The sequence below is a fragment of the Diospyros lotus genome, chromosome 9 (assembly GCF_014633365.1).
Source record: "Diospyros lotus cultivar Yz01 chromosome 9, ASM1463336v1, whole genome shotgun sequence".
NCBI lineage: Eukaryota > Viridiplantae > Streptophyta > Magnoliopsida > Ericales > Ebenaceae > Diospyros > Diospyros lotus.
The window spans coordinates 23616390-23688478 of NC_068346.1; the positions used below are offsets into that span (position 1 = coordinate 23616390).

The 72089-nt window shown below is 37.7% G+C and overlaps 3 protein-coding genes across 3 annotated transcripts; 1 reads left to right on the forward strand and 2 right to left on the reverse strand.

The window, feature by feature from the left end:
- The first annotated feature begins 17330 nt into the window (after positions 1 to 17330).
- On the forward strand, positions 17331 to 20708 carry LOC127810523 (lysM domain-containing GPI-anchored protein 1-like). The gene is made up of 5 exons (XM_052350052.1): positions 17331 to 18461; positions 18977 to 19094; positions 19205 to 19366; positions 19500 to 19531; positions 20072 to 20708. Exons 1-5 carry the CDS (start codon positions 17750 to 17752, stop codon positions 20377 to 20379), a joined length of 1332 nt encoding a protein of 443 aa, XP_052206012.1. The 5' UTR covers positions 17331 to 17749; the 3' UTR covers positions 20380 to 20708.
- Positions 20709 to 20837: 129 nt separating this feature from the next.
- On the reverse strand, positions 20838 to 22954 carry LOC127810522 (aspartic proteinase nepenthesin-2-like). Its single transcript, XM_052350051.1, has one exon. The coding sequence runs from the start codon at positions 22785 to 22787 to the stop codon at positions 21384 to 21386; it is 1404 nt and encodes a 467-aa protein (XP_052206011.1). The 5' UTR covers positions 22788 to 22954; the 3' UTR covers positions 20838 to 21383.
- Positions 22955 to 28249: 5295 nt separating this feature from the next.
- Positions 28250 to 49067, reverse strand: LOC127810216 (uncharacterized). The gene is made up of 6 exons (XM_052349556.1): positions 48651 to 49067; positions 47103 to 47226; positions 46784 to 46986; positions 46667 to 46694; positions 29979 to 30087; positions 28250 to 28562 (listed from the first exon to the last, which is right to left on the reverse strand). Exons 1-6 carry the CDS (start codon positions 48906 to 48908, stop codon positions 28481 to 28483), a joined length of 804 nt encoding a protein of 267 aa, XP_052205516.1. The 5' UTR covers positions 48909 to 49067; the 3' UTR covers positions 28250 to 28480.
- Between the last annotated feature and the right edge of the window lie 23022 nt (positions 49068 to 72089).

The window sequence follows — 72089 nt, forward strand, 5'->3', positions numbered from 1 at the left end:
CTCAGTCAATTTTGAGAAATTATACTTAAGCCTGAATCTTCATTTTGGTCGTAAACCCTTTTGTTTCTTCCTGAAACCACTAAAGGGTTGTTCTATATACCAAATATAACCTTCCTCGGGATTTCATTGACTTTCTGAAAGCCCCCTACAATTATTCAATTTTTCAACCTAACTCATATCTGTATTTTGTTGTACCAAAAATTGTTACCGATCCAATTTCTTTCGATACTAAAAATTATGTCTCGAGACACGAGTTGATACTATATCATTTTCTTTTGATGTCTAAGTTTTGGGGCACTCCCTTCGATTGATTCGGTGACTTATTTTCACTATCATGATAGAATTGAACTGATATGGCACACACCAAAAGGGAGGGGAATTGGTGTAATTAAAAAATTCTTTTGAGAAGTAAAAATATTTTGGTTAAAGAAAAATTTATCAATGAATAAGCTAAGTCAAAAGAGCAAGGATGCAAACATAAAACAGAAAAGATGAATAGCAGTGAAGACACAGATTTATAGTGGTTTAGTCTTCCAAGCTTAGTCCACTACCTTAGCTATCCACTAAGGATTTTAAAAGCAATTTCACTATCAAACCCCCTACTCAATATGAGCAAGTCCTCTAGTCCTTGACTAGGCAGAGTTACAACCTCCCAACTTAATGGGCCCTCTAGCTACTGCTAGGAAAAATACAGAAAATGAAGTAGAGATTCTAAGAGTACAACTCTTAGTTACAAGCTCTCTCCTTAAATGAATTGACCGAGGCTTAAAAGAATAGAACAGTAAGATATCAAAGCCTCTTAAATGGAAATACAGAGAGAAAAAAGTAAACGCTCGATGTAACAGTGAAGGCACGGTCGTTTTTGATATTCAATAAGATTCAACCACCTTCAATGCGTCTTCAACCACCTATTTATAGTTGATGGTGGGCAAGTTCAAAATTTGGACCGTTGTGGGTGGTTGGGCGAGCATTTAATGCACTAAAAACTAGCCGTTATAAGTTTCTGTGAAACACATACTCGACAGAGAAAATAGGTTAGTCGACTATTTTATCAAATAAAGCTAAGCATAGTCGACAGACAGAAAGTGATAGTCGACTATCTTTTAATATAAAAATCCCATAGTCGACAGATACAAATGTATAGTCGACAGATGTGAAAATGTGAAGAAAATTTTGAATTTATAGAACAAAAATAGTTGACAGATGAAAAGCCATAGTCGACTATCCTTACTTGATAGTCGACAGATTAAGAAATAGTCGACAGATGCCTCACATAGTCGACAGATCAAACCAGCATAGTCGACTATCCTTAACAACATAATCGACTATTCTAAGGCATAGTCAACAGAATGAAACACATAGTCGACTATCCTTTTGAAAACATAGAAAACTTTAACAAATCCTCATTTTGATCTTTTTGAAAGCATGTTGAGATTATCAAAAGTATATTTTGAAATAAATATCACTCAACCAAACTCAATATTTCTTCTATAGGATTTCATATCTTGCTTCAAAATTCATGTATTACAAATTTGTTTTCTCATTCATATAATCCATACCTTGCTTCACAATTCACATATTAAAAGTTATTTTCTCATTTATATAATCCATATTGTAGAGATTGATTTTCATATAGTAATTATCAAAACCATTTTATTACTAAGAGTAAAATATCATATCATACCAATTTTTGGTATTTAAATCTCTCTTAAATTATGTGGCAACCTTATGCCAAAATGGGGTCTTACAATTACTAATAGGATCACCCTGATATAATGTTAGTTATCACTCAGGGTCTTTCAGGATACATCGAAGAAATTGAGAGATCCTCGTTGTAGACCAAAGTGTTTGGTTTGTGTCAAAGTGTTTGACATTCCCAATTGCTACTTAGTGGTGAACCTGGAAGGTAACACATATATCTGAGTGTAGTGGTTGACTAAGTGATGAAATGCTATAATTAATGATCATCATTAAGAGTTAATGATGACACTATTACGAGTTAACGGATCGAGTTCTAATTGATTGGGGCAATTATCAAGACTTGACAAGTATGGCATTAAAAGTTAACGGGGGCCTTAGTTTCATTATGAGATAATGAAAGGGATATTAAGTGTTAATGGTGAGCCTAGATGAAATTTATGAAAAATTGCAATAAGAGAACATAACCAATTGACTGGCCTTGGAGGCATTCGACCGGATCAAGGCCTAACGGGTTGACGGATTAAGAACTGATTGACTGGATCTTGTTGACTAGTGAAAACTGGTCTGCCAATTCCTTAAAATTGGTTGACCATTTTCTTGCAGCTAGATCATGATTTAACACGATCTCTTATCATCTTCTGTAACAGTTTGGGACGTGTGCTAGGAAAGGATGAAAGAAAGATGACATGCATCTAGCACACCTCTCCCTTGTCCCCCCCTCTCTCTCTCATGGTCGATTTTATTTTAGGAAAGTTCTTTGCTTTCTACTTCATTCTAGAGCCTCAGAAACCCATTCATCCCTTGCTCCCATTTTCTCTTGATTCCATTGTTGCTAGTGTAGAAAAGCTAACCCAATAAAGAGTTTATTGGTTTTGGAATCCATTTGTTTTGAATCCAATAGCCTTTCATCTCCTGCATTTATCCTGGCTAGCAGATAGGCTAAGCTCCAGGATTCAATCCCCTTTTGGAGAGTGGACTAACTAGGCCCCTTGTGTTTTCGGGGGTTGGTTTGGTTAACCGGTGATTCACATGGAATAGTGTGACTGTTTAGGAGTTGTTGTTCAGGAGCTATTGGTAAGCAAGTGTTGTTGCCACAAGAAAACGTTCAGCCTCTTCATTGGAATCAGAACCACAAGTGAGGTATATCACTAACTTCTAAAATAACCAAAATGTATTTTGTATAAGTCTAGCCTGATTAATCAAGGTGTTTTGAAACTAAAGAAAATATTTTTTCTTAAATTGGAGAACTTCAGGCTTATATATTTTTATATTCTCCAAAACAACAAAAATATGTTTTGTGTCAGTCGAGCATGATGAAAAGCTCTCGAGAAAACGTTTTTGAAAATCAGCTAAGTATAAAAACCCTTTATTCAACTAAGTATATGTATTTTTGAAGCTTTTGAAGGCAAAGTATTCAATTATTTTTTAAAGGATCTACACTTCATTTTCAATCTCAAAACGATTTTTGAGTCAATCAAGTATTGCTTAGTTTATTTTTCATATTAATCGAATATTGGTATATTTAAATCGAGTATCATAAAAACCTATACTAGTATGTTCTTATAAAGCCATGTTTCTTAAAGATATAATCAAGTATGGTACTTTGTATAATCGAGTATAGATCTTTTACACCTATGTGCATTTGATAAAATTGAGTATCTTTATAACTATGAAATTTGAGCATATTTTTCGTCGAGTAATATCTTGTACCTTCTTCAAAACTAGTCAATTATGTGTTTTAAAAAAACTATTTTCAATCAACTATTAAGGTTTCCTACTCGAGTAATTTTTAGAAGCTCTAAAAAAAACTATTTTCAATCAACTATTAAGGTTTCCTACTCGACTAATTTTTAGAAGCTCTCTATATTTTAAAAATTAGTTGAGTAAGGACTATTTTTAATCGAGTTTCTTTTTTATATAAAAAATCCAAGCATCTCCTTAGTCGAGTATATCTTTCTCATCAATCGACTAAAGTATTTTCATAATTGAGTATTTTTATGTATTAGTCAAGTAAAGGTTGGATGAAATCTAGTTAAGTCTCTGCTTAAGATTAATCAAGTATTAGTTATATGTATTCGAGTACATGCTTGTGTTACTCGAGTAATTAAGCTTAGCCTTGTAGTCAAATCCTTAATGCAAAGTCTTTGTGGCTTTTGAGTCAGTTGAGTAATGACTTGGTCTTACTCGAGTGAGACTTATATATAATCGATTACTTGAATATTATAGCCAAGTATCTCAAGGAGATAGTCAAGTAACTGGCATTGGATTTTGAATATTATAGTTGTTCCTTCCTGACCAAAAGAGGACGATCGGAGGTGGGCGCGGGCTCTAGCGACGGGTCCGTCCGGGGAGCAGCTAGCACCTGCAAGCACTCCGATGGTCGAGTGAGTAAGAGAGTAAGGAGAGACAGTGTATCAGTAGGTCAGAGATCAGAACATACTTTAGCTCTGAAGAGAGCTGGTTGATATAGAATGAGGAGATGTCCTCCTGCATGCATGTGTCGTGCATTTGTAGGTGATGGGACTAGTTATCCAGCGCCGGTGGAGGTTCCTAGGTGGTAGCATGGTGGCGACAGGACCCTTATTAATGTGAATGGGATCCGACATTAAAAAGGATGGGATCTGAGGCAGCCACGCGGATACTTAGTGAAATTGCAATGATGCCGTGGTAGGCTGGGGCTGGGCCAAGATTGGGCCTAAGGAGGAGGCCGAGATTGGGCCCAGACGGTCTACAGCCCCCCAGGTCGGATGCTCGAGTAACGAGCGTTCAAGCTAAAAAATGGAGGTCTGGGCAATTTTTGCTGCATATGCTAGTTTTGGAGAGTCGAATTAAATGGGATCGAGGCGGTCGGTCAAGCTGACTTTGTCTTTTGCTAGGATGGCGATCCTGGAGTCATTTCAAGGTCGGCTTGACCTTGAAAACAGAGTGATATTCTTATGCGCTGACCCGCGATGCGCGTGGCCTTGGGATTCGAGGCGTTTTCCTAGAAGATGAGGGCTCTATCTGGGTGGTAACTGGCAATCCCTTAGATGTGTGACAGGTGTCGATTTGGTGATAGTGGATCTATGGGATGCGTCGTAGGTATTCTTCGACGATCTTTATAAGGATCCCCTTTGGGCCAGGGCTTCCTTATTTTCTCAATAACAGGAAGAAGGAGATAGGCGCAGGAGTTTTGGTGAACCTTGCGAGTGACAACCTATTCGATTGCTCCTTACTCTTGTGTGCTTGTAAGGTAAATGGCTTCCACATATGGTCAGAAAGATATCAGGGAAGAGATGGACATGCTTTACAATAAAATGGAGTAATGAAAGTTTTCCCGAACGTGGGTACCTTGTACTTTTCCTTCACTTTGTTTGCTGCAACATTTTGGTTGCTTAATCGTTGTGAGTATCGAATGATTTAGGATTGCCACATCCATTTATTCTGTGGTGGGCTTTAGCGGGATCGACAAAGCTTCCAATTTGCTTTTACTTGAATAAGCTTCGTGCTGCTTTAAGTAACAAAGAGGGAAGTGCCGAGGTGACTGTGAAATAAACCGAGATAATTCGGGATCTGCCAAGGCTTGTTTGATATAAAGCTTTGTTGTAGATGGGCCAAGGTGATCGAGGTAACTCGAGGTCTACCGGGGCTTGTTTGATACAAAGTTTTGTTGTAGATAGGCCGAGATAACTCGAGGTCAAAGGCAGTAGATCGAGGTAACTCGAGGTCCTCAGAGTCTTGTTTGATACAAAACTTTGTTGTAGATAGGCCGAGATAACTCGACGCCAAAGGCAGCATACCAAGATAACTCGAGATCCACCGGGGCTTGTTTGATACAAAGCTTTATTGTAGGTAGGCCGAGGTAACTCGGGGCCAAAGGCAGCAGACCAAGGTAACTCGAGGTCCATCGGGGCTTGTTTGATACAAAGCTTTGTTGTAGATAGGCCGAGCTAACTCGAGGCCAAAGGCAACAGACCAAGGTAACTCGGGGTCCACGGGTCTTGTTTGATTCAAAGCTTTATTGTAAATAAACTGAGGTAACTCGAGACCAAAGGCATCAGACTAAGGTAACTCGAGGTCTGCCAGGGCTTGTTTGATACAAAGCTTTGTTGTAGATAGGCTGAGGTAACTCGAGACCAAAGGCAGCAAATCGAGATAACTCAAGATTCGTCGGGGCTTGTTTGATACAAAGCTTTGTTGTAGATAGGCCGAGATAACTCAAGGCCAAAGGCAGCAGATCGAGGTAACTCAAGGTCTGTCGAGGCTTGTTTGATATAAAACTTTGTTGTAGATAGGTCGAGGTAACTCGAGGCCAAAGGCAGCAGACCGAGGTAACTCAAGATCCACCGAGACTTGTTTAATACAAAGCTTTGTTATAGATAGGCCGAGGTAACTCGAGGCCAAAGGCAGCAGACCGAGGTAACTTGAGCTTGCGATAAAAAAAGAAACTTTGGGTCTAGGCCCATATGAAGATTTTGACAAGTGATAGATGGGAGTGTATATTTCTTTTGAATGATGACAAGAAGATAGTTGTTCAGCTATAATATTTCTGCAGGCTAGTTGCGTTCCATGACCTGGTCAAGGGCTTTCCTAAGAGCTCGGCTAAGTGGTAAGCTCTTGCGCCAAGGTTATTAGTGACTCGGTAAGGGCCTTCCCATTTGGAACCAAGTTTCCCTTATGAGGGTTGTTTTCTTGGGCCTTCAATCTTCCTTAGGACTAAGTCTCCTTCTTGAAATTGTCTAAGCCGAACTCCTTTGTTGTATTTCTAAGCCGCTTTTTGTTTGGCGGCCTGTTCACGAATTTAGGCCTGGTCTTGGATTTCCTAGACGAGGTCGAGGTCGGCTCGCTGTTCTTCACTGTTGGTGTCTCCTCGAAAGTACTATAGCCTGGGGTTAAGTTCCTCAATCTCAACAGGGATCATAGCTTTTGACTCATAAGTGAGTCGAAAAAGGGTTTCCTTGGTCGAGGTTTGGGTGGTGGTGTGGTATGACCACGACCATGGGGAGTTCGTTTGGCCAGGCTTCTTTTGTGCTGTCGAGTCGTTTCTTTAGTCCTACTAGTATGACCTTGTTGGCGGCCTCAGCTTGGCCATTGGTATGGGGGTGCTCGATCGAGGTAAAGACCTGGCGAATACCGAGTTCTTAGCAAAAGTCTTGGAGTCTACTATTAGTGAATTGAGTGTCATTGTCCAAGCTTAGCACCCCAGGGAGACCATATCGATAAACGATACTCTTCCATATGAATTTTTGAATTCTTTCAGCAGTGATTGTAGCTAGGGGCTCAGCCTCGATCCATTTTGTGAAGTAGTTGATTGCCACTACCATAAATTTAAGTTGTCCTGCTGCGGTTGGAAAGGGTCTGAGGATGTTTATCCCCCATTTGTAAAATGGCCAAGGGCTGCCGAGGTTGTGGAGCTCTTTCGGCGAGGAATGATGCATGTTTGCAAACTTTTAGCACTTGTCACAACGCTTCACATAGGCCAGGCAGTTGCTCCACATTGTTGGCCAATAGTATTCGACTCTCAATATTTTCGCTGGCAGAGACCGCCCATCGAGGTGGCCTCCACATACACCTTCATGTATCTCAGTCATGATGTAGACTGACTAGTTGAGGTTGACACATTTGAGAAGTGGCACGGAATAACCTCTTCAGTATAGCTAATTTTCGAGTAGGGTGAAGTAGCAAGCTGTTCTTCTGAGTCTCTTGGCTTCTTCGACGTCCGCGGGGAGCGTCCCGTTTTGTAGGAATCGGATGATAGGAGTTCCCCAAAATTCGGACGCTACATCTACTGTTTGTATGTTGGGAAGATCGACAATGGGCATATCCAAGGCCTCCTGTATGACCGACTGGTTATTTCTAGGTTTCTTGGTGCTGGCAAGCTTTGAGAGTAGATCTACTCATGCGTTTTGTTCCCTGGGGATATATTCAATTTGGAAATAGTCAAAAGATTAAGCCAGGGTTCTAACCTTGTGGAGGTATCGGCCAAGCTGTGGTTCTTTTGTCTGGAATTCGCCCTTGACTTGGTTGCTTACCAATTGGGAGTCACTCTTAGAGATTAACTGGGATGCTCCAATTTTCTTTGCTAGGCTTAAACCGACTATTAGGGCCTCATAGTCTGCTTGGTTGTTGGTTGCTTTGAAGTTGAAGCGGAGTGACTGCTCGAGAGTCAAACCGTTGGGTCCTTCCAGGATAACCCCAACCCTGTTTCCTTTTATATTAGAGGCTTCATCGACAAATAGTACCCAGGAGTTGGGTTCTGGGTTTTTCTAGGGGGAGAGTTCATCACAAAAATCGAAGAGTATTTGGGATTTGATGTGCTTTCGTGGCTGGTATTGTATGCCAAATTCGAAAAGCTCGACTGACCATGCGATCATTCTTCTAGAAAGTTTCGACTTCAGGAGTATTTGCTGGATTGGTTGATTACTCTGAACCGTTATCTAATGGCTTTGGAAATAGGGCCTGAGCTTTCGGGCCGCCGTCACTAGTGCTAACGCTAGCTTTTCGATCTTTTAGTATCGTAGTTCAGCCCCTTGAAAAGTTTTTTTGATGAAGTATATTGGCTGCTATGTTTTTCCTTCCTCCTTGACTAGTACCGCACTGAGAGCGTTAGTGGTGACGGAGAGGTAGAGTGAGAATTCCTCTCCAGGCTCTGGTCTCGAAAGGATTGGGGGGCCACTAGGAAGGCTTTTAGTTCTTGAAAGGTGGTTTTCGCATTCTTCTATGCACTGAAATTCAGCTGACTTTTTTAGGCATTGGAATAAAGGCTTCTCTCGATCGACCGACTTCGGGAGGAAATGGGACAAAGCTGTTATTCGGCCTGTTAGCTGCTGGACCTCCTTCAAGCTGGTAGGACTACGCATTGTAAGGATGGCTTCGCATTTGTCTAGGTTGGCTTCAATTCCTCGGCTGGTTAGCGTGAATCCCAGAAACTTATCGGCTTGTATCCTGAATGTGCATTTGTCAGGGTTAAGCCTCATGATATGCTACCGGAGTTGCGCTAATATTTCGGTTAGGTCCAAGCAGTGGTCCTGTTTTTCTAAAGTCTTGGCCACCATGTCATCTACATAGACTGCGATGTTCCGGCCAATCTGCTTGGCGAACACTTTGTTCATCAGTCGCTGGTATGTTGCGCTTGCATTTTTTAGCCCGAATGGCATGACTTGATAACATAAGTTGTCATTCTCCATGATGAATGCTATTTTTTCTTCGTCTTTGAGGTGCATCTAGATCTGATTGTAGCCAGAATAGGAGTCCATGAAACTTAAGTACCTGTACCCGGAGGTTGCATCCACAAAGCGATCGAGGTTAGGCAGCGGGTATGAATCCATTGGGCATGCTTTGTTTAGGTCGGTGAAGTTGACACATATTCTCCATTTTCCTGAGGATTTTTTCACCATGACCATGTTGGCGAGCCATGTTGTGTATGGGACCTCTCTGATGAATTTGGCCTTCAGTAGTTTGGTTGTTTCCTCGACGATTGCACGTTGTCTTTCTTCTCCTAGTCTTCTTTTCCTCTAAGCGACTGGTTTGGCTTCTGGATCTAGTGCTAGCTTGTGGCAGATGATAAGTGGATCTATCTCGGGCATGTCAGCGGGGGTCCAAGCGAAGAAATTGGCGTTCTACCAGAATAGGCTGATGAGCCTCTCCTTTAGCTCATTTGATAACGTGGGGCCTATACAGACGATTTGTTCCGGGAGCAGACCTAGTCTCACAAGGTGGAGCTCTTCTGTAGGTTGGGATCGTCTATCTAAGAACTCGCTCTATGGGTCTAGCTCAACCATATGCACATGGTGCTGTAGGTCCTGGATGTCAACACCTACTACTCGGTTGCTACCGAAGGCGTCAGCTTTCTTCCCATCCTCGCCAGGCTCAGGACCCCAGGTTTTGAGGCTGTCGTGGTAACATCGTCGGGCCTCCTTTTGGTCAGAATGGACGACCCTGACCTCAGTGTTAGATATCGAGAACTTCACGGATAGATAGAAGATGGATACTACTACACCCAAAGTGTTGACAGATGGTCAGCCTAGGAGTGCGTTGTACGGCACTTGGCAATCCACCACCAGGTACTGGATAACGATAGCCCTGACTAACGGAATCATCCTGAATGAGGTTGGCAGGTCGATGTAACCCTTGACACCTACCTGCTCTCCTGAGAAGCCGATCAAGTTTTCATTAAAAGGTCTCAACTTTCATTCGGAGATGCCCATTCTTCTCAGGGTAGACAGGTACAACAGGTCGGCTGAGCTACCCTGGTCCACCAAAACCTTCTTTATCAGAAAATCCCCGACGACAACCAAAATTACCATGGGGTCGTCAGGGTGCAGATCTACTCCTTCGAGATCTTTATCCGTGAAACAAATCGCAGGGTGCCGAGCCATTCTTCTTGGTTTCTTCTTAGTATCGTCTATTGTCATGACCGCATGAGGGTATTGACCTTGTGCCGAGCTTGGCACTCCATTGGTAAAACCTCCAGCAATGGTGTCGACAACCCCAGTTCTCCGACTGGCTAGGGGTGGGTCAATGTGGGAAAGGGTGCGAGTAGTTAAGCTGTGGTAGTCATCACTTAACCCTTAGGTATAGGTGTTTCCAGCTCGTACCATGGCATGGCAGCGAGAAGGTTGGTTTGAAAGGCTTTTAGTGAGCTTATGGGGTAGGTAAGTTTTACCGATTCCCACGACGAGCGCTAGATGTTCCTTTCTGACCAAAAAAGGACGATCGAAGGTGGGGCGCTGGCTCCGACGACGAGTCCGTCCAGGGGGCGGCTGGCACCTACAAGCACTCCAACAGTCGAGTGAGTAAGATAATAAGGAGAGGCAGTGTATCAGTAGATCAGAGATCAGAACATACCTTGGCTCTGAAGAGAGTTGGTTGATATAGAATGAGGAGATGTCCTCCTGCATGCATGCGTCATGCATTTGCAAGTGATGGGACTGGTTATCCGGCGTCGGTAGAGGTTCCCAGGTGATAACATGGTGGCGAAGGGACCCTCATTAATGTGGATGGGATCCGTCATTAAATAGGATGGGATCTGAGCCAACTGCGTAGATACCCAGTGGAATTGCAATGATGCCGTGGCGGATTGGCGCTGGGCTAAGATTGGGCCTAAGGAGAAGGCCGAGATTGAGCCTAAGGAGAGGGCCAAGATTGGGCCCGAACGATCTAATAGTCGTTACTCAGTAAGCAAAAAGATAACAATGTTAACTGTTAGAGTTTTTTTTTTTTTTGTAAATAAGAATTATATAAAACAAAACACGCCTAAAATGCTATAAACCAAGGCCAAGGAATACCCTGGACCACCAAAAAATCAAGGGCAACAACACAACAACGATCACCCTCTGAGCAAAAAAAAAAAAGAAATAAAATAAAAGAGATAAACATAAGAAGAAAAGAAAGAAAGAAGAAAAATGAAATATGTACAAAATAAATACACTGGCTAGAAAATAGAAGAAAATCCCATCTTGAAATGATGATACGACCAATGAGATCTCTAGTTATCTAAAGACTGATTAACAAACAAACCCAGGAAAATAGGGCATCAGTAAAGTATAAGCACATGAGGAGTGAGCACCAAGGATGAGATGCCATGGACAAAACAATCTGCTTCCAAAGCAAGGACATCTCAATAGGGAGAAGAGGTTTGGTCTCTCGGAAGCCGCCAGACATGACGAAGAGCATAACTCTGAAGGGACGACTTGAAGCGAAGGGTAGTCAAACAGGTCCACATAGTACACTAAATCAAATAAGCCAACTAAGATGCTGATCTCTCTTTATCTCAGAAACACCTGTTGTTGCGTTCCCTCTAGATAAAATAAACCAGGGCATGAAGAACCAATCTGTTTTCCACCTGTCAGGGGCTCTTACCGCTCCATCTAGTAGCTGCCCAAAGCACTCCAGTATCCCATTTGCGCCATGGCCAGTTGAATTTCTTCGATCTGAGAAAGAAGGATAGCACTTCTCTGGAGTATCTACACTGAAAGAACAAGTGGCTATGTCTCTCAACATCTACCCTGAAAAGAAAACATTTATTCGGAAAAGACAAAAACAGGTTAATACGGTTAAGAGTAAATAAACGTTCTCAAATTACTAACCATAGAACAAACAAGTATGAAGGAATACCAATGGACGACCAAACTAAACGGTACCAGGGAACCTAGGGGTGCAGAGCTTGAATTACCTAGAAGATAGCCCGAACTGAGAAAACCTCATTCGAGGTCGAAAGCTAATAATGCTCATCAAGGTGACCAGGACGAGGCAGGTTACGAAGATGATTCCACAAAATATTTGGAGATTGAGAAAGAAAAATGCCCCTCCGAGTCCAGGAACCAGCCTCGATAAAATCCAAAACCTTAGCCAAAATAGGAATGCCTAATTGCTTAGGCAATTGGCAAGGGAAGCAATCAATGAGCACACCCAACGGGTGCCATTGATCATACCAAAAGAACGTGCTATGATCGTCCCCAATCCTCCATCCAAAAAGAGGTTTCAAAATCCCCCGTAATAAAAGCAACTTCCTCTAACACTACAAAAAATCAAGCATTTAGTGATGGAAAAATCCATCGCTAAAGCTTCAACTTTAGTCACTAAATAATTTAGCGACGAATTTAGTGACGAACAGAAATCCATCGCTAAAATTGGTGTCGTTAAAATGACATTCCATCGCTGAATCAGCCATGGAAAAAAAAAATAAAAGCAGTGCCCGCACTCTATGCAGGAGTCGCGTGGCCTCATCTTTGCTCGTCACTTGGCAAGCCCACCAACAACCATGTGGTGGAGCTATAATTATTTTCCAGCGAGAGCATTTTTCATGCCTTTCTCAAGGATTGAACCTTGGACCTCCAAACTCACCCCTGTGCACGACCAGCTGATCTAGAACACTCATTGGTTTATCAAGCACATAAAATATTTTTATAGTATTTTTGTTTAAACTTTTTAGAATTACATTTGCACCCTAAAAATTTCCAAAACTTACTTTTAAAATATTCCATCACTCATTTTGAATTTAATTTTAATTTTTTTTATTTTTTAGAGATTGGTATGACCTCATTACTAAATTTTAATTTTTTTATTTTTATCTAAATTTTATATTTTTTCTTTTTTAGCGATAAGATGAACCTGTTGCTAAATTTTAATTTTTTTTATTTTTTAGCCACGGGTGACCCATCACTAAATTTTAATTTTTTATTTAAATTTTAGCAACAGGTGTGGCTCTGTCACTAAAGTTTACATTTTTTATTTATTTTTTTTTAATTTTTAGTGACGGGTTTGAGTTCATTGCTAAATTTTAGGTTTTTTATTTAATTTTTTTTATTTTTTAGAGACTAAATTTTATTTTTTTATTTTATTTTTTTAATTTTTTAGCGACGGGTGTGAGCCTATTGCTAAATTTTATATTTTTTATTTATTTTTTAGCCATGAGGATAACCTCGTCGCTAAATTTTATATTTTTTATTTAATTTTTTTATTTTTTAGCAAAGGGTGACTCCATCGCTAAATTTTAATTTTTTTTATTTTTTAACGACGGGTATGGCCTCGTCACTAAATTTTACATTATTTATTTTTTTTATTTTTTAACAACAGAATTTTCTCTCTAAATTTAGTGATAGGTCTTTCCATCGCTAAATTAAAAAAAAATATTTAAAAATATTTGCGATGAAATTTTGTTGCTATCTGTCGCTAAAAACTAATTTTCTTGTAGTGTAATACGACAAGCAGGCATACAAAGTTTTGAGAAGCCAAATCTAGCATTTTGGACTAATACCAACAATTATCTTGTATTTGCAAACCTTTATTGTTTGTAACCTATTAGGTTTTTATATATGTTGGCCATGACTTTCTTGAATACAATCATAGACCATGAACGGAGTCTAACAATCCATCATGGCTCCTAATTGGTAGAAGTATCAATTTATGACTATTGCCTTTCAGTGATGGTTTTCTCATACAATTCAATACTTTCATCGATTTAAAGTATCTCAATCAAACGGTGACATGGATTGTGTGTCGATCCCCATTCAGTGCTTTATTATAATGTTTCTTTGGTCTCGAAAAGTATAGCTTCCATAGGATCAGTATCTTGTTATGGCCATAGACTTACAAGCTATATTTTCGCAAAGGGCCCATGAGACATCTCCCCAAATTAGGGGTCAATGAATCCTATCTTGTTTCACACACAACCTTCACATGCTTTATGGTATATACCCAATCACTCCTGTACTTACACCTCTTATTGAGATGTTTTCTTAATAGTGTCAAAGCATACGAATCCACTAGAGGTTTTCTTAGACATTCTTGTAAGATCCATAAAAAAACCTTTTGGTTGGGTCAGTCTAGTGAACTTGTACTCATCAACAAGCACTCGCGTACTAACTAAGGTATCTTATACCCATAGTCTATAAGATCAATTACTACATTTCTCAAAGGTAACAACATAGCACACACTGGTCTTTTTATGTCATCGATGTCCCGTCTCAATGACACTTTTGACAAAAGATAGGTTTAAGGTTGTACTCTTAGGTGTATCAATAACTTTACAATTGAAGTCACACCTCAATTATTTTTTATGCAAAGTAAAACTAGAGAAATTATCTTTAGGCATGTTATATTTAAGTAATTGTTAAATGAATAAATAAATATAAAAAACAAAGCTTGCTAATAGATAACGCGAACATGAAACAACTAGATATATTACTCAACAAATATATCACATCTTAATGTATCAAGTACAACTTAACCTTTAAGTTGTAGGGTATACACTAACATAGATGAGCCTAGTTAACCGCATTTTCCACCATCATGGCTTGAACACCTCACAAAATGTGAGCAATACCGTTCAGGGTAATCCCCCAAACAAATCTCAAATCAAAGGGCACGAAGCTTTTACCTCAACCAATAGGTGTTAGGCTCAATCCATATCTTCAAGAGCCTGCCTAAAAAGTTTTGCTTTATCCTAGGACAAAATGGTCAAATAGGTTAACCTCGCCCCAACTCTTGGGTCAATCACCGAATTCGTGTCCAACAACTTGAGGTTTGTTCAAAAATTATCGTCTTTGAGATAACTACCATCAAGTAAAGTCATATCCCCCCACGTAGAAGGCAACCTCGGTAGAATAGGGTATAAATGTGGATCCTCTAACTCCAATACTTTCCTCCCATGGCATTTTGGTTAACCCATCGTGACTTAAAAGAGTTGGTGCTTGTCTAAGATTCTAGCATTGAATTGCGATGATGCCTCTGCTATATTCATTTCTAGCTATTCCACGAAGGTAGTAGCACCCTACGAAGCCTCTAAAGGCTCTTCCCTCGCTGGCTCTCAAGCTTTCTTTAATGGTTGTGGAGATGCCAATGAAGGGATCAATGTCTAATGGTGTGAAAGACCAGCCTCTTGTATTGTTCTTTTGCCTTGTCTTTGTAAATGGTTCCCAAAACCTTTATCTTCAACAACCCTTGTCCGCTGCTCATGCTCTTGGGCTCTGGGAGCACGTTATTCTGTGATTTGCTCTCTTGAAATTTACTTCAAGGGATCCATCTCCCCAAAATCGAGGATGGTAAGTTATCCGACAATAATAATAGATCTTTTAGAAGAGTTGCACTAGGCAACTATTGCTCCTAGGGCAAGTTCAAGTTCTTTAGAATGAATCTAGTGCTCAAAATCTTTATTAGAGCAGAAAGATAGTGGGGACCTTTGGAACCATTATTTATTTATAGACCTTTTCATTCGAAAGTTGAATCGACTCGCCATCATTGCATGCATGCCTCTTCCATTCATTCTTTGTGAGTTTTTTTCCAAAATTTTCTCATTCTTCTCTCAAATAATCACCTCGCATTCTCCTCAACCAATAAAGTCTAGCGCTTCCTTCTTCTTTCTGGCCCTAGCATGTGCCTAGAGTATGTCCTAGCTCCTCCAGAATGACTCCCCTATCTAGTATACTCTTCCCTCAAACTTTTAGTTAGAGCAAAGAGTGGGGAGCCATTATTGTGTCATAGCCTCCAATAGGGAGCCCTCTTGAAGTAGCCAGTACATTAGTAATCCCAAAAAAAGCCATCCTTTCAAAGAGACCTTTTTAGAGTCAAAGTGTATACCCCTGAGAAATCACCAATCTATCTAAGACCACCTTCCCAAACCTGCATGTCATAGTCTCTACTTGGTCGAGCCATGCTCATGGGAGGAACTTAGGGAGGCACATCTCCCGCTTGCATTACCCTGTATTACTTTGCAACAATGTTGCCTGTTTGTTCCAAGCCCTCTTCCTTCCGAGGTTCCTTCTCCCGAGGGAAAGGGTTTCTCCCAAAGACCTTTTCCAAGCTTAACCACGGGACAACGCCATGGATAAGGTAGACACACTGCCCTTTCTTGAGAAAATGCAAAGCACCCTGCATGCACGTGTCACATGTCCCTGTCCCCTTTAACGTCTATAAATAACCCCCCAACTCTCCAGTTTTAGGGATGACAAGTAAGAAAAAATAAGACAAGCACAAGTGCATACGAATGTAGCTAAGCAAAATTGAGCAAATACTGCTAGCAATAGTGAACACTCCCTCCACACATCACACATCTGTCCTGCGTGACATCTTTACATTTTATTGCTGATGCATCTTGCACTACATGAAGACATTGCCTGACTTAAGCATTGAAAAGGTTGCACGGGAGAAATCCCTATGTACCTCGGACTGCTTTTTGTCTTGCAGAGCCATTCTGAAGATGGAAGATCTCTCAGCTCATCACAATACTCCCCATTCTTTCGATTCTTGCACAACTCTCCCAACTAGCAGAGTAAGCCCTTTCTTGGCCAATAGACTGGGTTGGCCCTAGATGACTTCCTTTCTCCTCGATGATGATAGACTAGGTAAGAAGGCCAAGGGATGTCTCTTGTTCTATCAATTTCTAGTTGAGTTTTCTTAAAATAAATAAATATTAATTGATATAGTCTCTCAATAACAAAGAAGAATAAACAATTTTTAAGAAAGCTTAACGATCTTGTGAAATTTCAGCACTTGACTACAAATTACCAATTTTGTAAGTTATTAATTGATGGAATCCAATGGTTGAAAATTTTAAAGGCAGATCTAGGATAACACAACCCAAGGATACTCCTACCCTTAGGTACCACAGTTGCCCCCCATCTTCTACTGCATGCTACAAACTTAGTACACCTTCAACAACGAGCATTGTGAATCATACACATCTATTATTTTAGTAGGTTTTGATTTTTATTTTCGAGTCCTAAGAGGACAATAAATTTTTAAAATTATATAAACTCTCTGTGGTCATGTGACCAATTGAGAGGGTGGCAAGTCATTTGAAAAGAAAAAAATGTCTTGGACTGGCTGGAGCACGTCCAACGATAACGACTACAAGATATTGATGTGGTTCCCATGAGACAGGACCATATTAAGTGAAATTTAAAGGGTGTAGAAATATAATTTTTAAAAAAAATATAAATAAAAAGTTATAATTCCTATATTTTGGTGGGTACCATTACATGTGCCCATAAAGTAAATCAGTCGCAATTCGGCAGTGACCAAACTACCCCAGCGGCCGGGATGGAGGGAGAATCTGCGATGAGGTGTGTTCTGGAAGTAAACGTCGTGGTATATGGGTGCTTCAGGAGGACAAAATAGTAAAAAGCGAGAAAAAGTGCTTGTGCCCCTGAGATCGAGCGTTTCTCTCTGACCAGTGTCGGAGGACTCGCAACCTGCTGCTCCTCTCTCTCTCTCTCACTGCATTCCAGTTGTCTGCTTCCTACTTTACCTCCATTTTCTTCCCTCTCTCTACTTTCCTTCTTTCTCCTGTTTGCTCAACCATCTCTCCCCTCTCTCTCTCTCTCTCCCTCTCCCTCTCCCTCTCTTCAGATGAAGGAAATCGATTCTTGAAAAGAAAACTCCCATTTTCCCCTCCTGTTTGAAGGAGAAATCTCTCTCTCTCTCTCTCTCTCTCTCAGAGACACAAAACCTAAAACCCTAAAAACAAAGGTGAGTTGCAGAGGCAGAAAGGCCCCCAACCCGCATCTAATCTCCTCCTGCATTTTACAATAGAACTAGTCTTCTCCCCCTCTTTTCTGCTCTCTAGTAAATGCTTCCTTCCCAGATGCCAAACCTAAACAAACCCATCTCATTCTCTTCACTCTCCCGCCTCCTCTTGCTGCTCCCCCTCCTCCTCCTCATCATCATTAACGATCTTGCCTGCATCGTAACCTCCAAATCCACCATCGAGCCGTGCTCTAACTCCGACACCTGCAGCGCCATGGTGGGCTACACCCTCTACACCGACCTCAAGGTCTCCGAAGTGGCGGCGCTCTTCCAGGTGGACCCCATCTCCCTCCTCACAGCCAACGCCATTGACATCTCCTACCCGGACGTCGAGAACCACATCCTCCCATCTCAGCTCTTCCTTAAAATTCCCGTCCCCTGCTCCTGCGTCGACGGCATCCGCAAGTCCGCCGCCACCCGCTACAAGACCCGCCCCTCAGACACCCTCTCGACCATCGCCGACTCCGTCTTCGGCGGTCTCGTTTCCGCTGACCAGCTCCGCGAGGCCAACTCCATTTCCGATCCTTCCGTGCTCGACGTCGGCCAGACCCTCGTCGTTCCCTTGCCCTGTACTTGTTTCAACGGCACCGATAATTTCTTGCCGGCGATTTATATGTCTTATGTGGTGAAGCCGGCGGACTCTCTGGCCGGGATTGCGGCAAGGTATTTCACCACCATCACTGATCTCATGACTGTCAATGCCTTGGGGGAAACCGCTATTAAGGCCGGCGATATACTTGCCATACCTTTGTCTGGTACTTTTTAAGTTCTTTCAAATTATGTTTTCTTTTCATTCAGCTTCTGTGTTTATCGATCGATCTGTATAATTTAGTGGCAGCATTAATTGATGCAGTCAGTCTCCTATTCTGGGTTCTGTAATTCATGTGATTTGATTAAGCAACTGGTAATGGATTTTACTGACATGTAGAGGAGAAGCCTTGTTTGGTTCTAAAATTGATGTTTAATTACGTACCGAGCAAAAGGCAGTAGATGGGGCATTGGTTTTACTACTGGATTTTGGCTAGTCTAATTTTATTTTCTTTCAAGAATGTGTTGGGTTTGAGCAAACACCCAGTCACCCATCAGGCATAATGCTCTTTTCCAAGAAATTATTAGGGCGAGCTAATGGTGTTGCTCAATTTCGGCCACTTCATTTTTTGTTTTGTTAGTATTGGCGTGTTTATAAGTGTGGTTAATTTCTAAAGGTTGCCCATATTGGCTGGGGGTAGGGTTTGATTCTTTCTTTTTCTGGTTTTTTGTTGCATTGCAGCTTGTGCATCTAATTTTCCAAGATATGCATCCGATTATGGTCTGAGTGTGCCAAATGGAAGCTATGCTATCACTGCAAGTCATTGTGTGCAATGCAGTTGTGGACCAGGAAACCGCAAGTAATTAAGTCTCCTTTAGTTAGTTATTTAGTTTGTTAGTTATTCTTTTAGATAAATTTGGTTCTATATGCGATTGCAAGCATATCTTGACTACTCTGGCTGTTGTGCAGTTTGTACTGCATGCCAGCTTCGTTGGCAGTATCTTGTTCAAGCATGCAATGCAGACATAGTAATCTGATGCTTGGAAATGTTACGTGGCAACAAAGTACTGCGGGCTGCAATGTCACTTCATGTAGTTACAGTGGCTATGTCAATGGAACCATCATCACTACGTAAGCATCTTATTTACCTTCTTCCCGAAGCCAACATCCCCCTTTTCACTCTTCCATGATGTTCTGATGATGTAAGTTTCTATTACATGGAGTTCTAATGGTTGAATTCCATTTTTTTGTGCTCGATATACAGGTTGTCAACATCTCTTCAACCTCGATGCCCAGGTGAATTTTGAAATCTTATATTATATGCAGTGCATTAAAAAGGACAAAAAAGCAAAAGAATTCCCATTGAAGTGCCTAATTTTCAAACAATAAAATGGGCCTTTTATTATTATAGAGACTATCAATTTCCTCTAGGAAGCACTGTTAGTTTTTCTTTAGTAATGCTCAATAAGCTGCTGCATCAAACATTGGCTAGTGACGGGCTGGTTTGAAACAATAAAGCATTTCTGTATGAAACAATAAAGCATTGCCTGTTAGTTTTTCTTCATTTTTTGTTTTGTACTCTTTATTTATAAAGCATTTCTGTATGAAACAATAAAGGGTTATCTTGTTTTTCTAGTATGTGATTTGTCCTTTTTGGTTCTTTAATTTCCTTCATTTATTTATTTGTTAATCTTTTGTGCTTACTGAATAGCCATCATATGCCTAAAATCTGGTCTAGGAGATCATAGAACACCTTTTATATGTATTCATGTCTAGCTACTTGAATGTTTGCTAGTGGTAACTTGATATTCTGTTGGATTGTTAAAATGGATGCAGGTCCACAACAATTTCCTCCTCTTATAGTGCCTCCTACTTCAGTAAGCCGGGATTCATTCCTCACTCCAGCTCCCGCACCCTCAGAAGCAGGCGGTTCCCCAACAGCCACCACTCCAAAGTCGTCCAGCGTGCCTTCGTCTATCTCAAGCGTGGGACTTCCTCCTGCAAATGCTCCCAGTGGAGGTGTCTCCGGTTCTGGCTCCTCCTCCTCCTCCTCCTCCACCTCGGCAACTCCATTAGCACGATTTCCATGTGCAATTTTTCTTGGTATATTTGTTGACCTTATGCTGTCGTCATCTTTGTTGTAGTTTTTAACTCTTTTGCTGCATGCTTTGATAATTGGGGTTTCGCTTGTTCTGGTTGCATCCTATTATTTGTCAGGCTGACATGTTGGTTTGTACCTTAATTATTATTCCTGTCAGTGGACTGATTTCTGGATGCAGCCTACTCTACTGGTTTTCCAATCTCTAGTATCTTTTCATTCTTTCTTTTTCTTTTTCTTTTTAATTTTCTTTTCATTTTCCTTTTTGAGTTGTCCGAGTCGGCCTAGCATTTTGTTGTATGGAGAACCACGGCAGTTGCCCTTTCTGTAATCAGTTACTTGTGATTTCTGGTGTGGAGCTCTAAGCTCTTGGAAGTTAGTCGAATTACTGCATTCTTTTTTGAGTTGAATAGTCCCAGCTAGGATTGCAGAAATTGCATCAATATATATATATATGTATATATTATATATGTGGCTTCACCCATTTTATCATTTCATATGCTCTGAATCTGTTGGAACTTTCTTCCTTGGAAGTTCTTATTCATGGTTTGCAATTACATCCGCAACAAGAGTAAATTTCTTCTAGATTATACCAGTGTTGCTTGACTACAAGACAAGATGGATAGATGCCTTTTCAGACTTCTTGTTATCATGGGTGGCTAAGAAGAACTGCTATTATTATGAGGTTTATGCTCTGCCCTACCACCTACCCTGTGCTTGCCTTTTTTTTCACTTTATTCTTCTGTTGGGTAATAGGTTTCGTAAAATTTAAAGCAACAATTAAGCTATGTTTTGCTGAATGGTGGGTCTTGGTTCAGACACCTTGGGAGACGTTTCCATGCATGCATGCTTTTTTGTAATATAACACATAGTTGGGCTCTCACTGGGTACGAGATTGAATGCGGCTCTTGAATTTGGCGACGAAGCTCATTCATTACTCTTAATTTGGGCTAATGGAAAGGAAAGGAAAGGAAATTTTTGTTATTCTATATAATATTTCAAGCCGGCATAGTATAGTATAGTATAGTATAGTATATAGGCATAATAACATCATATGTTTGCAAATTGGTCGCACTGTGTGGGAATAAAGGAGAGAGTCTTCTTGTGAAGATCATGAACCACCATGAAATTCTGCTGCTGAATGTTCCCAAATATTGACATCCCACTCCCGCTTGAAGCCGCCATTGCCAAGCACGCCACCCCGCTCCGCTCGTCCCTTATCATATAATTCGCCGCTGGCAGCTCCAACTCCACTTCCCCCTCCAAGTGAAACTTCAGCTTCGGCACTTGTATCTCTGCTGCTGCCGCCGGCAACTCGAAGCACAGATCAAGCCCCGTATCCTCCGATGACACCTTCAGTTTCATTTGTGCCGTGAACTCCCTCTTCAGCGCATCAAAAACATCCTTCTGGATGTATGTTATGGTGGTTCCAGAGTCGATGATCATCCCTCCGCTGCCATCTTCCCTTATCCTCAATGCGGATTTTGACACCGGCAAGAGGGTTTCGCCAACGCTAATCCCCTCCAGGGAGAGATAATAGAGTGAAGGCCGAAATGGGTTTTGCTTCAATGGCGTAGAGCCATGAGTTGCAGCAGTTCCACCGGAAGCATAATCCAAATCCGCCAAGCCTCCGAATGATACACCACCGGTTTTGTTCTCGCCTATGGAAGGCAAGCAATACGTGAATCGGGGTAAACCAAGCTGCGAAACTAGCGACAATGGCCCGCGGCCAAGCCCCACCAGGCCGGAGCCCCGGGCGAGCCCTGATCCCTGGTTGTTCACCCCACAGCCGAACCCTATATTGGGTAAGGAAGCTGGGTTTTTTACGGTGTCGAGAAAGGTGAAAGTATCGGTTGCCATGAAGCCTTCTGTGGAAGACTCGTCTCCGTAAGAGTACATGTATTTGCAGCCATGGACGCACCTGAAAACGTTCATGTCCTTGCAGAGGTGGCTGCTGCAGGAGAGATTGGAGTAAGTGGAGGAACTGAGCGGATCGAAAATGGGAGTAGGCTGGCTGAAGCATTTCATGCATGGCCTGCACTGCGTCCAAATCAAGTCACTGCCTGTGTCCAAGATGGCTGAGAAAGGGAGCGGAGGCGTTCCAATGGACATGTTCATCAAGAACTCGCCATCGCCGACGTAGACTGGGTCTTTCAAGCTGCTGTTGCTGCTTCTGTTGGTTGTCGAAGTTGCCAAGGAAGTGAGCCTTTCCAGCCTGTGTTTGCTGCGACGGAGTGACCTTTGGATGAGCTCTAGTTTGGTGAAGCTGCGGCCATGGTCGATGTGAGTTAGAGCAGCCCTGAAAGGAGGAGCAGCAGTAGCTGCAGTGCGGTGGGGATGATGACCATTATATTGGTGTGAGGTAGAAGAAGATGATGGTAGGAGGAGAGGCGATGATATGAGGAAGAGAAATAGCAACAGGGAAGGTGATGACAAGGGAAGTGAAGCCGCCATGGCAGATGGCAGAGCAAGCAGCAGCAAACAAACACAAACAGCAGCAGGTAGTAAGACTCGTAGTACGTATTGGATGATGGTGATGATGAAAGAAATCTATCAATCTATCTATGCCATAAGACATAAGGTGGTGGTCTATATATACGCGTTTGTGTGTGTGTGTGTGCGCGCGCGCGTGGGTGGATACATGGTGTATGATAAGGAGGAGGAGGCGGCTGTTTGATTTCCCCCTACCCAGAAATAAATAGTAAGAGCTGCAAGCTGATTAAATTAATTAAATATTGGTGCCTCTCCGATTTCTGGCTCAAATACAATTTCTAATTGCAGCAGCAGCAGCAGCAAAACTGAAGTGGAAAATGAATAAACAATAAATTCATTTGCTTTAACAATTCAATAAATTTCTTACAAAAATGAAACGGCACCGCCCCCTTGATTCCCTCATCATCATCAACCCACTGCGGCACCGCCCCCGTTCGTTCCCTCATCATCATCATCATCATCAACCTCATCGTCATCAACCCACTGGGGCACCGCCCTCGTTCGTTCCCTCATCATCATCATCAACCCACTGCTCATACATCCTTGTTTAAATTTTGAAATGCTTATTATTTTAATTCCGAAATGCAAGGGCAAAACTTAGTAACAAAATAGTAATAAATTAATTATAATTGGAAGCACCGGAGCTTGACTTGTAAGAAACCACTTTGCCATAATGAAAATAAAGAAATTGGACAAATTCTTTTGAGTTTATGTAATTATTATTATAACCTGTCCTCCGGGGAGGAGTTCTCTCAGAGAAAACATCATAATCAGGGGAAGATGTCTTCCCGAGCAACACTGCATTTCCCATCCAGAATGGCACTGCACCCTCACACATGAATGTCACGTGTCCTAATTATTGACTCCTGAAGCTTCTCCTGCGATATAAATTTTAATTGTTGTATTGAAGTAACAAGAATTTGCTATTGTTTGTGAGAAATGAGCAAAAGGCCAATATATAATAAGAACAAGGCCCATTCATGTCGGAGAATCGTAGCAACCAAGAAGGCGAAACTACTCGAGCAAGATCAAGTTCTCCTAGAGAATGTCCTTCAGTAGCGGCTCTGGGAGAAACTTCTGCTATATCCACTGTAACACATCATTGATTGAGTCAAGAAACAGTAATGGCTCAAATAAAAAGCCACTAACAGACCTTCATGGAAGCAGAGACTTAGTCCCTCGGGCACTCGCCAAGACGAGAAACCTTCTTTCGAGCAACTAGAACTCCACGAGAGACTCACTCACGAGATACAAAGCTTCTAGTCTCACAAGAAACTCATCTCCAAGTTTCACGAGAAAACTCCAAGACTTATCCCTTTAATCCCCCTGGCTCATCTAAACCACATCCTTTAACGATCCCTGAAGCATAATATGAAGCCCTGCAACAACAAGCAGAAGGAATACAGGCACTCTAAGAAATGGCAAGGTTGCTACAAAACATGGTTCCTCATGGTGTGTGCCCACCTACTTTAAAGAAATTTGTGCTTGAATTAGTTCCCTGGGAAAGAGTTTTGCAATGGGTGCTTGAACATAACTCTTATCCGGAGGCTACCCTAGAGACTCAATCGCAATCCTCTCCTCAGAGAACTCAATTGAGATCTCTCCTTCAAAGGAAGAATTCTCGGGTTCTCTCTCTTCGCCAAGTTCAAAATTGAGATAAGGGACTACGAAAGACTTAAGGATGATAGGCAAAGCCCTCGAAAAGGGAAAATCCCAAAAATCGTGGCAAGCACACCTACTGACGAGGATTGAATCCCACCAAAGGGTTACTAGGGAAGAATCATTTGGCGTTCAGCACTCTAGAAACAACTGATATGGAGAAAGTGATTGAAAGGGTCTTAAAAGAAAAAGGGTTGTTGCTAGCTTTCGAGGATCAACCTCAACAAAGAATCCCTTTTACCCTCGCCATAATGGATAGGTCTCTGTTGAGGAAATTCAAAATGCCTCAACTAGCTACGCATCCGGGCAAGGATGACCCTTATGACCACATTCAGAATTATTAGTCTTTCGTGATGCTCCATGGATAGAAAGATGAAATAATGTGTCGAGCCTTCCCTTGACGTTCATAGGACATGCTCGAGCATGATTCAATGGCTTGCCTGAAGGGTCAATATCATCCTTTGAGCAACCAAGGTCTGAGTTTATTAAAGCATTCATGATTAACAACTAGAGAAAGAAGGATGCTACTTACCTCCTCAGGGTTTAACAAGGCAGCAAAGAAACTCTCTGACAGTACGTGGATAAGTTTCAGAATGCAACTCCCAAAACCCATGACCAATAAGTCAGAGTGGCAGTGGTCGTTATGCTTCAAGCGACACAATCCATTCCCTTGCAAGAGTCTTTGGCCCTAGACTAGCCCACAACCTTGCCAGATTTGTTCGTGAGGGCTAATAAATACATACTCAAGTCAGAGATCATGAGAACAATTGGAGTAAAGGAGGAGAGAGACAAAAAAAGGAAAGACAGAGATGCTAAAGAAAGAACTAGTCGACGATAAGGTCAGACCAGGAAACCCGACAAATCTATACTACAGTTCCACTACTATGCCAGGCTAAATGAATCTAGGTCTGTGAATCTGGTAGCCATACAGGATGGCCTCATTAGGTTCCTAAAAAAGGAAAATCGACCCATAGGAAAGAATAAGAAGGCATATTGCATATATCATGGGGAACACGATCACACAACTGACCAATGTTAGGACGTGGGAGCTCAAAAATCAAATCGAGACACTTATCCGAGAAGGCCACCTAAAAAGATACGTGAAGATAGAGGAAGGGGATGACAAAGAGCCTTGAAGAAGAGAAGAAAGGTCAGAAGGGAAAAAAAGGCAAGATTAGAGGCAAATCAAAAGGAGGAGGGACGATAGACAAGCTCATCCCCTAGATAATGACCCAACCTATCAGGGCATACTGTAATGAGCCCTAAATGGCATTGTGAATGTAGGCACATTTGGCACTACATTTGTGTGTCTTACTTTTCAAGATTGAAGAAAGGTGTGTGACCAAGCCTAATAACTAACCAATTACAACTCATCGCCTCATATGGAGATAAAATACTCATTGTCCCGCAAGCTAGCTAGCTTGTTTTGCTCGACAATGAAGAAATTAAAAAAAAATGTCCTGCGACCAATACGCTTTGTTTAGCCCAGTAGTCAAGGAATTAAAGGTAGTCCTACTAGCAAGCTAACATGTTATACCCGACAACAAAGAAATTAAAAAATTATCCCGTGAACAATATGTTTTGTTTAACCTAGCAGTCATGGAATTAAAGGTTGTCCTGCTAGCAAGCTAGCTTGTTCTGCCTGAGAAGGAAGAAATTAAAAAATTGTCCCGCAAACAATACGCTTTGTTTAGCCTGTGAGTCTTGGAATTAAAGGTTGTCCTGCTAGCAAGCTAACTTGTTTAACCCTACTAGCAAGCTAACTTGTTTTGCCTAATAATAAAAAAAAGATATAAATTGCTAAAGGCCCACCATGAGTTTAAATTCTACACACAGTCCCAACTATTGAGATAGAATAAAATCACCAATCGCTCATCATACAATATAACTCGGCAATTCAAGTCTTTAAGGAAAACCCTAAAGTCAAAATAAGAGTTGAAGCGAGCTCACTAACATAAAGGGTAATCTCAGCTCTAGCTAATTCATTGGCATACATTTAATTAGCTATTTTTTTTTTTTATGCCTCGTGGTAAACTAACATTTAGATGCAACAAAAGTTAAACGACGCAAACGAATGGAAAAGAAAAAATTGAATGCCAAGCCATATTCAAAAGAAAAGAGAGCTACACATCAAAAGTCAAAGAAATGAAAAAGAAATGGCATTTGAGTAAAGATCTATCCTATTCACTCATCAAGGATAGGGGTGCAAATGAGCCGAGCCTTTCGGGCTCGGTTCGATGTTCGATTCAATAAAAATTCGTTCGAGTTCATTCATGAAGATAAACGAGACAAATTTGAACCTAACTTTGAAGTTCGATTTGTAAACGAGCTGAGCTTGAGCTCAATAAAGTTCGGCTCATTAGCTCGCGAGTTGGCTCGAATAAAGACTCATGAGATGGCTCGATTATAGGCTCATGAACTGTCTCGAATAGAGACTCGCAAGCTAACTCGTTTATAGGCTCATGAGCACCTTGTTAGTTGATATTGGTAAAAATTATTAATTTTTATATATAAGATAACATCAAAGAGATTCTTCCACATGAAACAAAACAAAATATGTGATTCTTGAAAGCTTTTGATGTGTTGGTATTTTATAGGTTGATATATGTGATTTGATAGATAATTATGATTACTAATTAATATTACAATTTCAAATTATAGGTTGATATTTGGTGCAACTAATTTAAAGTTGAATTGAAAATATCTTTGTTGTGCTATAATTTTGATTATCTTTGTATTTTGAAAATAAGTAGACAAGTAATTTGATTATTTTTTTGTATGATAAATGATATTATATTTATTGTAATTTGTGAAATTATTATTACTAAATTATCATGTTGATATTATATTTGTTAATTATCAGATTGAGTTCATTTAGATATATTTGTTGATTATTAGATTAATATTTATTTTTATTGTACATAAATTTATTAAGTTTTTTTAAATAAAACTTTGATAAATTCCAGTCTGAGCCCAAGCTCAAGTTGGGGCTCGCTGAGCCTGAGCTCAAGCTCGAGCTCGAGCTATGCTAATTGCACTCAAGCTTGAGCCTGTGTTAAATTTGTCGAGCTGAGCCGAACTAAACGAAGCTCAGCTCAGCTCATTTACACCCCTAGTCAAGGACACTAAGAGAAAAGGAGGTTCAATGCTAGCTAAAACACTCACGATGTGGTCTTCTTCGTGTTGGCAAAGGTACACCTTACAAAGAAAGCACTTCTACAACGTAAAAAATTCTTCATACGGGTGTATATCTCACTCTTTCGTGTTTTGAGTAAAATCAGCCTCCCCTCACTCCTAAACTAGGGAGCTCGATATTCTTCATATATCATCATGACAAAAAGTTGTAAGCACGCTATACGGGACAATTGTGTTGCACACACAATGATTCCTATGTGAATTAAAGGTGCTAGGTACCCCTATCTGCATTTTACATGTATACAACAAAAGCATGAGCATTCAATCAGAGCAATTGCCAACTTTTTTGAAACAACTTTGCCGCTCTTAAGGTACTCTTCTCTTTGACTTTTAGTTAAAGATAAGAGTGAGAAGCCATTATTATAACATGTCCTCTGAGAATGAATTCTCCCTGGAAGAGGAGTCCTCCCAAATAACACTGCATCTTTGATTCGGAAGGGCATCGCACCCCCGCACGTGCGTGTCACGTGTCTCAATTACTGACTCACAATTGTTATATTTAAGTAACAACAATAATATATCACAATTTTCCCAAGTAAGTGTGTTCAAAAACAAGAAGCGCTAGGACGTCAAATAATCCAGTTCTAAAATATACTCACATTGGGGATCAATTCAATCCAAACATCCTGCATATTGTGCCATGTAGAAGTAGTTACAATTATTTACACATTATCAATGGAGGCCTGACTTCTGACTTCTTTCGAAGAAACAGCAACACGTTAAAGCATCTTTGTGCAAAGAGACACCAAGGAGTCATTAAGAATTTTACAGGGAGGGTTCAAAAAGCAAGGAAACCATCTTCAGAGAGCCTTCATAACAAGTTTGCTGGTTTTATGAACCCCTGTAGTAGCAAGTTTTATTGTCGCTCGAGGCCTTAACAATCTGGAAACGAAACCAATCCAAAAAATATCACCAAAACTGAGAAAGGTTAAGTTACTGCTACACAAAAAGTACTAAATTCTCACTTCGTCTGTTATGTGTCAGCATTTAGTTCGTTTAATTTCAGTTTATTAACTTAGATATTTTCAATTGTATAGCGGGTTGGAAGGAGTTAGTGGGCATGAACTATTTAACGCCTTTCTAACTATAGTTCATAACATCGTCACAGATACTAAATAGTTCATGCCCACTAACTAAATGCTGACAATAGCTGGAAAATCTTTCTACTATAGTTCATAACATCGTCACAGATAGTAAATAGTTCGTGCCCACTAACTAAATGCTGACAATAGCTGGAAAATCTTTCTACTATAGTTCATAACATCATCACAGATACTAAATAGTTCATGCCCACTAACTCCTGCTAACCCACTAACTCCACTGACTACTGCTAACCACTATACAATCGAAAATATCTAAGTTAATAAACTGAAATTAAACAAACTAAATGCTGACACAACATCGTCACAGATACATAAAGTCAAAAAAGAAAACAGAAATTGCAGTTGTCGAACTAGGCATCTGTGAACAACATTATTAGAGTTCAGATTTCATTTCAGTTCCCAGAACAGTTTAGAGCACTGTGACAATCAAATACCAGAAAATTTTCAAAGATCCCCCAGAAACTCATTACAGCTCAAGCTATATAATTGCAGATTGGAACCTCTTCCTTTTTCTTTTCTTTTTTTCTCCAAAATAAGGAATACGGCGCTTTAACCTTTATGCACATGGAAGTTTTTCATTTTCACCATAAGCCCTTCCAAATGAAATTTGGTGTACGTCAATATTCTAAAGTCAGTTACTTATTTTCTGGATACTTCTTTTTGTCTGTTTCCTTTCCAGTTTTGCGGGAGGGGTGGGGCAAGGATTTCCTTTCATGCATTTTTTCCTCATAAAGCAGGGAGCCTCATACACTGAGGACACCCACCCTTTTCTTTTGGGTATGTGTCCGTTTTATCTGAATGGCATGCTAAGGCTCCTATGCAGGGCAAGGGGTTCTTTAACTATGCGAGCTCAAAACCACCATTTAGACAAAGAACATTATGCAGTCATTGCAAGTTCATCATCTCATAAAGGACTCCATTTAAAAACCACTTAATAAAGTTAGTCAGACTCTGAGTAAAACATTACGCTTAGGCCGCAAGCCTATATCTGAAGAATATTGCATAACCAAAACTGTTGCTAGTTCTTAAGATAACAAGCTGAAGTGCCACCGCCTTCAAAATCCAAGATTCTAAAAGAAAATAATTTCAAAAAAAGTGAAGCTTATATCTGGGGGTCTGTATGGGACATCATCTGGCCTTCAAGACTATAGGGAAATTAAGAGACAAACCACAGAGAAAAATAACAAGAACTTACGCTGCCATAGCAAGTCCACAGGTAGACAGGGTATAAAACATCATCCCGAGGTGCCAAACGTGTACCATCTTCTCTAACTTGTTCGCACCACTCAATGCTTTTGTCAGAGCTACAAATTCACATTCATTTATTAATCACCACTAGCTTCAGGTTTCAAAATTATGCACAGTTTATTGATCAAAACTCAAAGCCAGGTAAGCAATTTATCATCCAATTATGAAAAATAAAAGGAATGTTGGAAGTTAATGAAAATAATGTACGTCCATGCCTTCATTGATCCGAGAGATACACTATATATACAAACAATCTCCTAAAATACAGGAATAGATTACAACAACATATTGTACTAGGACTTCCTTATCTGGTTTTTGGAGCAGCATTATCCTTCCTTTCCTTTATCTTCTTAGTTAGAACTCTTCTAATCTTTCCCATCTTAATCTCATCTTCTTATCTCCTTATCTTACCCGTTTACAGCTTGAAATTATTTCTCCTTTTTCCTTTTTCTCCAACAAATTAAAATATGATGAAAAGCTAAAATTCACAGCTAAGCTCCAAAAAGAGAGCACAGAAGATAAATTGAAAGACCTTGAAAAGGATCAAAGGCCTTTGAGATGAGCTCGCAGCCCCAAAATTTCAACAGAGGAAAAAATGATATATTATCAATAACTGAGCCATGAAAGCACTTAATGATGCAGGACAGAGAAGAAAATGCAGAAAAAGGTAGAAAAAGAAAGAGCAGCGAAACCAGAGAGAATATATAGAAGAAATCAGGTCCTTCAAACTAATTGAATCACAAAATCTATTACAAATTTTCAGACTCCTAATCTCAAAAACCAGATAATTTAAAATCTAAAATAATAAAGAATTCCTAACCTATGTCAATCTCCTCTTGCTCGACAAAACTGAACCTCAAGTTTTGTAGATAGTTTTTGCTGGCATCAGCCAAAAATGTGAGTAAATGGTCACGACAGGCAGTCTACACCTTATATTAGCACCAAATCCACAAAGAGGGGAAAAATGGCAGCATTGTCATATGGAGATTTACACTCTTGTACAACTCCAATACATCTGAATCAAACTGTTGCAATTTCCCTCTAGTAATCCACATGCAGTCTAAATGTGGGGGATCCACCCAATGGACAAGGAAAATCTTTCCATCCCTAGTGAAAAGAATATGCTCAAAAATTCAATTTTATCTTTGCATGCATAACAAAGGAACAATTGTACAAGAACGTTGGGCTCTGGATCAAGGTCAATCAATGGGTTAACAGAAGGATATCTGGAAAAGCAAAAAGGATATATGCAACAAGGTTCACAAAATATGCAAGGGCTAAAGTCAAAGTCAAATTATATATCAATAACATATACAGATTATGATACAACCCAGTTTAAAATTTTAAAATGAGCAGCATTATGAGGTTCCAACTTGAAAATAGATTCCGAAGGAAACCGCTCTAATCTAAGTTGAATCATAATATTATTCCTACTATTAAGTTTAACATGACTCCTATATAAAGTGTTACTTGTTTCAAATTTTTTATTTAGCTCAACACACTCAGTGTCATAGATTTTTAAGGAAGGGTAGCTCCTAGAACAAAATCTATAACATGCTAATATCATGCAAAAGGGGCAAGTGATCAGGGGGACTAAGAAAACGTCAGGATTCCCCAAGTACTTGACAGGCTTCTTCATGGTCGTGTTTTCATGTTGCACAAATTGGTTTAACATGACCATATTAATGAAAATATCTTCATTCACCACCATCTTACAAAACTTTTCTATATAACAATAATGTTGGAACTTTATTTCATCATTCCCTACCCAGAGAGTTGCATTAAAAAGGGCATAGGATATAAAATTTTTCCAAATTGTTCTTTCACATGGATTTGTATTGTCAATGTAACTTTTACAAGCCAATTGACTTTATGAGTGCCTACAATCAAGCCTAATGTAAGGTGCAATTAATGATGATATTGTAACGGTTGGAATCCACATAGCAACATATTGTCCAGTTCAAGTCGCAACCAATTCCTGGTTTTGTCGCTCTGGAATTTAATTCCAAAACGCGCGTCACTATGTAGAACACTTTCCGCACTTATATGCCTAGTTCCCCCCCTTTGCATAACTGATGTGGGATTCGCCTAAAGTGCCTACACGCACCCCCCCCCCCCTTAGGGACTCAACGTCTTCGTTGAGGTTTGCCCCACCACCACGCTCAGAGGCTCGGGGGTGGGTTTTGATACCATTCTGTAACGGTCGAGGTCCACATAGCAACATATTGTCCGGTTCAGGTCGCAACCAATCCCCAGTTTTGTCACTCTGAGATTTAATCTCAAAATGCGCGTTTTGGGATTAAATCCCAGAGCGATAAAATCGAGAATTGATTTCAACCTGAACCGGACAATACGTTGCTATATGGACCCTGGCCGTTACAGATATGACGACTCTTCAAGGATTATTATTTGAGAATCTTTATGAACTTCCTTAACCGCTATAGGAAGCACAAGAGACTCTTACTAGTGTTGTATCACATGTGATACATATCGCACAATTAAGATTGATACTTATCATTCCTGATATGTACCAAAGAACGAATCGGATCTTGTCTTGAATCACAACTTGAATTGCTTGTATCTTATGATATGAGACATTCTAGGTGAATAGCACAATTCAAGCAATTCAAAACATGTGTAGAGGAGTAGTGAGCTTCATAGAGCTTGTTGCGAGAATAGGGAGTAAAAGGGACCTTCGCTTCATTAGAAATTGGAATCATCCTTCTTCCTTTGTCAAGTCACTTTGTCCATTCTTTCTTCTCCTGCGGAGACCTAAGAAAGTCATTGACATATGCAATTTGGTTGCAACAGACCTAGATGGATCTACACAACCCAAATGTGAAGTGACTCAATTTTTTTTTATTTTTTTTTTTCTGGTTTCATTTTTTTCTTAACCTAATGCAAACAGTCCTATTGGGCTTTTAGGGTTAAAAAATTTAGGTCAAATAAGGTCTATTTGCCATACATGATATCAATATTGTTAAACTTGGGGTAAAATTATCATTGTGTATTTTCATATTATTGTGTCCAAGAAAGTAAGTCCAAGCCCAAGATAGACCCATGAGAAGGAAGCCCAAGGAGGGAAGCCCGGGAGACCTTCCCGACAAAATAGTCCCTGGGAAACGCTCCTAAAGGCCACTCTCGAGTATGCTTAGGAGACCCTCCCCGGGGCCTTCGTGAGACCCTTCGAGGGGCCTCTCCCAAGTATCTTTGGGTGACCCTCCCGATGGCCTCTACTGGGTCTAAGAATACATCAACTCACCTTTGATATCTCTGCCTGGAAATCAAGAATAGATAATCCCAAAAGATATGAATACTCTTCCACCTATTAACTTCAATCTCTATAAATAAGGAGTGATTCCTCCGATCAAGTATGACTAAAACACTACTCAAACCATACTTCTCTTGATCTTATATACTCTTCTGCAAAGACTGACTAAAGCATCAAAGGGCTCGCAAGGGAGACACCTTGCACCTCTGAACGTCTTTTGTTTTACAGGTCTCCCGAAAACTAGAAGCTCAAGACAAACACACACTAACAATTACAAATATTGTTGTATCTTGGCAACAACACAAGTTATAGGTATAAACATCCTTTAGATCATATATTTTAAGCTTTTTATGTAATTTTATTTTCTATGATACTTTTAAAACTATTTTGTATTGAAAATATTTTTATTATTTTCAAAAGTAGAGATGCGATTTTTTAAATACCATCTTCTAGATAATTAAAGTTTATAACTAACAAATAAACTTGATGCCAAGCCAAAAATAAATAAAAAAAATTGCTAATAACTACAATATGATATTAACATAATTTTTTATTTTTTATCATAATTTTAATTATTATATATTTAATTATTTATGTAATAAAATAAAGTTGGGGACAAGTTCAATCCGACCATTAACTCTTGATTCTCTCCCCCTTTTGGTTTGATTCTTGGCCAATTGTTTAAAACATTGTTAGAAATTGAAATATTTGTAAAAAAAAAAAAGAAAAGAAAAATGGTGGAGCAAAAATTCCACACAATAAAGGAACTATGAAGATGTAATTAGAGGAACTCATTAAGAGCATTCAGTCACTAGCAAAATGAAAGAGAACTCAAACAATCGTTTTGGCCTTTGAGCTTTTCTTCTCTTTCATTACATGGCCTTTGTTGACTCATTGTTACAGAAATGTAACTCTCTCTCCCACATCAAATAACTCCAAGCCCATCTACTAGTCATTGGCCTTTTTTTATTCATCTTCTATTTTGGTTTAGGGCAAGCTAAATTGAAGATGGCACCTCAAGATATGGCCAAGTCTACTGAGAAAGATTAGAATTGCCATGGAAGGCTTACCAAAATGCTAAGCCAAATTGTTGGCTTGATTTTGACATAGCTTTGATGATGAGTTTCACTACACAAAACTTTAAATAAGCGTTGTTTAAATGAATGTTTTAGTCTTCAAGATTCTAAATTCAATCTACTATGAATAACTCTTGAAAATGTTCTAAAATTGTCTTTTAAGTCTTGAGGATTTGAAAATATAATCAAGTTCTAAAATGGAAGAAATATCAAGTAATCATTGAGTCCATTGTTGACTTGATTTTAATGATGTGTGGATGGTCTTAGACTTTAAGATTTTGATCTTAAACAATTCTTGAATTCTTGAAAATGGTTTTTGAAATTGTCTTTTAAATAAAATCCCGTGGATCCTGAAAATATTAAAGTTTTTAAACAACGAAAGAAGTAGCTTGAATATGGAAACAAATCAGTTAAACATTGAATCCAGTGAAAAACTGTCGACTGATTTACTAAACTGTCGACTTCTTTGAAACCGTCAACTAGTCCTTGAAACAGGTTGACCGATTTAGTGCAGATATTTTGAATCAATGTTTCAGGTTTAAACTGTTGATCAATCTTTACAAACTGTCGACTGATTTTTTAAACAATCGACCGTATGAAATTCATGCTTTCAGTTGTTTGCTGTTGACCGTTTCTGTAAATGTTAATGTCGAAAGTTTCATCAAAATGTCAATTGGTTTTAACAAACTGTCAACTGCATTCTAAAACGGCCAACCATTTCTATTGAAAAATTTACTAACAGCTAGTTTCTGAAGTCTGAAATTTGCAAATTTGACATCCAATGGCAATATTAAATGAAGAGAGGTAAAAGGCTATATATACTTAGACATTTGAAGCTCAATGGTGAAGAGAGATGAAGAGATTGAAGAAAAGATTGTGTTGAAACTTTCAGTTTTAAAAATTCTCACTGTTCATTGAGCTTTCACTGCTTACACTGATTTTCTCTCTTTCACAAGGCTCGATTCATTCTTTGTAAATTCTATTTTCAGCCTTTTTGTTGTTGAAATTTAAGAGAGAGTTCTGTTTTTGAGAGTTGCATCTCTCATTGCTTTAAACCTTGTATTTTGTTGATTCCTAGTGGGTGTGCTAGAAGGCTAGCAGAATAGCTAACAGTTGTACAGGGGTTTGCAGTCTTGTTTTGATTTAGTGAATTTGAAAATCTCTAGTGGAGAGGTAGAGTAGTAGATGTGGACTTGGGATAGCCGAACCACTCTAAGATCTTTTTGTCTCCTTTGTTTTTATATTTTCTCAAAGCTTTTCATTGCATTGCACTTTAATTACAAATTTTCCAGCATCATTAGTATTCACTGTTTTTCAAAGACCATTCTTCAAAACTGAATTTTTTAAGCACCCAATTCACTCCCCCCCCCCCCCCCCCCCCCCCCCTCCCTCTCTTCCGTTGGGTGGTGCAAAGGTGATCTAAGACAAATAGGAAGTGCACAAGGACGTCTAGCAACTTGAAGACCAGCCAACATACTTTAAGCAAGAAGACAAAGACAAGGGAGTTCCAGTTTAGGTGGGGGAGTGTCATGCTCTGCTATTTTGGATGCAGGTAGCACAAATGAGTGAAGGTTTAGAAGCTCTTAGAAGATTTCTCTAGTTCTTTGTAGAGTAGTCTAGGCTTGTCTTGGATGGCTCTGGAAGGCTGTAGAGTGTTTTAGGCTTGTCTTGGATAGCTTAGAAAACTTCGAGGGGTTTTGGAAAGTTCTAATGCCTCTAGGCATGGTTCTAAATTGAGATAAATATTGTGAATCAAAAGACTTGATTCTTGAATCATGATTCCTATTGTATCTTACCAGAAGATACAATAACAATTTGATAAATAGCTTACTGAAGATAATCTATGTAGAAAAATATGGCAAAAATTCTCATTGAACTGTAGATACATATATACACATAGGATGCCTACCTAACTAGAAACAAATCTCCTAATTGGGTAATCTCTTATTTACAGTAACATAGATATAATCACATCCTAATTACAGTTTTTAAATCTACAGAATATTGACCAATCATACATATAATTAAAGCTTTGATTCATGACACTCCCTCTCAAACTAGTGAATAGACATTGTCCATTCCTAACTTGGCTATAAACTTGTGAAAGACCTGACTATTGAGTCATTTGGTTAGAACATCAGCTAGCAGTGATTCACTTGGGATATAAGGTGCGCAGATAAGACGTGGTCTAATTTCTCTTTAATAAAATGTTGATCCACCTCAATGTGTTTTGTCCGGTAATGCTACACAAGATTGTGTGCAATGTTGATGATAGACTTATTGTCACAATAGAGCTTAATAAGGCCATCCCACTTGAGTCTTAGATCTTCCAGAAGAACCTTTATCCATAACAATTCACATATCCCATGTGCCATTGCCAGGATTATGCACTTGACCTTGCCACGACAGATTGCTTCTTACTCCCGTGGTAGACCTTCTATCAACCACTAAGCTTGTATTATTTGCATTGGTGCAGGCCTCTAGGAAATATTTCAAATTCTCTAATTCCTTGATCTCAAACTCCTCAGCCAAACATCTACCCAAGTTTTGCCTCTCATTTTCATCATTTCCTGTCACTGTAATGTTATCAACATAAACAATAAGAGCTGTGACTAAACCAAAACCTGAGTGCTTTATGAATAGGATGTGGTCCCCTTGGCTCGATTTGTAACCCATGGCCTGCATTACTTTGAAAAATCTCCTGAACCAAGCTCTAGGTGACTTTTTTAGGCCATATAGTGCCTTCTTGAGTCTACAAACCTTAGTCCCAAGTCTATTTCTTTTGAACCCTGGGAGTATGTCCATGTAAATTTCCTCCTCAAGGTCTCCGTGCAAGAAAGCATTCTTCACATTGAACTGTAGTAAATGCCAATCAAAGTTAGCTGGTAGGGATAAGAGAATTCTCACCGTGTTCATCTTGGCTACCGGAGCAAAGGTTTCTTTGTAGTTTATTCCATATGTTTGGGTGTAACCTTTAGCTACCAACCTAACTTTGTATTGTTCAAGTGTCTCATTTGCTTTATACTTGATTGTGAAGACCCATTTGCACCCAACATGTTTCTTCCCTTTTGGTAAATCCACAATCTTCCATGTATTATTCAGTGTTATTAAAGGTGCGCCTTGATACCAGGCACAAGCCTGACGCCTAGAAACAAATCAGGCGGGCGAGATCTGCCCAGGCACGCCTGGGCGCACCCAGGCCCTCAGGCACAACCTTGGGCTTAGGCGTACCAAGGCTGGGCCTGGTTTGTTTTAGTTTAATTTTAGTATTACTTTTCAGATTTTAAGAAAATACTAAATTGAAATGGATTTCTTGCTATATTTTAATCAAATCTAATCCTAATTCAAATTATACATAAATAAAAGAAATCAAGATATTCTGAAAAACTGAAACAAAGAGACTTAAGATACAAGAAATCCCCAAAAGTCAAGTCTGCAGAGTTGTCACGTCCAATAGCTCTCCTCTCCCTTCTTGGCTATTCTCGGCTATCCTCTCCCTCGGACGGCAGTCACGGCACAGCTCCAAGACAACCAGGACTCCTCTCCCTTCTCGTCTCTCCTCTCCCTCTTCAAACGGATGGCTGCAACGGCACAACCCTCCCTTCTCGCTCAGCTCTCCTCTCCCTATTCAAATAGATAGCACAACCACCCTTCTCGACTCTCCTCTCCCTCTTCAAACGGAAAACACCCTTCTCGGCTCTCCTCGCCCTCTTCAGCTATAGCAATTTTTTGATTGCTAGAAGCCTAGAATAGGGTGAGTATGAGTGAAAAAACCGGGAGGAAAAAGTTACATGGTCAGTGGTTTTGGAGTCAATAATCCGTAAGTCTTTAAAGAATGTATCGGAGGCATTTAAAGCATGGGAATTTGAAGGTTTACTTGAGTATAGTAATGAGCAGGTACTTGAAGATGAGGGTTTGTCAAGAGTACTGAGGGTTTGTCAAGAGTACTTAGGAAGTATCGCAACCTTTCAATCTCCTCCTTGTGGAATTCCTTTGGTTCGTGGGACTATTCTTCTCCTTGTGGGGTTGCCATATTGACTTTCCCTTGGCTCCAATGCTACTGTTGTCCACCTTTATTTCCCCATTTTTTGCTCGGCGGCTTGCCATGTAGCTTCCAACACATCTCCCTAGTATGCCATGGTTTCTTGCATAAAGTACACCACATATTCTCGCAATTGCTATCACCCGTGGATTTGAGACTTGCTTTTCCATACTCTCCAACCAATTGGTCCTTCTTAAACCCACAACTATCTCCATTTTCCACCATTGTTGAGGCCTCAACTAGTTTTGGGTCCAACATGACACCTTGCCTGCTTTCCTTAGCTACTATAATCGAAATCACTTCATTAAGTGAAGATAAGTCATCTTTGCCTAGGATTTGAACCCTCACCTGATCATACTCCACGTTGAGGCCTACAAGAAAATCGTAGGAGCGATCTTTGTCTATGAAAGCTTTCAAGGTGGTTGCATCATCACTTTTCTTCATTTCAATTACTCGGTAATGATCCATCTCTTGCCAGAGTCCCTTTAGGAAATTGGCATCCTTGGTGACAGTTTTGTTTCCTTGCTTCGCTCCAACTATTTTGGTCTTCAATTCATAGATCTGGATTGTATCTTTAACCTTTAAGTAGGTTTGTTGGATAGACTCCCAAACCTCCTTTGTTGTTGATAGAAACATGCAGGCGTCACTAGTTTCGAGTGCCATCGAACTCCACAGCTATGCAATGATCATGGAATCTTCTTCATCCCATGTCGCATAGGCTGGATCTTCCTTCCTTGGTCCAGTCCCTATAATATGACTAATCTTCCCTTTCCCTTTCAAAATGGTTTGAATCAACTAGGACCATTTAAGATAATTTCTCCCATCCAATCGATAGGTAGCATTGACAGCTAAAGCAACAAAGGTGCCAATGTTTCTCTTGTATCATGGGAACTATCTTCATCAATGGTGGCCGACATCTCTGGTTAATGGTAAGGGTTAAGAAAAGAATGAGGCTAAGAAAAGAATGATAAATAAGGTACTATCGCAGCAATGAAGGCTGCTAGTGATGGTTGTAGTAGCAAGTAAGGCTGGGCAACAATGAAGGTTGCCGGTGGTAGGCTATCAGTAGTAACAGAAGGGCAGTCAGCGATGAAGGCTCGAAAAAGAGAGTCCTAGGGTTTCTTAGGCTCTGATACCATGTGGAAAAATATGGCAAATATTCTCATTGAACTGGTAGATACATATATACACATAGGATGTCTACCAAACTATGGAAACAAAACTCCTAATTGGGTAATCTCCTATTTATAGTAACATAGATATGATCACATCCTAATTACAGCTTTTAAATCTACAGAATATTGACCAATCACACATATAATTAAAGCCTTGATTCATGACAATCTGAAAGATGTTTATACCTATAACATAAAGAAAATACTTAAAATAGTAATTTTAACCCAAGTTTAACAATATCGATATCATGTATGGCACTAAAATATGCTACCAAGCATTCCAAAATTAATCATAAGTCTTACATAAATCATAAACTCAAAAATCATGTTGAAGTCTTAAAATATGAGAAATGATTATAAGATTAATGTCACAATTACCAGTACTATCATCATTGTATCCTGCATATGTTTTTAGGTTTTGACCCAAAAGACCCTACTTGACCTGAACCTTAACCCTTAAAGCCAAATATAACTGTTCACATCAGGTTAAGGAAAAAAAAAATGAAGAAAACTAAGTCATTCCACATTCAGGTTGTGCAGATACGATCAAATCTGTAACAACCCTACTGCAAAATTCCACTGCTTTTGGCCATGTTTTGAATTGCCTAAATCAAGTCTGAGTCACTCTTTGGTTCATGTTGCTAGGGATAAGTATCAAACCGAATCATAAGATACGTGTCACATATCATGCAACACTAACAACACTGCTCCCTAGGTTCTAGATTGTTCTATTATAAATAATATCTTTGGATAGTTGGTAAGCATTTATGTATAATATTCTAGAATCAAATCTTAGCTATGGACTAAAGCTTATCTCCACTATTCATTGTGAGGTGGAGGATCTTATATAGGAGAGTCCTCATTTGTGTTTTCTGTCATGGAAATAATTGAATGTGGTATAGAAAGGATCCTAGAAAGCTTTTTTCACAAGAGTGTATTTTTCTCTATAGAAGTGGTGTGCCTTCCATTCTCAAGCTTGTCTTGCAAGCGTGCACGCGGGGTAGACTGACTTAACACCACCAGGTGGGTGTTGCTCACTAAGTGCTGGTCACATGGTTGCTGGGGTGGGTCCAAGGCCATGACACCTATCACTTGTTAGCTGCCAATGTATCAGTTAATGTACTAGATTGGGTAACATGACTGCAATGCAAATATATGCAACGTACCCCAACTAAATATGATGAGATCAATTAGTAGTCAATGCAAGAGATCTTTATTTTAAAAATTTATCAAATCCAACAAAAGACACGAAATGAATCAATGATACTGACTTTAAGCTAACAAGCAGGCCAAATGCTAGGCATTGTTAACCACTAACTAATGAAGCTCAAAATTTAAAAGGAAGATAATGTCAACATTGTAGGGTTAGTGGATGTATGTGGCTAATAATGATTGAAAATTATACGTGAAAATGGAAATGCATAGATAAATCGTGGAAACAGCCAACAAATGTTAAAAGAAAAAACATAGCATACAAAAATAAATCAACAACAGTACAATACATTACATCAACAAACAAAGATTTAACCGCTGAGGAAGGAAAGAACACAACTACTTTTTGTAATAAAAAATTGCGCTGTTAATTAGCCTGGTTGTTGGCTATGATTTTTTTATTTCTTATTTCTTTCTTCTTTTTTTTGTGGATGAAGCAAAATGGATCGGTTTAAGTTATAGGCTATGAATCTGGATAAGGTCATGGGATACAGGTTCCCAGTCAAAAGAAAATAGAGGTAAACTGTGACTGAAGAGAAAAAAGGATAACACGATCAAGTCAAGGTCTTGGCCGGGCTTCATTAGTTTCTAAACAGATAAGTCAACAAAGAGAAATGATGAAACAATAAGCTAAAGGGGGATGGGAAGGCTCAGAAAAGGAGTTGGTTGGGCGCTCATGATATTGTAATATAAAAACGATTGTAAAACTTGTAATAAAACCCTTCATTTCTTAAAAGAAACATCATGTATATTTTCTAAACGAAGATGAATTTACAAATCTAACCACATGCCTTCATCTGCAAGGTGTGTGAAAAAAAGTCAACAAAGAGAAAGGACAAATCAAGCAACCAAAACGACATAGGAAGGCTCAGTTGGAGTTTTTTTCTTATTTTTTATTTTTCGCTAAGCAGAGAAGGAGTTGGGCACTTGGTTGAGTGCTTAGAAGATTGTGATAAGAAAAACAACTATTGTACTTGGCCTTAAAAAAAAAAAAAAAACTGCCATGATACTTCTAACAAAACACTTCATTTCTTAAAAGGATCATAAATCATTTCTAATTGAGGATGAATTTAAGAATCTAACCACATGCCTTGATTTGCAAGAATAAACCTAGACACATCGCAGACCAAGTTCTACTCCCCTCAGCATTTTGAAATTCAACATGAAAAACTTTTCCTTATAGTTCAAGGAAATCATAATTTACAGAATGGAATCAGTCCATGGGATGACGATACATAAGAAAATAGCCTAATACCACTTAAATTCTACCACATAATCTATTAAAAGTCCCAACAAACTAAAATACATCTTCATACAACAAAAAATTCCTACTATTCAAAAGTTTCTACACAACAACAACAACATATCCAGCATTTATCCCACTATGTGGGGTCGGCTACATGAATTCTAGACTTCCATATATTTCTGTCTTTTGTCATATCTTTATTTAGACTCATACACTTCATATCAAACTTTAATATCTCTCCCAAAGTCTTCTTGGGTCTGTCTCTACCTCTTTTTTTGACTAATTGTTCAATTTCATCAACTCTTCTCACAAGAGCGTCTCTTGATCTCCTTTTCACATGACCAAACCATCTTAATCTATTATCTCTCATTTTCTCCTCGATTGGCACTACTTCTACCTTATTACGAATAACCTCATTTCTAAGATGGCCGCACATCCATCTTAGAAACTACTCAAAAGTTTCTAAATAAATAAAATTTTAACACTACTATATATAAATTTCTAAACTAAATTTCTATAAGTCCATCAAGCATGATCTGGAAAAAGACCAGCGAACCTCATCCTAATGCTCTCCTAGAAGAGGAAATGAGTTGAGAACACCTATCAACTGGGAAAAGAGTTAGGAAAGACCCTTTCAATGTTGGATCTCCACAAATCATGCTTCATGAACACATCCACATGGCTTTGGATGCCTCTCCACAAGTATTGTCATTAGAGATCTGACCACCTACAGAATCCATTACCTAAAAAATTTTCTTCTCATAAGTGATTAAAGATAAATTTCTCAATTCTTTGACATTGATCAGTTTATTTTCCTATCTAAGGAAATCTTTCTCTATTCTTCTCTTTCATACAAGAAATTTACTTCATTCAGGAAGAGATTACACTTTTCTAGAACAAGGATTCAAAGCTAGGAAACAATTCAAAGTAGAATGCTGTTCCAATGGCATTTAGTCAGTTGTTAATAGATAACAATTCAAGAAACTCGAAGAATTTTAAAGACAAACGCTAGATAAAGGAGTAACATTATCAGAATACCTGGTCCATAATCTCTATGCAGAATTTCGACTACACAAAATGAACAAAAAATAAATCAAATCTATAAAAGGGCTCCTACATTGAGAAGACATTTATATTCTGTGAATAAAATAATGTGTATATTCCAAAATGTATAATACAAGAGAATATATATATATAAGTATTTTAAATTAATTACACTAATACCCCCTGCTTATCTTATTTAACACTCCCCCTCAAGCTGGAGCATATATATTGAGCACGCCCAGTTTGGTACAAATGTAATTCACACGAAAACCTCTAAGTGACTTGGTGAGGAAATCAACCAACTGATCATTGGAACCCACATATGTTATAACTACATCCCCAAAGAGCACATTTTCTCTAACAAAGTGGCAATCAATTTCAATGTGCTTAGTTCTCTCATGAAAAGCAGGATTAAAAGCAATATGCATTGCAACCTAATTGTCACAAATCAATTGCATAGACTTGACTTGAGTAACTCCTAACTCCTCAATTAATTGTTTCAGCCACATTAGCTCACATGTTGTTACAGCTATTGCCATATATTTAGCTTTTGCACTAGACCAGGCGACAACAATTTATTTCTTACTTTTCCAAGAGACTAAGTTTCCACCAACAAATACATAGTATCTAGATGTGAATCGCCTGTCACTAGGCGATCCTTCCCAATTAGCATCCGTATATCCCACAATCTGACTGTGTTCATGATTCTGATACAATACACCTCGATTGGGAGCAGCCTTAATATACCCAAAAAATACGAATCACTGCATCCCAATAACTGTCACAAGGTGAATCCAAAAACTGATTTACCACACGCACAACAAATGAAATATCAGGACGTGTGACTCTGAGGTAATTAAGCTTCCCAACTAGTTGATGGTAGCGTCCAGTGTCAAAAAGAGCCTCCCTGTCCCAGTAACAATCTAATATCCGAATCCATAGGGGTATCTGTTGGCTTACATCCAAGCAACCCTGTCTCCTCTAACATATACAAGGTATATTTTCTTTGAGAAATATAGATGTCTCACTTTGACCGACCTACCTCAATACCTAAAAAATATTTCAAGAGACCCAAATCCTTAGTCTGAAACTGTTGGTACTAACATCATCATCCCCTGTAAGTATTATATCATCAACATATACCACTATGTCACGGCTTGTGACTCGGATAGGCTAGCTGGTTTAGAGTTAATCAGCGATAGTAGTAGTAAGCTGAGTAGAGAGAAGGAAAGAACGAGATAGTGAGGGAGAGTAGATGAATATAGAGGGAAAGAAAGAAATCTGAAGTTGATTGATAATCTCGTTGTTTGGATCCAAAGGTCTAAGAAGGATATATAGGCCTCGACAACCCGAGGATTCCTTCCCTAGACGGTTATAACAACCTATTTTGTCCTATTCATGCCCTTTACACATGGGCTACTTTTGGAATATTCTCTCTAACAAACTAATACAGCTGGAATTTAAAACAAATAGCAGAATCTAAAGAAAGCAATAACAGAATGCAATGAAAGGAAATTAGGAAGAGTATTGCCCGTGTGTGACACACTAGAAGAATGTGGTGGCCAAAATAAAAGCGATAAAAAACAAAATGATCAGCTCCACTATGAGTTAACCCAAACTCAAGAACAGCTAAACTGAATCAACCAAACCAAGCTTGAGGAGATTGTTTTAGACCATATAAGGATTTTTGAATGCGACACACTAGCCTAGACTCCCCCTGAGCAACAAAGCGACGCGATGCTGGCAGAAGAAGGCATGGCAGACGAAAGACGAGCAGCCGCAAAAGACTGACGAATGCGCAGGAAGACCAGCGAACGCGCAAGGAGACCAATGATGATGACAGATGAACGGCAGCAGCAGACGAAGCGGCGACTGAGATTAGGGTTAGGGCTTTGATACCATGTGAATAAAATAATGTGTATATTCCAAAATGTATAATACAAGAGAATATATATATACAATTATTTTGAGTTATCTACACTAATACCCCTTACTTATCTTATTTAACATATTCTTTTGCACCAAATGTTCCAAATGGGTAAAGACAATCAAACCACCAAGATATAGTCATCAGCTTTCCCAACCTGCTGCTCTGTCTACCATGAATGAGAGCTGCTGGCAGCTTAATTTCTCATCTCCTAGTGGTTTAAGTTAGGTAGTTAATTGACACAAGTTATATTCAGACCTCTATTAAGCAACTAAGCATATGCAATATATTGGGTTAGATGTATGTGCCACCACATGTTTGACTTCATATAATTGTAGATCTACTTCATCTTTGGGTTTCAACTTATCAGAGATCCCTAGTCAACAAATTCATCAGGGCTACACCATCATCGTCATGCAGCTGCATCTACTTATACCTTCCTTCACCTAATTTTTTGCCATTTCTGCATGTTATTTCCCTCCTCCATACCTTTTTAGGGGGATTCTTTTTTGCACCTGCCAACAATTCTGTTTTGCCCTAATAACCAAAAATCTTGCTTATTTTCTCCCAAAAACAAGAAAAAACTAATGTACCATCACAATACAGATGAGCTATGACCCATTGAGGATGTTAAAAACTGAACCATCAAAATTTTTATACTATGACAATATGATCAAAATATTCAAGAGAAGAAGAAAATCAGAAAATGTCAAACAACGAAAAAGTTTTGCATGATAATTATAATACTGATAGCTTATGCTTCTATCATGTCAAATCATCTAATTCAAGGTTTATGAAAAAAGAGCTGTACAAAGAAAAAAGCACCAGTAACATTAAAGTTTTTGATGTTTTGCAAGCATTACATTGTCATACCACAGTATAATGAAAAGGATTCAGTCATTGAAATCAACAATGAGTATGTGATACACACTTGAGTGGGTGCAGTGAGTGCTGCTGATGAAGAAGAGGCTGTTGCTATTCAAAGAAAGGAACTAACAATTACTAAGGGAAGGAGCTCAGGCAGAATGAGTTTCAGCTAGACACCTTGACTAAAGAGAGATGGGGGTTTAAGATGAAATCAAGGAGATCAAGAGATCAGAGGAGCTCATTCATGATCTGTGATTGAGCCAAAGTTGCAGAGAGTTCACTTTCATAGCGTAGCTGGCCATCAGTTAGTTTAACTGCTAGTTGTTAGTTTGTAGTTAGTAGTTAGTAGTCAGTAGTTGAGAATATTGTGCCCACATTGGTTCTGGTAGTAGCTAAAGGAGGTAGTTCAGCTGTACTCCACTAGAATGTAAAAATTGCATAAAAGGGGAAATCCTGTTGTAAATGAGGATTATGGAGTGAAATATCCCATTTTCAATTCTCTTTCATCATCTGAACCTCTTGTCATCCTCTGTTACTTTTATCTCCTGTTCTTCTTTTCTTGGTAGTTGCTCACTGACTCTTAGCAGTGAGGATTAGATTGCTAACTAAGAGCTATCAGTATTGCATGTATTTCAATAGAAGAGATGAATGAACTGCAGAGCACAAGCAAAACTTTATAAACCTAATACAAATGAGGTTATTCCAAGATGGTACATACTCCAACAAGAATCATAAAACTAGACAATCGAAACAAATAATTCAGAAGCTAGCTTACATTTCTGCAACTCCTCAGGTTTCAAACTCTGCAAGTCCAAGGAACAAAAATAATATCAGATATTTCACTTTTCATTGAACAAATCAAACAAGAGTAAAACATATGGTTTTCACATACCAGAGCATTACGGTTTAAGAGAATACATCTAGCCATAAAGTTGGCGATCCCATCAACAACATCTTCTTCAGTAATAACAACATAATTTTCATTATCAATTTCACTATCTTCTTCCAAATTAGCTGAAATCATTTCGTTGGTGACCAAAACCCACCCACTTTGTTCTTCAAGACCAACATTACTTAGTTCAGCTGACTGTACAACTGCTCCACATACAAAAACCAAAACAAGTGATCAATATTAATAAGTTGAACAAGGAAGATTTCAAAATGGTACTAATACAATAAATGATTTAGAAGGTTGGGGGAGAGAGACAAACAAGAAGGTGAGGATTCATCAAAAGGAAATTTTGAGCCAGTTCCATCAAGAGATCCACGATGAAGGGATTCAAGCTGAGCCAAAAACTTTTCAGAATCCACAGTAGTCACAAGACGAGCATGCAGCTGCAGGTGGAAAAGAAAACAGGTAATGGACTTTTGATCCTTTTCAATATAAAAACAGTCACATGTTGAAAGCATGACCTCACAGATTTATTTAAAGACCTCTTTTAATAAATTTTGGAAGGGGATGGTGGAAGGTAGCACCAATTGGATGTGAATGTGGTGCAAGTGATGCAGGCAACTGTTGAAGTTAAGTAAGAGACTGCAGCAGAGTGTTTCTTTCAGATTATAAAATACATAAAAAAAGAAAAATTATTATTACAAATGTTTCAATTTTACAACTACAGCACTAAGTGTGGTAGGCATCCATGTTTGATTCTAAGAATAAATCAAATCTCAATTTGGGATCCCAAAAAGTTTTCAATGCACATCTCCCTTCCACTCCCTACTGTAACAGATCTCCCTCAAAATATGAGGGGAAGAAAACCATGGACTCTTACCTTTTACATTTCTAAGATAAACTCATCCACTAAAGAATTTACAGAATACAATCCCAATTTTATAAGATCATGATCTCTTTCAATGTATAAGTAACAAATCATCCCCAATCCCACGGACTTAAATTTGGAGCTCGATCCCACTAACTATTAGCTCTGCATCCAAAATCTTTAAAGGCATTCTAAGAATTAGAAACCATCTTGGCTAGGATTTCCTTCAAGCACAAAGGAACCACCCGGGGCCAACAACACATACACCCTCCTAAAAAGCATCAACCAGTAGTCTTTATTGCTGCCCAATCTCCCTTCTGGGAATAGGAGTAACAAAAGTCTTTCCCAAAAAACATCACTGACAGTAAGGCACAAAACATACCATAATCTCATCCTAGATGCATCCCTACGGTATTAGAAATGAGAGGAATACTATCCGAGTGTATTTTCTAAAATATCAGAAGCATACTTTGTCACAACCTCTTCCTCAAGTAAAAGCCTTCCCAACCTAAAGCTGTCCTTTGAATTGGAGCTAAAGAACAATTGAACCACATTACGCCTTCAATTTGAAGAATCAAGCTCCTCATAAAAGCCAGAAGTGCCAGATTTAATCTCCTCGCCACTATTTCAAAGCCTATCACCAATACTGGGCTTGCCAAAAAGATTATTCTTCTCTGGGCGTTTTCCATCTTATGAAAAAGATGAGCATTCCTAGCTCCCTATTTAAGCTACAACCCTCTCATTTCCTATCTACCCAGTCCTCCCGGCGACCAAAAACTAGTGGAATTATTGAAGCAATTGGAAATTGCAACACACTAAAGTTCATTTGCATCTGCACCTATTGTTCTTTCAAGATTTTTTACTTATCGGTCTTCCAATTTCCATTATCTTATAAAACAAATAAATGACACACACAAATATATAAATCGAATTGAAGCATAGACCAAAAATTCGAAGAAATTCAACTACGGGAACAAAATTAGTGGGCAATTTGCGCACATCGGGAGGGCAGTCTCGGAGCAAACGGGGAGATCCGGAGATTTTCTGAAAAAGTTTGAGGTTCTCTTCAAGAGAGTTCCTCAGACGGCGATTCTCGGACCTGAGAGACTCCAGTTCTTCAGACGATGTCGTACAATTATGCTCTTCCACCGCCGCCTTGTGCTCGCGGTGGTGATGGCAATGCTCAGCCGCGGCGAAAGCGACGTCAGCCACCTCCAAAACCACCTTCGCCACCTCAATTGGACCGTGAACCCCCATCTCTCCCTCTCCACATATACGCGGATAATAGATGTCTAGCGATGCAAAGCTTAGCCCTAATTGGAGTAATTGGGAAGAAACAGATGGCGGTAGAACGATTGCTTGCGTATTTCGGCTTTGTCTTCGATGGCGACCGGTTTGTTTTTGAAGAAGACCGTGTTTGGCAAAGCCGAAATAATTAGGAGACCATCGCTCATAATGCAAACCATTCGTAGTCGGAGTTGAGTTTATCTAATTTTACCGCGGTTATAATTAAAAATTCTCATTCTATCACCATTTTAAAAAGTATGTAAGTAGTGATTCTTTCTCAACGCTTCCCACGATGTGCTGGAGATAAAGAAGAATGTCTAGACGATAGAATCTCTTATGGACAAAAGTGAACCATTTTCCCTTGAAATGGGCTTATTTAACAATTGCTTCTATCGAAAATGATTGATTTTTTATTTTTTTAGATTAACGCATCATCACGAGCGTCACTCACTATTTGGCCCCATAATATCAGCAGGAGTTGTAAATCAGAGGACTTAATAACTAGTTTAATCCCTAGCCCCGCTACAAACGTGAAGGTGATAAGCGATTGGTTTATACCTACATGATATTATATTGTTTAAGGGAGTCCCATTTTCTTTTTCGTTTCATTCATATATCCTAAAGTCATTATACATGTTTTCACAAACGATCTTTCTTAAAACCCAAGGCATCTCAAACTAATTTCCAACATCTATCATTGATTTATGGTATGCATAACATTCCCCTTGAGCTTTTATTTTGAATTTTTGCCTATGTATTTTTGCATATTTATATGTACATTGTAGTGTGACCTTTTTTTTTGCCTGAGTTACTTTTATTAATTATTTTTTTTGGCATTTTATTGTCGATCTCCAAAGCCACTTGAGTCCATGCAACTTTTGTTTTGCTAGTGATATGCTACTATACAAAAATAAAAATATTTAATTAACAATAAAATAGTTGGGTTAGCCCAAAAGCCTACAATAAGAGGCCATCTTTAGCCCAAATAATTTTTTATGTACATAGGGGGGTCCCACGCAATCCAACATTTACAAAACCCTTAGAAAGTCTCACATAAAATATAGATTCCTTTGTGCAAAAGGATAAATATCTTAATTCTAATAAGATATTAGAATATTGGGATAAACATTATCTATTAGAAATTTCAAACAAAGCAGGTTTAGGATTATCCCAATTTTCTCTATAAATAAACAGACCCTTGTTTTAGAAAAAGTATGTTTCTGATACTGGTGAAAACTTTACTCTACAATTTTTAGCATTCTTAGTGTTTGACTTAAATATCGAAGTGTTCGCGTGGAAACTTTTTTATGCTTTATGATTGTTTTCTCTCTTATAATCTGTCACGGTCAGGGGCAAGGGCGCCTGCTAATCGAAGGGTAATGTAGTAATAATGGGTAATGGGTATAGGCGGCTAGCGCTGGGAAATATGTAGAAGCTGGTAGTTAGCTGATTATAATTCAAATGTTGGCGCCTTCTTGAGGAGGGTATATAAGCCAGCTTATGGCCCTTTAGCAGCTATCTGATAATACAAATTGAATCACATTTTCCTCACTCATCTCTCTCTCGATTCTTTCTCTTTCTCTATCTTTCTCCTTCTAATTTCTCTACCTTCGGGTTCTCATTCGCACGCAATTCTATCGGAATTGCAGAAGAAGCCCTTGCCAGATCTAAGATCTGACATAATCTTGGGTAACATCAGGTCTCAAGATAAAGGTCTCGAGACAAAGGCCTTAGGATGACATCAGGTCTCAATATGAAAATATCATAGTGACATCAGGTCTCAGGATGAAGGTATTATGACAACATTAGGTCTTGGGACGAAGGTCTCATGACAACATCAAGTCTCAGGACGAAGGTCTTAGGATGACATTAGATCTTGGGATGAAGGTCTCGAGTCAACAACAATCTCGGGAGGCTTGATAACGACGTTTCCACCCTCATAAAATTTATTGTTGTGTTTAAGCAACAACAATTGGCATCGTTTGTCAAAATATCCAAAAATGCTAAGAATGTTACAATAGTTCTCGCACAGTCTCAAGCTATAGGCAACAAGCACAACGAGAAGGGTCTTGACGTCGACAACCCTCCTAACCCGAGACTAAAAAAATATCATTCCGACCGAAATTCTAGAAGCCGACAATTCCTCAAACTATCCCACTCAAAAAGTACAAAACACTTAAGCGACGCCATGAAAAAAGTACTAATGCCTTCTAAGATATGGCCAAGTTCTGCCAAGCCGCCTTGCCACATACTGCATTACCCCCATAATGTAAAACTACATATCTCAGCCTCTGGAAAAAGAAGTCCTGGCCTTAAGAAATCTCAATGAGGTTAACATAGGTCCATGAGAGGTGGTATTCCCAAAGCTCCGCAAAGAGAGAATCAAGCAAAGAGTTTCCAAAAGAATTATACTAAGAACTAATTTGAGAGATTGCCCCCATGAAAGTCCCATATACTATCTAAACCAACAGTGGGGAGTGCCAGCCCAAAATAAGAGAGTTCTCATCCTTCATGGCGAAAAATATCACAAAATAGTCAAAAGTACAGCCCCAAGAGTAGCTTCTAAGCATCAACCAAATCAATCCAATCTTATTGCCAGGGATAATAAGGATATGAAAATGATAGTGGAGCAAGTCTTAGAACAAAAGAAATTAGTGGCCGCAAAAAGAACATTCAGATGGAATGAAAATGTCTTTCACCCCAAAAATCATGGAAAAATTACTCCCTTCAAAATTGAAGATGCCCCAAGTCAATCCCTACCCTAGTAAGACATACCTTTATGACCATATATAGAACTATGAGTCTATTATGATGCTCCATAGTTGGGAATATACTATTATGTTTCGAATATTCTCATTAACTTTGATTGACCACACTTGAATTTGGTACAACAACCTCAGTGATGGATCTATCTTCTCCTTCAAAACAATTGCAAAAAAAGTTCATAAAAGCTTTTATCATAATTTTTCAATACAAAAAAGATTTTTGTTTTTATTGATGATATACTAATATACTCACCAAGTGAGAAGGCTCACCGGGAGCATTTAAGGATAACTTTGTCCATGTTAAGGGACCACAAGTTTGTATGCTAAGTTTAGTAAGTGTGATTTCTAGTTAAAGGAAGTAGTTTTCTTGGGTCACATTAAGTTTCGACGCAAGGAATATCTATGGATCCTACCAAGGTTGACGCGATGAAGGAATGGTTGCGACCTACTACCATCACAAAGATAAAGAGTTTTCTTGGGTTAGCAAGGTATTATCGTAAGTTTGTTGAAAGATTTTCCAATACCATTGCTCCTATAACTCAACTAACCCGGAAAAGGGTTAAGTTTGTTTGGAATGACCCTTGTGAAAGAATATAATACCCCATATTTTCATGAAATTGCCACGTATTTTAAGTGAGTTTAAAATACCGAAAAATATGCTTGAAATGGCAACAAGTGACCGAATCAGTCGTAGGGAGTACCCTAGAGCTTAGATACCTAAGGTTAAAGGCATATTTTTGACGAGCGTCTCGAGGCGAGATTTATGACGCTGAAAGAAATCAAATCAGAAATGGTTTTCGGTTAAGCAAAGTTGTAGCCTAAAAAGACCAAATGATGGTAAATGGCTTCCGAAAAATCGTATATATTGAGTAATTTTGAGTTATTAATTTTGAAATTTTAAGTATCTCAATAAATTTGATGTTTGAGGGTGTAATTGTAATTAAAAAATTATCCGAACGAAATAAGAATAAAATTAAGAGTTTATGTGGTAAAATATTGAAGTTGAGGACTTGAAATAAGGGCCAAAGTGTTATTTGAAAGAAGTTTGGGATTTTATCTTGGATTTCAAAAGATCAATTCATTCTAGTTTTGGATTTTAAAAGCCACTCAATTATGGCTTTGAGTCTTTGGAGTCCATGGCTAAGATTTTGACAAGTGACATAATGTGATTGGTTGGAGAAATCTATAAAAAGGCATCATAGGTTGTTCTCAAATCATTCCAAGCAAGCTTGAGAGTTGAAGCACTCTAAGAGGAGGAGCTTTATCTAGAGAGAGAGTAGGAAGTTTGGCAAGAAGGCAGGAAGGAATCGAAGGAGAAGCCGGGGAGAACGAGCCTCGTCGGAGTTGCGGGTCTTCGTCGGAGTTCGCCGAAATCAGTCAGAAAAAAAGTGAGATAAGTCCAATATTTTTTATAATCCTGTAGAGGGGGAAGAGAGGGTCACATAGGTTCAAACGGGGGTCGAATCGGAGTTAAAACGAGAGAGATATGGCCGAAATACGAAAACGAGGCGTTGTTGTTCGGAATCTGGTGCCTGCGCGTGAGTTACACGCGCCGGAAAATGGCTGCGCGTGAAGGTGCATGGCCGACCTTCTTGGGGCTCGTGAGGGCATGTGAGGGGTCTATTTTATTTCAAATTTTCCAGTTATACCCCTAATTTAATACCCTTCAACCCTATGTAAAAATATTTAAGGTTAGGTTTACCAAAACGCATGTTTTCTGCAGAAACCTAGGCCGTTTGCTGTGAAATTATACCGTCGAAGAGATAAACCAACAAGGTGAGACTCCTATACTCCAAATCTTATTTTTTATTCTCTTATAAGAGACTTCTATTGCATGAGACATATTTCGTGAAGTTCTTATACGCATACTCTTATTATTCTCTTCGTGAAATCATGTTGCATATATGAACTGTACTTTTCTGAAAATTATATACTATTGACTTTTTAACTGTTGCATTTATAAAATTCGTGTGGCCATACTATTGTACCTATCTATTGTTGGCCGAGGGCAAAAGTCAGATATTCCCCGAGAGGCGCTATGCGTGCGCCATCGAGAAAGCTCTCGTGGGGAAGACCGTGAGTCTAAGGAATAACGGATGTGGTGCTTGCATAAGTGCTATGAGACCGGGCCGAAGTGACATGGTTAGGGACCTCCCGAGAGGCGCTATGCGTGCGCCATTGAGAAAGCTTTCGTTGGAGGAGGCTAACGTGTTCACGAGGTACTTCGGAGTAGTTTTCCTTGTCTTCTCATACATTTTATACCTGATCATGCATCGATATAAACTGTTTTTTGGAGTTTCTCACTAGAAGATTCATCTTCTAATTGGACTATGTCCCTGGAATATTCAAACGTTCCAGGTTCGACGAGCGGCTCTAAGGGAAATGAGGTAGCTGAAGAATAAGTTTAATTTACTGTTGTTGTATGCTTATGTGCGAACCTATGTAAATTTGGATATATTTAAGATGTTCAGTTATCATTTGCGAGAGATGATGTAATACATTTTGTAGACGTCTTGAACAATTTTATGATAAATAAAGCGTTATGGTTGTGAACCATATCAAGTTCGATCTAGCTTCCGCATTTGAAATTTTAACACCTGTCTTAGCTATTTAATTTTGGGTTTGTTAAGCTGAGAAGGTGAAAATTAGGGTTTTTTGAGAATTTGTGTGATGTATGGCAGTGATTGTGGTATGAAAAATTTTTATATTCCCGAAATCCTAAGTTATAACGCGCTCAAGAAAATTGGGGTGTTACAAAAAAGCTTTTAGTAACTTAAATGCCAGTTGACATCAGCTACAGTATTAGCCATACATGTAGGTTCTGGAGGATACGAGGTTTATACGGATGCCTCGGGAGTAGGTTTTGTGTGTGTTGATGCAACACGAGAAAGTGATTGCATATGGATCTCGATAGCTATGACCCCATGAGAAGAATTACCAGGTGCATGACTGGAACTAACAGTTGTGGCGAATGCTTTGAAATTGTGGAGACATTATCTATTTGGGAAAATTTTCACTATATATACAGATCATCAAATCTTGAAGTATATTTTCTCCTAGCGAGACTTAAACTTTCACTAATGTTGATGGATGGAACTTTTGAAGAATTATGACTGCACCATTCAGTATCGTCCTTGACAAGTAAAGGTTGTCACAAACGCACTAAGTCGAAAGATTTTCATGTTAGGAGTTTGATTGGTTGCCCATTTGCAAACCTTGACTAAGGAATTTGCAAAGTTATCCCTCAAGGTGGTACCATCCGAGAACATCGCAGTTGTGGTGCAGATGTGCTTGCAGGTTGACTTATGGGAAGAAGTTACCTAACGATGCTAAGCTACAATAGAAAATGGACAACCCAAGCAACCTGAATTTGAATATTGTAATGGTATACTCTAGATGAATGGTAGGATAGATATATGTACCTAACAATGCAAAGCTACAATAGAAAATTCTGATTGAGGCACATCGTATCTTGTATACAATGTACCATGGAACCGCCAAAATGTATCAGGATCTTTAAGAAGTATATTGGTGGCCAAGAATGAAGAAAAGTATGGCTAAATTTGTGAGGAAATGTGATACATGCCAATGAGTAAAAGTTGAACACCAAAAACCATCGAGGAGATTACAACCTTTGGAGATCCCTAAATGGAAATGGAAATATGTGACGATAGATTTTATCATGGGATTACCCCAAACTCTAAGGAAAGTCGATACTATTTGGGTGGTTATGGATCGATTAACAAAGTCAATGCATTTCTTACCTGTTAACAGTACCATAAGCGCTGAGTAATTTGCTCAACTTTATATTTAAAAAATTGTTTGGTTGCATGGAATTCCAGTGAATATTTGGCCGGCGGCTGTCGAACCACTCCAGATTAGATATCTATGTATCTCTTCTCTAGTTTGCAGCAAAGTGCACCCTAGGTCGTCTCTCACAAGGAGCCTCACTTTCTTCTACCAACAAGGAGAACCAATATAAACAACGGTTTGTTTAGGGGGGGTTTTGACAGAAAACTAAGTAACAAAACAAAAAGACAAGGATAGATGAAAATCAGTAAATGAAATGCAACCAGCTGTGTATTTGTCCCCTCTGTGAAATCTTCCTCGTCCAACCTATAAATCTTGGCTTGTTAGATGTTTTAATCTCCGGATATCAAACTTAAAGCATCCCCAACAACCGTCCAAGGATTAGAATGATTGGAACAACAAAATGAATACAGAAATCTCTTATAAACAAAATGCAACCATTCACTCTCTATTCAACCTATCCGGAGCTATGCAAGAACAACCATTCAAGCACATTATATTCATTTCTGAGATGTTATACCAACCGGCTACAACACTCTGTTCTCTTAAGCATTTAACAGAAAATGAATCCATGCAAATTCACACAAACCTGCCATGAACTCCATGCATTCGAAAATCTGCTCAAACTAAACCAAATGGAAATGAATAAGATTAAAACAAACAAACCAGGTTTTTGCAGCTCATCCGGGACTCAGATTCCACACGGGTTCAAAATACACAACTAGTTACAATAGCTCTAGCCTTTCATTACAGCAAGGAAGACAAAATGGAGATAAAATGGAGACAAAATGAAGAAAACAGAAAAATGCTAACAACAAGAAAAACGGCCAGAATCTCCTCTCTTTTCTCCTCTCCCCCCCTTGGAAATAAGTGCTAAGAGGCCTTAAATACATGGCTAAGAAATGAAGAGCTAGGAAGGCTAGGGTTGGGCCTAGTCCAACAGAAAAGAGAAGAAACAGAAGAGAGATAAGTGAGCCCAAAATAGCAAAATCGAGCAGCCCAAATCTGCTCCTTGAAAGTGAGCTCAAGCTCCTTTAGATGAGTCCCACAATTGCCCAAGGCCGGCCTACCCTCATGAAGTCCGAAATGAGCCACTTCAAGTCTTTTCCAGCTGCTTCTCTAGCCCATCCAATATTCCCTAAAGCTAAGCAAGCTTAGATCCATAGAAGTAAGATAGAAAATAGTGTAAGGACGATTTGAAGTATAATAAAATAGAAACCATGAAAGATCAGCAAAAATTACTTCAAATGGCGTAATAAGACTGAGGTGAAATGCCAAAATATAGCATAAATATGCATGCTATCAATATTATGTTTGATAAATATAGTTAATTTGTCTCCAACTTTTGAAAGACTATGCAGGAGGAATTGGGAACCCAATTGAACTTTAGTACAACCTATCCCCCTAGACGGATGGTCAAACAAAGCATGTTTATCAAATTCTAAAGGACATGCTCAAGGCATGTGTGAAAGATTTTGGGGGTAATTAGGATGAATACTATGTTTAGCAAAATTTGCCTACAATAATAGTTATCAGTCAAGCATAGGGATGGGACCCTATGAAGCGTTATATGGATGGTGGTGTTGGTCATCGATATGTTGGCTCAAAGTAGGGGAAAAATGACATGCTTAAACAAATCTTATAGATAAAGCTACCCATTAAATTGAGGTGGTTCGCAAAAACATGAAAGTAGCCCAAGATCAGTAAAAGCAATATGCAGACCCGCGAACTTGACCCTTGAAATTTGTTGTGGGAGATTTAGTGCTACGCCATTATGCCCAGCTTTAAAACACCAACAAAGAAGGAATTGAGACCCCAATACTTGGGGTCATACCGAATTAAAAAGCAAATTGGTCTAGTTGTCAACCGACTGGAATTACTAAAGGCGTTAGCTAGATTGCATGATGTATTTCATGCCTTTCAACTATGGAAGCACATCTATAACCCTGATGTTGAATTGTCAGTTGAAGAAATTGACCTCTAGCTTAACCTGACCTTTAAAGTGCAACTGGTACATATATTGAATCGGCAAGACCGTTAATTATGACTAAGGTCATTTCCATGGTAAAAATACAGTGAAGCCAACACTCGAAGTGGGAAACGACTTGGGAAATGGAAGAGAAAATATAGGAGCAATTTTCTTATTTATTCGAGAATCATGGTTAATTCTGGAAGTTAATATGTGATATAAATGATTGTTTATAAATTCTGTGGACAAAATTTATAAGGAGGGGATACTGTAACACCTTGGTAGTTTGGAAAAAAGTTAATTGATTCTCCAATTTGAGATGAATTATCTATGATTTATTGGACATTTGTGGGTTTGAGGAATTTGATGGGAGAAATTAAAATTATTGTGTTTTTGAGTAGGGAGGTGATTGAAAGTTTTAGGAAATTTTCAGGTTTTGAGTGTAATTTTAAAAATTAGGAGTTGGATTGGTATAAAATTAAATTTTGTATGTATATATATAAGTGACCAGGTTCATTACCTTGTGGCCACATGTGCCATGACATGGCAATGAACGCGGCAGGTTGCAGGTTTGAATCACAAGAGAGGTAAACGCTGATTTTTCTGAAGGCAAGCTTGATTGAAACGTTATCGTTTGGGCTATGTGACCCTTACTGCTACCACCTGCTGCTTGTTACTGCTGCCGCTTACAACCTTATACGATTTTTAAGTGATATGGAGAATTTTAGGCCATATAAATCCTCTAGATATTTTGCAACTTATCCTTGGGATTAAGAATTCTTTAATAGGAAGATTATGCCAAAACAAGAATATGAGATGTAGGTTAGAACTAGGGGACATGTGTAAGTGATAATAGGTTATCATGAAGTTGTAGTGGCCTTTGGAAGCCCAATAAACCCTTGCAGCTTATTAAAGCCACTAGAAGTTTGTATATAAACCAACGAAAGCCAAATTTAGGCAATGGAATAACTTGGAGGATTTGAAGTAAGCTGAAGGAAAATTGATGTCCTTGTTGTAAGTTTAAAAGCTTAAGTAAGAAAAGCTTAAAATTGGGCAACAACACCTACTTTGAAATAGTCTTTCTTGACCTATTATGTTTAATTTTTTGTTAGAGGGATTTTTTGAAATTAGGTTTTACTATTTTCAGAGAGGTACAAAAGTTGTGAAATCCATGAATGTGAAATTCCTTGAACTTGATGCTTTTGATGTCGAACTTCCTCTTACTTATAATGATAATGTGGAATTTGAAATTATTTCCATCCCTTTACCTATGTCGAATGAAAACTCTGCACCTATTGTTGTTGATAGAGTAGAGCATATGGATGATCTTTAAGCTCTAGTTGAAAATTATCAATTTGATGAACCTATTTTGAATATCGTTGTAAGAAGGTCTATAAGATCCATGAGGCCTATTATTCCTGATGATTTCTATGTCTATCTTGGGGAGTCCAATTTCAACATTAGAGATGTAGTTAACCCAAATAACTTTCATAGTGCTGTCAATTTTGCACAGTTTGATATGTGGATTAGTGTTATAAAGGAAGAGATGCAGTCTATGGATCATAATGGAGTTTGGGAACTAGTTGAGCTCCCCAAAAATTGTAAACCCATTGGTTGCATGTGGGTTTATAAGACTAATAAAGACTCAAAAGGAAGAATTGAGCACTTTAAAGCAAGATTAGTGGCGAAAGGGTTCACTCAGAAAGAAAACATTGATTATATTGAGACATTTTCCCCTATGTCTTCCAAAGATTCATTTAAAATTATTATGGTCTTAGTTGCACATTTCAATTTAGAACTCCATCAGATGGATGTGAAAATAACCTTCTTGAATGGAGATCAAAGTGAAGTGATTTATATGAAGCAACTTGAAGGTTTTGAGGTCGAGGGAAAAGAACATTTAGTGTGCAAGTTATAGAAATCCATTTATAAATTGAAACAAGCTTCACAACAATGGTACTTGAAATTTGATGAAGTTGTATCATCTTTGGGTTTTGTGAAAAATAAGGTTGTTCGATGCATCTATTTTAAGGTTAGTGAGAGTAGGTTTACTTTTCTTATATTATATGTGAAGGATCATGAACGAGGATATAAAAGCATGCAACGGAAGCGTCTTAATAAAAAAACGATCCTCGTATTGATTAGAATCTAGGAGACTTACTTTTACAGCGGATTACCGGTCGGAATGGGGCGATAGGGGCAGGATGCGCGGTAGCTTCTTCGCGTGGTGGAGACGACGGCTGTCCTGCTATCCTTCGGCTTCTTCGCATCAGAACTTCGAGGCTCTCTTTCGATCTTCCGAAATATGACTCGAACTCGTGGCCTCTCTTCGGTGAAGAAGAATGAAAAACGACTTGGATGAAAAAACAAATAATGAGAGAATATATAGGGAGAACCCTAGGGTTAAAACCCTAGTGGGCCAAACCCTAATGGGCCAAGATCATTTAATTAATTTTCTAATTGGGTTAGCCCAATTAATTAATTAAAAAATCCTAATGAACTATTATTTTATTCTAGCCCAATTAATTATGGACCATTCTGAATAAAATAATTCTCTCTCAATGTAATTCATCCAACAAGCCAAATGTATTAAAAAATACATGAGTTACATCGAGCTACCCCGGGGACCAAAAGACAAATTATTCACGGCTACTAAAATGACCAAAATATCCCTGCTACCTAGTAGCTATATTTTGTCATTCTAAGTGTTCCAACTATCACCATATGGTAACACTGACCCCACGAATAATTTTGCATATGCCATGTCTTTGACCTACTAGTGTAATGACGAAAATACCCCTCTGCGTAACACCCATCATTTAGAAAGGAATAATGTACCAACACCTCTCTAAATGATTTCTACCATCCTTAGATCACTAGTCCAATAATCCGTGACTACTCGAATGTACTTGCTTATCACTGGGAGCTACCCAGAAGCACACACTCATAAGTCACGTTCCCAGGGCCCTGGATTATTTGATTATTCTTGGACAATCACAAGGGGGTGAATCACAGAAACTATCTTGTATTAGTTTGTCTTACCTAATTAGAAACCACACTCCCAACTCAAAAGGATATTGATCTTTGATAGACCTCACCTACAATGAATCTAAGAATATAGCTCTAGGTTCACTAGACCACCAACTAATACTCAAGTATTAGAGTACTCGTCCACGTAGTAGCAGTGATAGACTAGCTCCATGATAATTAGTACTTTGTCATCAGCTTCTATCACAAGTCCACTCTACGCATTCCAAATGCGCTTGTACAATTAGAGTAAACGGACTGTTTACTGGCTAAGGCAAGCCATCCTCCATTAGGATCTATTGCACAATGATCTTATCATGATAGAATGCCCAGTTCTGTCAAAAGATCAAGAGTAATGTTTTTCTTGCTTATTAAGTACCCATGATTCATGCCTAACTGTGAAGAACGACCCATCACATGAATCACTTACTTAATAGCATGGACACTTTTCCAACAATTAAATGCAAATAATATATGTGCCATAAACTGAATAAAAGAAACATCATTACCATAAATTAAACAAAACGTGTCTTTAGGGCATACATTTCCAACAATATGCTGATGACATATTACTTGCCAGTAATGACCTTGGTATGCTCCTTGAGACTAAGCAGATGCTATCATACAATTTTGATATGAAAGACCTTGGGGAGGCTTCTTTTGTTTTGGGAATTGCGATTTGCAGGGATAGATCTCGTTCCTTATTGGGTTTACCTCACAAAGCATACACTGATCATGTCTTTGAGAGATTCAATATGGAAAATTGCAAACTTGGTAGTGTGCTTATTGCCAAGGGTGACAAGCAATGTCCTAATAATGATTTGGAAAAGGAAAGAATGAAAATTATTCCTTATCCTAGAGTAGTTGGGAGTTTTATGTATGCTTAGGTTTACATTAGGTCAGACATATCTTTTATTGTTGGGGGTTCTTGGTAAATATCTTTCTGACCCAAGATATGATCATTAAGTAGTCGTTAAAAAGGTTATGAGGTATCTATAGAAAACTAAATAGCATATGCTTGTTTATAGGCATGTGGAAAACCTTGAGGTAGTTGGATACTCAAACTTATATTTAGCTAGGTATCCAGATGATCTGAAATCCACTCTAAGGTATATTTTTATGTTAGCTGGAGGTGTCATATCTGGGAATAGTGCTAAACAAACCATGACTACTTCCACCATGAATCTTGAATTCATTGCTTGTTCATTGTTGCTACTCAAGATGTGTGGTTGAAGAATTTTATCCCTAAACTTCATGTCGTTGACTCTATTTCAAGATCACTGCATATCTATTGTGACAATACCGCTACTATATTCTTTTGTAAGAACAATAAAATGTCTAGTGGGTTTGAGCATTTAGAGTTAAAATATTTGACTGTCAGAGATTTTGTAAAAAAACGGGGACATAACAATTGAGCATGTTGATACTAGCTTGATACTGGTGGATCCCTTAACCAAATGACTTAGGCCCATAGTTTTTATTGGACATGTCTTCAATATGGTTGTCCTAAGTTCTTTTGATGTACTTGGGAGTTTTGTTATTTTGCTCTTATGTTTTATCTATCCCATAATTTTATTGGATATGTTTTTAATATGTGAATGTTTTAAGTTCTTTTGATGTTCTTGGGAGTTTTGTTCATGTGATTGATCTATTTGGTTTTATATTTATTGGCCATGTTGGAGGCAAGGTATTAGCTACAGGCTTAATGTCATTATCTCAATATCGATACCATGTTTAGATATGAGAGTTTTTATCATCTTAATGATGATTGCAAAATTTCTCTTTTTCCTATTGTTTTGAGCTTATTAAAAAAATTAATTTCTCTTGCTCCTCTTGTTCTAAGTATTTCAAAGAGAAATTGGGGACTGGCAATGGAGATAGCACATTTGACACCACATGTTTGATGCTATTTTCTTGCTACACTACTACGCCCTAACTCATGTCGATATTGTTCATAATATTTGTGATCATGGATAAGGGTTGTGTTGAAATTAATAATGTAATGATTGTCATGGTTCAATATTATGGATTTTATTAGATAGAGTGGTGTTTGATATTTTCTTTTTGACCATACTGTTTTATTAAATCATGACCATGTTGCAAAATTAGTTTTTTCAACTTGAGAGTTATTTTGTAATAAATTTTTTCAAAGTCAAATTGTAGCAATTAATGTTGCCCAAGTGGGAGAATGTTGGAAAATAATTTTTTACGGGCTAGCATTAATTGAAATTATTTTATTTTGTTAAAATAAAGCTGATAATATGGTCAATTATATTTTAACATAAGGGCAAGATAATTCTGTTGTTGATAGTGGTCTATTTAATTGTTTGTGCACATCAATTTTGAATTTTAAGTGTGGCTTTATGTAAAGTATAGTCTATTATTGTTGTACCTCCCCAAAAGGATTGAGAAAGAATCTTCTGGGTGAGACTTGAAATAAACCTTTTAGGAAAGCTCGAGAGAAGCCTTTGGTTAAACACCCGAGAGGTTCTTTCAGGTGCACTCGAAAAAAGATATTTGAAGAAGTAAGGGATAAGTCATCCCTGTGAGACCATCCTGGAAGCACAGAAGGACCTACCCGAAATACCTTTTCAGGTTTCTCCATAAATGTATTTCGGCGAATATGTGATCAATGTCATGTGTCCCCCTTGAGATCCATGCCATATAAAAGCCAAGCTACGAGACAACAGAAGAGACTTTTTGCAACCATTGGGTAAAGACCACCTTAACTTACCTTTTTTTTTCTTTCGGGACATTTTATTGTTTTCTTTTAGAATTAACCTCATTCCTTTTCGACACTAATTTAGGCATCAGAAGGTCTTCGCAGGTGAATGATGTGTGATTTATGCACAATTAATTCGGGCAAGTGTACCCTAGTCAAATCTGTATATAGTGATGAAAAGATGTCGATCTCACGAGAACTAGATCACAATATCAAAACAATTTTAATTTAACCTAAGTTGAACTAATTAATTAATCGGATGAATAAAAATAAAAATAAATGAAAAACTGAATTTTTTGTGAGAAAAATTAATTAATAAATGCACTAGGGTTTAGATTTCACTTAATTTGAGTCATGCAACTATCTATTCAAGCCAATTCAAAATCACAAATACTCTTATAGTATTTTATAATTATTTGCATGTGATAGTGGATTTCCCTCAATTAATTAATAAGCTTTCTCAAGTCATATTAATCCTTTATTAATTCAATTTCACTGTCAGATTTCTGAGCAGATATCAACAAAATAAATAAGCATTAAATTCTTTGGAAACCTCTAATCTTGGAAGGGGATTTGACTCACTAAGCTTCCTCAATTCCCACACATAAGCTAATCATCTTTCAATCTCATAGTCAAGCATATGATTTATATTGCCTATGGATCTAATTTATAACAATCCTTTAGTCAGTCATGCATAAATCATTAAATCATTAAAAGGTAGCCAATATTTTAAAGCATTAAATGCAACAATATAAATTCTTCATGCAAATAATAATTGGGTTTTGAATCAAACTAAATAAATAATCACAGAATTTCAAAATTAAAATCCATCCAAACCCTAGGTAAAATAAATTAGCTAGACATTATTAAAGTAAAACTAAATACTGAAAGTTGAATAGAGAAAAGTGAGAAAGATGCATCCTGTCCAGATCTAAAACAAATCTGAATGGCAATTGCATTGGGTCGAAATTCCGCTACGTGCGTGCGTGGCTTCCCTTCTTTAGTGTGCGCGCCTCCTCAATTCCTCGGCCACTTTATTCTCTTCAATTCCTTCACTGGCCTCTTCAAAATATTATAATATATATATATATATATATGGACATGGAGCCCTAGCCAAGTGCAATTCACGCCACTGCTTTAGGGTTTATTATATATATAGATATATTAATTATCTTTTTTATAATATTATATATATAGATAATATATATAATATAATACATATATATAAATATTATAATTTAATATATGATATAATATAATATATAAAATAATATATATAATATTTAATATACTATTAAATATAATAACTTTAATTATATTATAATATTAATTATTTAAAATATGTATTTTTATTTTATATTATAATATTATTTTAAAATTAACTTTATAATATATATATTTTTTTCTTTTTCTTTTCTTTTTACGCCTAAATCTTCAAAATAATATCCTTTGCTGGTTCCTACAAAAATAGATTAAAATAATATAAAATTCATATAAACACACATTTATATAAGAAAATATCACAAGGTTAAAATAAAAATTAGATAAAAATATGTATACAATTAAGCCTTAACAAATACTCCCACACTTAACATTTTGTTTGTCCTCAAACAAAACAAAGAAGAAATTAAAAAAATAAACATTTCATTTTCATACTAGAACAAAATCAAGAATTCCAACAATATATCAACGCATAATTAATCTTGAAATTGGTTACCATCCATATTATCATATCAACTCTAAATTCAAAAGTATTAATTGAAAGAATTAATCATACAAAATCATCATTTTTGATGCCATGCATACTTCAAAATTAATTCATGAAACCTTGCAACTAACACAATTAAATCATGTAATAGTTTTCTTGCAATCACTTCTCTCCACTACTACAAACATAAGGAGTAATAGGGATGTTTTTTTTTTTTTTTTTGAATCAATCTTTCCTAAGCAATACTTGGCTTTTGATACGAATGTCGACATTTTGTGATGAAGACACCCGATTATTCCCCTAAATAATTGCTTAGGATGCATTTACATACTCATATTTTGAACTATCATTTGACGTGAAAGATGATACAGGAGCACACTGTCAAACCCCAGTTACTACTAAGCAGCTCAAAACATTGGAGTAGATAAATAACAATAACAACCTTTTTTTTTTTTTATATCATCCCATTTTACTTCAACTCTGTTTAGGCCTAGCTTTGAGAAATAATCACAATATTATTCTCACATAATCAATCATGCATAATTACAAAATCCCATGAATTTTATCAAGAAGCATATATTTCAACAATCATGATAATCCGGCATAATCAATTCATTTTCCCTAACACTGTTAAATCTAGAATCAATAATCAAATAGAACAGTTTCCAATTTTGAATTAACTATGCATTGAACCAAAGTTAATATAGGAAACATGAAATCGGCCTAAACATGAAAATAAAATATTTTTCTAAAGAAAATCATCATTCATGCACATTATATATTTCTTTTTTTTTTTTTGCAATAAAAAAATTGAGAATTATTGAATTTTCCACCCCCACACTCAAATTAAACATTGTCCTCAATGTTTAAAAATAAGAAAAGAGAAAAAGAAAAGCAATACTCCCCTAATGTAGGCCTTCTTGGGATGCTTGAAGATTATTGGGCTTATTCTTTTGAAGAAGACGGGCTGGATTTCTTTATTCAACGTGTCCTAAAAAGAAGGAAAAAAAATGAAATAAGAAATCAATCCAAGAATATTCTAAAAATTAATAAAAAAAATAATAATAATATTTTGAATGGGTTGCCTCCTATCAAGCGCTTCTTTATAGTCATTAGCTTGACTATATCTCATTCTTCAAGGAGGTTGAAATTCCTCAATTTTTCTCTTCTTTGCCCTTATTTCCTTCAAAACTTTTTCATAATTGGGAATAAGAGAAATAACATAAAGCAAAGGGATGTTAATATGAAACTTTTTAAACCTCTTTAAAAATTTAGTAGCTTGTTGAACCAAATTAGCCACAAGAAATATTTTTGAAAAATGAATAGGGGTTTCAAAAGATTTTAAATTAAGAGTAGAAGAACTCCCATTTTTCTCCATTGATGACCCATGGTCTTCTTCTTTAGTTTCAAGATCTTTGCTTTCTTCCTCTTTTGTATGCTCTTCAATTTTTTCTTCTTTTTCAAGTTCTATTTCACTTTGCAAAATAATGGCTTGTACTTGTTCCCTTGGATTCTTCTCAATATTGTTAAGCGCTCCTCCTTGTGGCTTTTCCAAAATTGTTTGAGCAAGTTGTCCAATTTGAGTTTCCATGCTTTGAAGTCTTGCCTCCGTACTATTGATAAATTTTTCCATCATATCCTCCAAATTTGACTTTTCTTCTTGTGGATTTTGATGTTGTTGAAAACATGGAGGCTCTTGTTGTTGATCATTACCCCCAAAAAAATTAGGATGGCTCCACCATCCAAGATTGTAAGTTTCAGAGTAAGGATTGAAATCGGACCTGTTGCCACTATAAGAAATAAAATTAACTTGTTCAGAGGAAGAACAAAAAGGATTTCTTACCTGACAATCAACACTAATGTCTCCCCCTTGCCCACAAAGCTCACAAGAAATAAAATAAGAAGGAGAAACATTCATCGTTGAAACCTTCAAATTTTTCACATTCTTATTTAATGTAGCTATTTGGACAGATAAAGCAGTGATAGGATCAAAGTTATAAATGTCAACTCCCTTTGTATTTGTTCTCTCATTACCCCATTGATAACCATTGTGCGCCATCTCCTGAAAAAGTTAAGAATTAAAAATTAAAAATAAAAAAAATTCAATAAAGGTAAAGAAAAATAAAAACAATCATAAATAAATTAAATAAAAAAATTAATCTGAAAAGGAAAATCTATAAAGAAAAAGAAAAGAAGTAAAAATTAAAGTTGAAAAAAAAAATTAAAATATTTAAATCCTAAAGTAAAATATTTACATGTTCAATCTAAGGCTAACTCATGAAGTTCTGATATGCAATAAGCTAGTCCCTGGCAACGGCGCCAAAAACTTGATGTGTAATTTATGCACAATTAATTCGAGCAAGTGTACCTTAGTCAAATCTGCATATAGTGATGAAAAGATGTCGATCCCACGAGAACTAGATCACAATATCAAAACAATTTTAATTTAACCTAAGTTGAACTAATTAATTAATCGGATGAATAAAAATAAAAATAAATGAAAAACTGAATTCTTTGTGAGAAAAATTAATTAATAAATGCACTAGGGTTTAGATTTCACTTAATCTGGGTTATGCAACTATCTATTCAAGCCAATTCAAAACCACAAATACTCTTACAGTATTTTATAATTATTTGCATGTGATGATAGATTTCCCTCAATTAATTAATAAACTTTCTCAAGTCATATTAATCATTTATTAATTCAATTTCACTGTCAGATTTCTGAGCAGATATCAACAAAATAAATAAGCATTAAATTCTTTGGAAACCTCTAATCTCGGAAGGGGATTTGACTCACTAAGCTTCCTCGATTCCTACACATGAGCTAATCATCTTTCGATCTCATAGTCAAGCATGTGATTTATATTGCCTATGGATCTAATTTATAACGATCCTTTAATCAGTCATGCATAAATCATTAAATCATTAAAAGATAGCCAATCTTTTAAAGCATTAAACGCAACAATATAAATTTCTCACGCAAATAATAATCGGATTTTGAATCAAATTAAATAAATAATCACATAATTTTAAAATTAAAATCCATCCAAACCTTAGGTAAAATAAATTAGCTAGACATTATTAAAGTAAAACTAAATACTGAAAGTTGAATGGAGAAAACTGAGAAAGATGCTTCCCGTCCAGATCTAAAACAGATCTGAATGGCAATTGCACTGGGTTGAAATTCCGCTACGTGCGTGCGTGGCTTCCCTTCTTCAGTGTGCGCGCCTCCTCATTTCCTCGACCGCTTCCTTCTCTTCAATTCTTTCACTGGCCTCTTCAAAATATTATAATAATATATATATATGGACATGGAGCCCTAGCCAAGTCCAATTCACGCCACTGCTTTAGCGTTTATTATATATATAGATATTAATTATCTTTTTTATAATATTATATATATAGATAATATCTATATAATAAGAGATGATGATTTTTGAAATTGATAGACAAATGTGAGGGGGACATTTTTTGATGGTTGAGATCAATGAGTGGTTGAGATCAATGGCTCAGATCAATTCTTTTTCCCCCCAAAATCATCCCATCTTCCCTCACCTCACGCACACACTCTGCCCAACCCGTAACACACCCACTCACTGCCTCTCTATCTTTCTCTCTCTCACAGTCACCCATCCACGCCATCATCGCCGCCCCCCCTGTCGGGCCCCACCGGCAGCCGCTTAATCGCCGTCGCCTCCCATCGCGCCGCCGCTCAGCCCCATCACCATCGGCCATACTGCCTCTTCCAATTTGAGATCTGGGTTTGCTGAAAACAACCGCTGGAAGCAATTATATATGGCCACAGAGCCGTCGCCCACCGCCAACGCCGCTTGGACCACCTTCGCCCCCCCCACCCAGCCACCACTCCTATAGTAAGTTGCCTTTTCTTTTCTTACAGTGTATTTCTTTAAGATGGAATCGGAGATTTTGAAATCCACTTTCGTGTCATCTTCAAATCGATTTTATAATTTATATATATGTGTATATATATATGTGCGAGGCTGTGTGGCTTGACTTTATTGAGGTTATTTGGATTCAGATTTGGGTTGATGGAGTTACAGTGAGGGATGTGAAATCGAGGTGGGGACAGCGATGGTGTTGACCTGTTTGTGTATGTATATATCACTATGTGTGTGTATTACTCACTGTGTATATTTATTTGCCTAATGCTCACTGTGTGTGTATTACTCACTGTGCGCATGTAATATATGATTCAATTTGATTATGTATGAATTATTTCAGGAATTGGTTAAATTAATATATTAAGATTTATAATATATATTGGTATATATTGATATTAGTATATATTGATAGTTCAAATAATATATATTTCTATAGTCCTGATTCAATTTTATTCACAATATATTATAAATTAAAATTAACTGGTATATATTTCTTTAGTCCTGAAAATTGTTAATTAAATGTAACGTAAATTGTTAATCAAATTTGAGAGATCATATTTTTAAAAATTAGAATGAGTATGACATGATATACATGATGCTCTTAATTCTAATTTTTTTTATATTTAATTTATAATTTTAATGTTAAATTTTATTTTTCACCTTTATTTCATGTAATATAGCTTTAGTTTTAATTAAATTTATATTCTGATACTCTTAATTCTAAATAACTAAAAACAATCTCTTTATAAAATAAAAAATAAATACAAAAATAACCCTCATAATTTATGTAGGATGATTTTTTTATTTTAAATTTAATATTATGTTAAAAATAAAACATCAAGCCCAATTTGCCCAAAGCCCACTTTGCCTTAAGAACATCATGTGTTATTATTATCATTATCATACCTTAAAAACATCAAGCCCAATTTGCCCAAAGCCCACTTAATCCAACATCAATGGTTAATCAAATTGGAAAATTTCAATCTAAATGCTAATTTCACATTAACTGTGACTACATGGCATCAGAAAATAATAAATGTTATTTTATTTTTAATTAAACTATTCTTAAAAGTATTTTATGTTAATTTTTCACATTATGTCATTTTACTTAAATTGTTCTTATCCATGTGTCGTAGTCAATGGCAGTGGCGACAATTATTGTGAGAGTAAGAGTGATTTGTTGTGTACCTCTTTGAAAAATTTGTTTGAGAGGGAAAGAATTGTTTGTTTGGAAAAAATTAAAAAAGGAAGCGAGAGTGATCTTTAAACTCACACTTAAAAAAAAAAATACCATTCAAATTTATGTGTTGTGTGATTCTAAAAAGAAAGGAATCATTTTAATATTTATGTGTAACATTATTATGTTTTTTTTGCACATTTTTAAAGGAGTATAATATTCTATGTTGTATTTTAAAAAATTATGATGAATGTATATGTGTGCATATTACTTTAATTGCCTCTATATTTGGACTTTGTATTTGATAATTATTCATACTAAGTTTTGATTTTAGTTTTAATTTCATTTCTATAAAATTGTGATTCGATTTTAATTTTATCATTTATTCTAAAGATACATCTATTCCAAAGATTGAGTTAGTCTTTTATCATTTTGGTTTATATATTTTTTTTCTCCTCTTGATTGTAACCCATTAAATATTTTTTATTCATGCTAGTTATTTATTTAAATAAAATATTAAATTTTATTATTTAATTTGGTAACAACTAATTTGGAAATAACATTTCATTGTCAATGAAATTCATGTTAACTCTTATTATATAATCAAACATTTTTAAGTTGAAGTACAACAGTTATGGACAATTTCATTATTTTTGGTCAAGTAAGTTTTTTTTTTTTCTTCATATAAATTTAAGTACGTCTCTTATAATGTAAGGCCTATTTTTTTTTTTAAACTTATCATATCTACTTTATAGGTGGATGAAGACTTACACCGAACCGTAATATTAATTCCATTTACTAATTTATTTGTATAAAGTTTTATTTATCACTCTAAAGTGTTTATATGTATAGTTTTGATTTCTTTAAGAAAGAAATGTTAATATTATTATTCGCGATGAGCGTGACCTTGATACTATTTTCATTCATGAGGTAAACCTAAAAGTCACTTGAACATTGTATATACACTAGCGTATATCCGTGCCTAAAGGTATGGTGTAAGTAATATTAACAGTGTGTGTGAGAATATGTATATGTTTGCGTGTGTATGTGTGTGTGTTTGTGACCATGAAGGGGGGAAGCGGCCATCAACAGTGCGGAGGGGCGGCCATCAATGGCCGAACCCAACGTCTGCCATGGGTGGTTGCCAACACCCCCTGCCCATCGGGCGTTGGTGGTTGCCTCCAACCTTCTTTGGCCATCAACGTTTCCCGAACCCAGTAGCTGTCATGGGTGGTCACCAACGCCCCTCCCACCCGATCGCTGATGGCCGCCACCAACCCCCCTCACCCATCGTTGACGGCCGTCTTCCCCATCGTTAATATTATTTATACCGTGCCATCGTGCCTTTTATTTAAATACACGTGCCTCTATTCTAAAGATACAACTATTCCGCGCTTTTACATAGTATATTTTAATTTTAATATTATTTACATTATATCTTTAGGCATATTTATATTTATTTTTTGATAATTTCGTGTTTAAGAACTATATATATTGTCTTCAGATACGTGATATAAGTGAGTTTAAGCTTTCAGTTTAGTACGTGTTCAAGTTCAGTGCTCGATTATTTCGCGTTCAAATTTAATGTTCGATTTTTTTTTAATTGCATCGTGCCTTTAGGCACGGGTTATCCCTAGTACATAAATATGTAAATATAAGTATATAATTAAGCATATAAGTATATAAGTATACATGAAAATAAATGTATATATATATATAGCTTGCTGTATATAATTTGGTAGGTATGTATGGTATGCATGAATGTATGTATGTAATCTTGTAGGTATATATATGATATGTACATATATATATATATATCCGTATATATGTGATAAAAAAAATGCAAAAATCTGGCAAAAGATCGGAGCAGGCGCATGATCACTCCTGCAACAAGCAATCAGGGAGAGAGGGGGAAATTAATGAGATATGGCCTTAGGAATGGCCTCAGGGACGCGTGGCGCTTTGGATTTGACCAATCACATCCGAGTTTGGTTATAAATAGCCGCCAGCAAGCAAGCCCATTCATCCAAAATTTTACTTCAAAGATCGGGCATTTGGGCAGTGTTTG

Bases quoted from the DNA above. Each gene is read 5' to 3' on its own strand.
- LOC127810523 (XM_052350052.1), top strand. From the start codon at position 17,750: ATGCTTCCTTCCCAGATGCCAAACCTAAACAAACCCATCTCATTCTCT. The intron at 19,367-19,499 runs GTAAGCATCTTA...CTCGATATACAG, and splicing joins AATGGAACCATCATCACTAC to GTTGTCAACATCTCTTCAAC. The intron at 19,532-20,071 runs GTGAATTTTGAA...AAATGGATGCAG, and splicing joins TCTTCAACCTCGATGCCCAG to GTCCACAACAATTTCCTCCT.
- LOC127810522 (XM_052350051.1), bottom strand. From the start codon at position 22,787: ATGGCGGCTTCACTTCCCTTGTCATCACCTTCCCTGTTGCTATTTCTC.
- LOC127810216 (XM_052349556.1), bottom strand. From the start codon at position 48,908: ATGGGGGTTCACGGTCCAATTGAGGTGGCGAAGGTGGTTTTGGAGGTG. The intron at 47,227-48,650 runs GTGCGCAAATTG...TTCCACCTGCAG, and splicing joins TCCGAGACTGCCCTCCCGAT to CTGCATGCTCGTCTTGTGAC. The intron at 46,987-47,102 runs GTTTGTCTCTCT...TATGTGGAGCAG, and splicing joins TGATGAATCCTCACCTTCTT to TTGTACAGTCAGCTGAACTA.